The sequence below is a fragment of the Heteronotia binoei genome, chromosome 11, assembly GCF_032191835.1.
Source record: "Heteronotia binoei isolate CCM8104 ecotype False Entrance Well chromosome 11, APGP_CSIRO_Hbin_v1, whole genome shotgun sequence".
NCBI lineage: Eukaryota > Metazoa > Chordata > Lepidosauria > Squamata > Gekkonidae > Heteronotia > Heteronotia binoei.
The window spans coordinates 80391104-80462029 of NC_083233.1; the positions used below are offsets into that span (position 1 = coordinate 80391104).

At 50.0% G+C, this 70926-nt stretch overlaps 2 protein-coding genes across 2 annotated transcripts in view; one reads left to right on the forward strand and one right to left on the reverse strand.

Moving 5' to 3' along the window:
* Window positions 1–4167: 4167 nt before the first annotated feature.
* BRAP (BRCA1 associated protein) lies at window positions 4168–58203 on the reverse strand. Its single transcript, XM_060249817.1, has 12 exons — window positions 58018–58203; window positions 53456–53617; window positions 51219–51414; window positions 47397–47586; window positions 44001–44114; window positions 42118–42266; window positions 35856–35931; window positions 34757–34895; window positions 31976–32085; window positions 28507–28596; window positions 11312–11415; window positions 4168–4880 (listed from the first exon to the last, which is right to left on the reverse strand). The coding sequence occupies exons 1-12, from the start codon at window positions 58097–58099 to the stop codon at window positions 4520–4522; spliced, it is 1773 nt and encodes a 590-aa protein (XP_060105800.1). The 5' UTR covers window positions 58100–58203; the 3' UTR covers window positions 4168–4519.
* A 3266-nt stretch (window positions 58204–61469) lies between these two features.
* Window positions 61470–70926, forward strand: part of ACAD10 (acyl-CoA dehydrogenase family member 10) — a 55255-nt gene continuing 45798 nt past the window's right edge. The window contains 3 exon segments of the mRNA XM_060249645.1: window positions 61470–61646; window positions 61649–61663; window positions 67976–68124. Of these exon segments, the coding sequence (XP_060105628.1) occupies window positions 61475–61646; window positions 61649–61663; window positions 67976–68124 (336 nt within the window). The 5' untranslated portion in view covers window positions 61470–61474.

The following is a 70926-nucleotide window of genomic DNA, read 5'->3' on the forward strand; positions in this document are numbered from 1 at the left end:
AATGGTTTCAACAGAGAAAGATCTCTTCCTATCTGCAGACGTTTTCGTGAAGGCGATAGGTTTTTCAGCACCATACAGCTAAATGCAGTGTGCTCGTCATGGGTTGCAGCAGAAATAAGCTTGTGGTACCTGGAACACTCACATATTTTTATCCCAACATATGGTTTTGTGGATTACCGTACCTGTAGTAGGTTAAATAAATCTTTGCAAGGCTTGCTCAATCACACGGGAGCTACAGAGCAAAATCTCTATTTTCTCCATTGGCTGAGGCTACTCCCTTGGGAGGAAGGAGGGAGGCAGAGTGTGTTTTGCAAGGCTCTCTCAATCGCACAGCAGAGCTACTGAACCAAGCCTCTATTCCGTCTATTGGCTGAAGCTTCTTCCCCCCTCCTGGTCCCCAGGGGAAGGCAGGAAAGAGCCAGAGCTTCCTTCGCCCAGTTCCCTGGATCCCATGGGAGAAATACAAAGAAAGCACCTTTAAAACCAATGAGTGCTAATGTTTTAAGCATGTTTTAAGTTTAAAAAAAAATCTTTGTGTTTGTCCGTCTCCTTTATAAAGTTGATCTCTCTGCTACCTAATCTTAAATAGGTACACGCGTGGCCTGGTGCAAGTCTCATTTATGTCAGATCCGGCCCTCGTAACAAATGTGTCAATGCATACGAGTATTGTAACATTTTATTTTGTCACGCATTTTCCTCTGTTTTATTGTGTTGGTTTTTATGTTCAATGGCATATATGTTTGGTTGCATAACTGAATGTACCTTAGTTTATTAGTGTTCCTTTTTTAGAAAATTTGTTTAAACGGTTAAGGTATGCTGAATTTGGGGATAAACAGTAATGGCAGAAGAAAACTTTGATAATAATCAAGGGAATAGCTATGTTTAGAAGAAATTATTGTATTAGAAGACTGCAGTAGATTTGTATTGGTATGATAACTGAATATATTGTTAGTGTCACATAAGGGAGGGACGGTGGCTCAGTGGTAGAGCATCTGCTTGGGAAGCAGAAGGTCCCAGGTTCAATCCAGCATCTCCAACTAAAAAGGGTCCAGGCAAATAGGTGTGAGAAACCTCAGCTGGAGACCCTGGAGAGCCACTGCCAGTCTGAGTAGACAATACTGACTTTGATGGACCAAGGGTCTGATTCAGTATAAGGCAGCTTCATATGTTCATATATGACATCTCTGACGCAGAGCATCCCAACTCCAAACACAACAGATCCTTCCCCTGCAACGCAACAGACGTCAGGAGTGACTCTTGCACGAGGACACGCACAAATCAGACACGAGAGCCACCGGGCATTTTCCCTCCAGTTTAATATAGTCTCGTAGCAGATGTTACACAGCAGTGTGGGACTTTAAGGACTACGCCTCCGTGGGTGACTCTTGCCCCAGCCCAAGGCCAGCACAGCCTCTGAGCAAGAGTTTCAACTCTCAGCGGAGCAAAGACGGGGCAGATCTTCCCCCACAGCATTCCGCATACTGCACAGAAGTAGCTGCAAGTGAATCCCCTCCGTTTCCAAGAGGCCAGGGGCCCCCACCTAGAACATGACAGGTTAGCATTTCAGGGTAAAGGCCACCTTTCTTAGAAAGAATCAGGATCTCGCCACGCAAGTATCGTGTGAACGAGGTGCAGTTGGAGTGGGGGAGCGATGATACTAGGGAGAGTTTAATCTTTCAGTGGTCTCACTGCAGGAGTCTGCAAAAAAAAAAAATCACCTTGGAAACGTGGCGGGTGCTCACACCTTGCACGTTCTCCAGAGGCCTCAGCAGATCGAACGGTTTGTGAGTCGCAGCCTCCTTTCTCTCCTCAAAGCCCTCGCTGAAAAGTTTCCCCGCCGTGTTGGTGCTAACAGAACAATACGGCACGCTGACTTTGTCCTGACTGGGGGCGGGATGTGGAGAAACCTAAGACGACACACGCAGCATCTACCAAAGCGACACCCTAGGCTAGTGCAAAAATAGGATTATTTCAAATAACCAAAAATAGAGTTTCTCTCTAGGGAGACCAACAGGATGAGCTTTCTGCCTTCAAAACCCCTGCACCGAAGCCCCTCACAGTGCGACGTGCGTACGAGGATGAAAAAAGGATTTGTGCGACAAAGCTTGCGCAAAAAAAAGGAGTGAAAAGTTCAGAAGGCTTCTGATATATTTTTGTGTACTATAACACAGTTGCCAGTCAGCCGCAAGTCCTCAGGCTTTCCCGCAGCCAGCTCGATCAAATTCTGGCATCGCAACCTGCGGAATATTGCCCTCAGACTGGGACCCACGAATAGGAAATGAGAAAATGCACATTTTTCCATGAAGGAAAAAAAAGAGGGGAGATATTCAACTAATGGAAGAGTCAAAAGTAGGCTGATTTCTGCCATTTGCATATGCCACGTGCTTCCCCTCCCCTCCCCTTTCTGCAATTCCCTCCCTTCCCCTTTTTGCAATTTGCATATGCCACTCGCTTCCCCTCTCGCACCACCACTGAGTCCTCTGGCCCACGTTAAGAGCATTGCGAGCAAGCACTGGCTTCCTCGTCAACGGATTGGTGCCATCGGGGCCTTCAGGGCAGCACTACACGTTTGAAAGAGGGCCAGTGGCCATCCAGAGAGGAAGCATTTTGGGAAAAAACCCACAAAGAACTTGTGCTGCAGGCTGAGGCAAAGCCAAGCACGCTTGTCACAAGGGAGCAGCACAGGTGGAACAGAGGTGGGGCACGGGATGGGTCGGGGTTCAGGTGATGCCGTGGTGCAGAGGGAGGAGTCCGGCCCCTCGCTGGCTGTCTTCACACTCTACCCCAAAAGCTTTTGAGCTTCCCGCCATCTAACGCCCAGCCAACAGGGTCGTTCACAGCCTATCCGAGTTCTACCGCCTTCAGCTAACGGGTGAACTAGACGTTACTTGCAAATGGATGTAACCGAATCCCAGTAGCCCTTTTCTGCCTCTTAGAACAAGCTTCTTTGGAAAGGCCCCGTCAACAGGCGAGGGAAACACACCTCTGGAATTCCACAGACAACATGTGGCCTTGGGGAGATGTCAGGAAATGGAGGGGGGGGGAAGAAACACCCCAATTTATTCCTTTGCAAAGCAGTTATTCCCCACCAGTGCTATGTGTATAGAACATGTGCACATGTATAGAATCATAGAGTTGGAAGGGACCTCCAGGATCATCTAATCCAACCCCCTGCACAATGCAGGAAACCCACAATTATCTATCCTGTGAATTAAGAGGGAGGTATTTGTGGGTTCCCTGCATTGTGCGGGGGGGAGGGGTTGGACTAGATGACCTTGGAGGTCCCTTCCGACTCTATGATTCTATACATGTGCAAAGAGGTCGCCGGAGCTTGCCTACATGTGTTTGTGGAAGGCAGGAGGCTTACCGGGCGGTGCAAAAGCGGGGCACTGGGGGGGAAAGTCCGCCTTCCAGCTGCCAGAGCAGGGAGAGTATCATGAGAGAGCTCCCCTCCAGCCCCCAAAGAATGGAGTGCCTGGAACAAACGGCCACCATGTTGAACCCGAATCTTCCCAGCAAGCTGGCTGGGCACAGCTGCGCTGGCAGGATGCTCCTGGGACAGGGACTGGCTCAACTTGGCAACGAACGCTTGAGATGCTTCTGAAAAGCGATGTGATTGGACTGAGCTTGTGTCTGGGACCTTCTTTGCTCATGGAACAGGCCCAGGTTCATTCCCGATTCGTTCAGCCCTCAGCCGTTCCCGCCCCCCTCCCCACCCACCCCCAAGCAGGTTCTACAGCCGGGATTGCATGCTTAGGATATATAAAAGGCTCCGGCTGCCAGAGCAGCATCGAACAGGCTCAGATCTGAATGCTGACAGCTACTCATGCAGAGCTGTTAACGCTACCGGCGGACCTCTTTCTCCCTCAGGCAGGGCTGCTTGACTCTCCTTGGTGGTCTAAGCAGGACACATCCTCTTGGATGGAGCTCCAACGTGAGATTGTCTTCCCCGGGGGGCTTCAAGGACCACCTGCCTACCTGCTTATGGCTTTCTCCGTTTCGTCCAGACCTCCCCAGACGCTCCGAGCACAAGTCGCCTTGAAAACGGCCCTCGGGTGCCCTGAGATTATTCGGGAAAGCCTGAGGTTTGCTTCTGCTCCTGGGCTCCAGGAAGACGGCAGAGGCGGCCCCGTCTCTGCCTGCTCTCCCTTCAAATAAATCTAAGGCTTTTTTTGCTCTTTTTTGGTTTTGCACCTTTTAAAAGTTAAGAATTCCAAGCAAACGTCTAGAACGGAACACAAGGTCTCGGGTACGCAGCAGAGAGGAAGAGGCTAAATAAGGTCAGGCAGCCGAGGAGCCACTAAATAACCACCGAACAGCAGGAGGAGATCCTTAAGGGCTGCCGAACGGTGCTGACTAGTCCCCCGGGGAGGGGGGAAGAAATGCTCTGGAAACTGGCGGTCAGTTCCCCCTTGCTAGACTCATGAACCTGATGAACCCGACAGGCGACACTCCTTCTGCCTCTGGTCACCTCTCCGCGGCCAGCTTTAGTAAGGTCAATTTGCCCGGGCCTCACTTCTCACTTGCCCCGCTTGGCCCTCCCCTTCCGGGACGAAGGCTTCCCGCTGCCCCCCGCAGAAGAGCCGGCGGCCGACGCCATGGCGATGTTGATCTGCCCCTCCTGGATCTCCTGCCGGGCCTCGGCGGGGAGGTGGTTGATCTTCTGCTGGGCCTCCAGGTAGAACATGACGTCCCGCAGCTGCTCCTGGACCTCAGCGATCTGCAGGTCCTTCTGCTCGCAGGTCTCCTTCAGCAGCTTCTCCTCGTCCTTCAGCTTGTTCTGCAGCAAGATCTGATTGGCTCGCAAACACTTGTTCATCTCCTGCTCCTCCTTCAGCTCGGTGGTCAGCTTGGAGACTTTGTTGCTCAGCTGGCTGCATCTGAAAGGGAGGAGCGGGTGACAATTGGTGTGGGTGGGTGTGAGAGAGAGACAGAGCGAGAGAGACAGGTGGAGAGAGAGAGAGACAGAAAAAGACAGAGAGACAGAGAGCGAGACAGAGACACAGTGAGAGAGACAGATGGAGAGAGAGACAGACAGAGAGAGAGAGATGGAGAGAGACAAAGACAGAGAGATAGACAGAGACAGACGAAGAGAGAGACACAGAGAGAGAGACACAGAGAGAGACAGATGGAGAGAGAGACAGACAGACAGACAGAGAGAGAGACACAGGCAGACAGACAGACATGAGAGAGACAGACGAGAGACAGATGGAGACAGACAAAGAGAGAGACAGAGAGAGAGATCCAAGTGGGCAGCTGTGTTGATCTGAAGCAGCAGAACAAAGTAGAAGTCAAGTTTCACCTTTAAGACCAACAAAGTTTTATTCAGAATGTCAGCTTTTGTGTGCTAGAAACACACTTCATCAGACCAGGAATCAGGTACAGTAAGATATGTATTTCTCTTTTAGCTGTATTGACATACTCAAATAGGGATATTGGCTGTTTATTTCAGTACATACACTAAACCCATCTTTCACTACATTTTAAAGTATTTTTCTTCTAATGGCAAACTATATGTATGTTACGTGTTTAAAGGTAAATTAGTTCGATGGGAAAAACTTCTGAGAAAGGAATGCCCTCATTTTGGCCCAGGCTTCTAACAATAGAGTGATTAACAGACATTCTCACATTTTGACACGCTACTGTTTTCTTGGTTGCTCACGCTCACGTTACCCAGATCAAAGGTTTGCTCAATTTGTTAATTTGACTATTCTATCATGGGATCTTAAATGTGTACCATTTTGCATTCTAACCCACAGCCTACCAGCTATATGTAGCTCTGCTCACTGTACCTGATTTCCTTGTCTGATGAAGTGTGCTTAAAGCACACGAAAGCTTACATTCTGAGAGAGAGACAGAGAGACAAAGAGAGCACTTAGTTTGGAGCTTGCCCCCACCCCCAAAGGCTTGGAGACCACACCACGCACATCCCCAGGGGAACCCAACAAGGCTTGGTACAATTTCCTGAAGTTATCCACAGACTTTGCAGACTGGAAACTTGGAAGCAACGGCAGCCCAAACTGATTACATTGCACAGGGTGCATTAGCCTGGACTTTGGCCAAGCTAGTGAAGACACGTGCCTTAAATGGGGCTAGGAGAGGGAGACTGAGAAATCAGCCACACAATATCTTTTTGTGCCCTATCTGAGTGTACGAGGAGCCCTGCTGGATCAGACCAGCAGTTCAGGATGCCATCCTCAGCAGCAACCACCACCAGCAGAGCCTTTTTGGTAGCCACCCCGATCCTGAAGAATTCCATCTCTTTCCTCATCTGGAAAGGTGACGACCCCCTCTGTTGCCAGGCACTGGCCATTTTGCATAATTACACTACTCAGAGAGGAGGTAAGTTCCTACATGGACTGTACCTTATATTTGGAAGATAACATTTTTACATATAAACATGAAAGGGAAATTTGAAATGTTTCCATATTGCCCATTACGTTGTTTCAAAATAAAGTCTCAATGATTATTTTAACTGATAACCTGTTTCCTTGCCCCTCTTGCAGTCTAACAAAACCAGTATCACTAAAGCTCTCAAACCAGACAAAGTTAGGGTCTCTACACACACACACACACACACACACACAAAGGGTCAAGTGATGAAGTCAAAAGAAGGAAAGGAAAGGTCCCCTGTGCAAGCACCGGTCGTTTCTGACTCTGGGGTGATGCTGCTTTCACAACGTTTTCACGGCAGACTTTTTACGGGGTGGTTTGCCATTGCCTTCCCCAGTCATCTACGCCTTCCCCCCAGCAAGCTGGGGACTCATTTTACTGACCTCGGAAGGATGGAAGGCTGAGTCAACCTTGAGCCGGCTACCTGAACCAGCTTCCGTCAGGATCGAACTCAGGTTGTGAGCAGAGCTTAGGACTGCAGTACTGCAGCTTTAACACTCTGCGCCAAGGGGCTCTTACCGAAGAAAGACCTTTAAAAGCCCAAATGAGAACTAAGCTCCAGAAGAAAACAAACACTGAGAGCACCTGAGTATTAGCCTGCTGAAATCCCTGACAGAATCCTGGAGGGGAACGTAGTGGGCATTTCAAATTAAGAAGGTAAAGGTAGTGCCCTGTGCAAGCACCAGTTGTTTCCGACTCTGGGGTGACGTTGCTTTCACAATGTTTTCACGGCAGACTTTTGACGGGGTGGTTTGCCCTTGCCTTCCCCAGACATCTACACTTTCCCCCCAGCAAGCTGGAGACTCATTTAACCGACCTTGGAAGGATGGAAAGCTGAGTCAACCTGGAGCCAGCTACCTAAACCCAGCTTCCCCCGGGGATTGTGAGCAGAGGGCTCTGACTAAAGTACTGCAGCTTTAACACTCTGCGCCACTGGGCTCTTGCCCCCCCCCAAAAAAACCCTGTACTCCCCCCACATCCTCACATCCCCTCCTGCTTGTTACATAAAAATAGCCAAAGAAAGACTGCACATATCATATCGTTTTGCATAATTGGTGCAAGCTGCCCAGTATACCAAGACACAGGCGTGCTACGTTAACATTGCAAAGACAGAGGAAAGGATTAATCTGAGGAAAATGTGAGTCACCAGCAAAGTAAGGGGAAAGGAAAAGGGGCAATTCCTTTTCTTTTTATTAGGGCGTGTCTGCCAGCCGCTCCCAGATCCTACTGAGATCAAGCTGGAATTCAATTGCAGATTTCCCATTCTCTCAATGGAACCCGAGATAACAGATTGACTCCATTGAGGAAGCCAGGAGGGCCCTCCATTTGCATGACCCAAGTAAGGGGTGCTAACAATTTGGAGGCCATTAATTCATAGGGAAGAGGAAGGTCCAGGGCAGAATAGATGCTTTTGAGCTATGGTGCTGGAGAAGACTCTTGAGAGTCCCTTGGACTGCAAGAAGATCCAATCAGTCAGTCCTAAGGGAAATCAACCCAGACTGTTTCTTGGAAGGTCAGATGCTGAAGCTCAAATATTTTGGCCACCCAATGAGAAGGGAGCACTCGCGGGAGAAGCCCCTGATGCTGGGAAAGACAGAAGGCAAAAGAAGGGAGCACTCGCGGGAGAAGCCCCTGATGCTGGGAAAGACAGAAGGCAACAGAAGGGAGCACTCGCTGGAGAAGCCCCTGATGCTGGGAAAGACAGAAGGCAAAAGATTTTTAGCCTCAAGCTCACCCATCTTTGTCTTGGCTCAGGAAGGATGACCCCAGAGCACGCTGATTGATGCAGCAGCTCACAACTTTAAGGCCAGGAGCTCAAGAAGTAGAATTTTTGCTTACAAGACTCTGCAGCTTAGAAGGAATATTGATCAGGGGTGGCCAAACTGGAGCCACAAAAAAGCGGCCCCGTGGCGCAGAGTGGTAAAGCAGCCGTACTGCAGTACTGTGATCTGAACTCTCTGCTCACGACCTGAGTTCGATCCCAGTGAAAGCTGGTTCAGGTAGCCGGCCTGAGGTTGACTCAGCCTTCCATCCTTCCGAGGTCGGAAAAATGAGTCCCCAGCTCGCTGGGGGGAAAGTGTAGATGACTGGGGAAGGCAAAGGCAAACCACCCCGTAAAAAGTCTGCCGTGAAAACGTTGTGAAAGAAACATCACCCCAGATTTGGAAACGACTGGTGCTTGCACAGGGGACCTTTCGTTTTCCACAAAGAATAAACACCGGATGTTGGAGAGCTGCAAGACATGAATAAATATTACACACACATCTTTATTAAAGATAAAATACATATGGGGTCAGAGCTCATAGGCTGACCGAGGTCCCAATGCTAAGCATGCTTGCTAGAGAGTAAGCCAGCATTAAGTTCCTCCTTGACCTCCGGGAGCCATACAAAAGGTGTGAAAGAGCTACAGTTTGGCCACCCCTGAGCTAGATTCAAGTCCAGGGGCACCCAAGAGGAGGGGGAGGAGGAGGAGAAGACTGCAGACTTATACTTCACCCTTCTCTTTGAATCAGAGACTCAGAGCGGCTTACAATCTCCTATATCTTCTTCCCCCCACAACAGACACTCTGTGAGGTAGGTGGGGCTGAGAGAGCTCTGAGAGAAACTGCCCTTTCAAAGACAACTCCTGTGAGAGCTATGGCTGACCCAAGGCCATTCCAGCAGCTGTAAGTGGAGGAGTGGGGAATGAAACCCGGTTCTGCCAGATAACAGTCCGTACACTTAACCACTACAATAGACCAATGAGATTTTCAGGGCAGAAGCTGCAAGAGTCAAAGCTCAACAGCTGACACCCTGAAAGTTGCGTTGGTCTCTAAGGCACTACTGGACTCAAAGCCAACAGCAATACATGCATTAGTCTTGAGCAGGGAGCTGCTGCTGCTGCTGCTGATATTGGATTTATATCCCGCCCTCCACTCAGAGCAGCTCACAAGCTCCTTTACCTTCCTCCTCACAACAGACACCCTGTGAGGTGGGTGGGGCTGAGAGAGTTCTCACAGCAGCTGCACTTTCAAGGACAACCTCTGCCAGAGCTATGGTTGACCCAAGGCCATTCCAGCAGCTGCAAGTGCAGGAGTGGGGAATCAAAGCCAGTTCTCCCAGATAAGAGAGCTCTGGCTGACCCAAGGCCGTTCCAGCAGCTGCAAGTGGAGGAGTGGGGAATCAAACCCGGTTCTCCCAGATAAGAGAGCTCTGGCTGACCCAAGGCCGTTCCAGCAGCTGCAAGTGGAGGAGTGGGGAATCAAACCCGGTTCTCCCAGATAAGAGAGCTCTGGCTGACCCAAGGCCGTTCCAGCAGCTGCAAGTGGAGGAGTGGGGAATCAAACCTGGTTCTCCCAGATAAGAGAGCTACAGCTGACCAAAGGCCATTCCAGCAGGTGCAAGTGGAGGACTGGGGAATCAAACCCGGTTCTCCCAGATAAGAGAGCTATGGCTGACCCAAGGCAATTCCAGCAGGTGCAAGTGGAGGACTGGGGAATCAAACCCGGTTCTCCCAGATAAGAGAGCTACGGCTGACCAAAGGCCATTCCAGCAGGTGCAAGTGGAGGACTGGGGAATCAAACCCAGTTTTCCCGGATAAGAGATGTCTGGCTGACCCAAGGCCATTCCAGCAGGTGCAAGTGGAGGAGTGGGGAATCAAACCTGGTTCTCCCAGATACGAGAGCTCTGGCTGACCCAAGGCCATTCCAGCAGGTGCAAGTGGAGTGGGGAATCAAACCCGGTTCTCCCAGATAACTCTGGCTGACCCAAGGCCATTCCAGCAGCTGCAAGGGGAGGAGTGGGGAATCAGACCTGGTTCTCCCAGATAAAAGAGCTCTGGCTGACCCAAGGCCATTCTAGCAGGTGCAAGTGGAGGAGTGGGGAATCAAACCCGGTTCTCCCAGATAAGAGAGCTACAGCTGACCAAAGGCCATTCCAGCAGGTGCAAGTGGAGGACTGGGGAATCAAACCCGGTTCTCCCAGATAAGAGAGCTACGGCTGACCAAAGGCCATTCCAGCAGGTGCAAGTGGAGGACTGGGGAATCAAACCCAGTTTTCCCGGATAAGAGATCTCTGGCTGACCCAAGGCCATTCCAGCAGGTGCAAGTGGAGGAGTGGGGAATCAAACCTGGTTCTCCCAGATAAGAGAGCTCTGGCTGACCCAAGGCCATTCCAGCAGGTGCAAGTGGAGTGGGGAATCAAACCCGGTTCTCCCAGATAACTCTGGCTGACCCAAGGCCATTCCAGCAGCTGCAAGGGGAGGAGTGGGGAATCAGACCTGGTTCTCCCAGATAAAAGAGCTCTGGCTGACCCAAGGCCATTCTAGCAGGTGCAAGTGGAGGAGTGGGGAATCAGACCTGGTTCTCCCAGATAAGAGAGCTCTGGCTGACCCAAGGTCATTCCAGCAGCTGCAGGTGAAGGAGTGGGGAATCAAACCCGGTTCTCCCAGATAAGAGAGCTCTGGCTGACCCAAGGCCATTCCAGCAGCTTCAAGTGGAGGAGTGGGGAATCAAACCTGGTTCTCCCAGATAAGATTCCATGCACTTAACCACTACAACGAGGGTGGCCAACGGTAGCTCTCCAGAAGTTTTTTTTGCCTACAACTCCCATCAGCCATTGGCCATGCTGTCTGGGGCTCATGGGAGTTGTAGGCAAAAAAACATCTGGAGAGCTACCACTGGCCACCCCTGAACTACACCAAACTGTCGGCTGCAGTACGCTAAGGAAGGTTCTGTCTTGAGGGCTGGTAATTTCCCCAGTGCCTGCAGACTGGAAAAGCCTGCCTGAGTTTGGCTCCCTTTGTCTGACCTGAAGGGCCCTTGTAAGTCTCTCAGACTGGATTAAGAGCGGGGAGGGAGAGTCTTCTAGGCAAAACTGCTGGCATCGAAGGCTTATTGGGAAGAATCCACTTTCTAGGGAAAGGAGGAGGCGGACGTACTTCCTCTCCAGCGACTGTCTCTCCTTCAGCAGCTCGTTCAGCCTGCGCTCCAGGGCGTCGCATTTCTCGATGGTCTCTTTAAATTTCGCTTTCATGTTGTTAATCTGTTGGGAAACAAAGAGACGTTTCAAGCATGCCAAAGTCCAAATGCACGTTTTCATGGTGAGAGCTGAGTTTCCTGGAGCAAATCCACAGACTTTGGACACTTCCTGCGGCCGGGGGCGGGCTGCAAACAAATGTTAGAAGGAGCATGAAGACTGGAGGGAGGGCGGGATATAAATAAAATGTTGATTGATTGACGATGGGACAAAATATCAACATTTGGGTTTTGACTAGTTCAGGGGTGACAAACAGGCCCTCGGAGGGCTCCTATCAGGCTCCCGAGCAATTGGCTGTCATCTGCTTCCTTCTGCATCACGGCTTGCTTTGCCAGAATTGCTCAATTGCACAGGAGCTACAGGGCAAAGCCTCTATTTTCTCCATTGGCTGAGGCGCCTCCCTTGGGGAGGAAGGGGGAGAGGGAGAGCTTGCTTTGCCAGGTTCTCTCAATCGCACAGCAGAACTACTGAGCCAAGCCTCTTCCTTCTATTGACTGAGGCTCCTCCCCCTCCAGGCACCCTGGGGAAGGAAGGAAAGAGTCAGAGCTTCCTTTGCCTGGTTCCCTGGATCCCATGGGAGAGATACGAAGCAAGCACCTTTAAAGCCAACAAGTGCTAATGTTTTAGGAAAGGAAAGGTCCCCTGTGCAAGCATCAGTCGTTTCCGACTCCGGGGTGATGTTGTGCTCACAACGTTTTCACGGCAGACTTTTTCTACGGGGTGGTTTGCCATTGCCTTCCCCAGTCATCTACACTTCCCCCCCCCCCCAGCAAGCTGGGGACTCTTTTTACTGACCTCGGAAGGATGGAAGGCTGAGTCAACCTGGAGCCGGCTACCTGAAAACCCAGCTTCCGCTGGGGATCGAACTCAGGTCGTGAGCAGAGCTTAGGATTGCAGTACTGCAGCTTTAACACTCTGCCTGGAAGGGTAGTGATAAGGAAACTGGCTGTTGAATGTGACCATTGTTCTGTGTTAATTGCTGGGAGGGTTGGAAGGGGTGTGAAGATACCTTTCCAGGAAGCCCCACCAAACAATGGGCACATCCACAAACCTATTGCCCTTTCACCACACCCCCTCCAGCCTAGAAATAGCAGCTCTCCAGCAGCCCTGGCCTCACTCAATGCACAGCAGCCAAGAAGGTCAGAGCGCCTGCTCCGGCTGCAACGCCACTGAGGATGTTCTCCACAGCCGAGAACGAAACGTCTGGAAGGAAAACTTTCTCCAGTAGAACACGGCACTTGAGCCCGAAAGACTCTACAAACCCTAATGATGTTACCAGCCGTGAAAACCTGAAATCTTTGATAATACTATACACTACTATACAATTGTAGAATCAAATTAAAGAATAAAGTATAACTATACCTATACCTAATTAACTATAACTGCCTGAATCATCTATTCCCTCTACCCCTCCCCACCGGAAAACAAAAAAACAAAACCCTCCGCTCAGAAATAAATCAGATTCCTGTAGTGCAAGCTATTGGGTAAGATATCATGATCCATTGGGTACGTGACTAAGTGGAACCAGGCATATATCACTCTCCATTCATAGAAATCTGTTGAATAATCATGCATGTCATCGGCTAATCTTTGAAGTCAGAACAGATCCCTTTCCTCCAACATCACAACCAGGACGGAAGAGCAACAGCCCATTCCACAGGTGTCATTCACCGGACTGAGCTTCGTGGCGCTCAGAAGAGTAACATGACACAACCGGGAATAAATGAATTTGATAGTCTGTGGAAGCAGATACCATCACCGCTTTATCCTCCCCTTTAACTCACATATGGTGACCAGACCAAACTTCATTCCAACAGGGCTAGCTAATCAGGACCACCGTTCCCTCACAGAGTTGGTTTGAGCTAGTTCACCGGTTTTTAGCCTCCGGCTCACACGTTTTTGTCTTGGCTCTGGAAAAATGGCTCCAGAGCAAACTAATTCATGTGGTAGCTCCCCACTTGAATGCCAGGAGCTCACAAAGTAGAACTTTTGCTCACAAGACTGCACAGCGTAGAGAGAGGACTAAACTCAAATCCCCTTGGGCACAGACAGGGCACTGAGACTGGATCCCTTGCTGACAGGCCAGGTCATGCCATGTAGAGCACGGGTGGCCAAACTTGCTTAATGTGAGAGCTACATAGAATAAGTGTCAGATGTCTGAGAGCCGCAAGACATGAATGTCAGATGTTTAAGAGTTGGGAGGGAGGGAGGGAGGAAGGAAGGAAGGAAGGAAGGAAGGAAGGAAGGAAGGAAGGAAGGAAGGGAGGAAGGGAGGGAGGGAGGGAGGCAGGCAGGGAGGAAGGCAGGGAGGCAGGAAGGCAGGGAGGCAGGAAGGCAGGCAGGAAGGAAGGAAGGAAGAGAGAGGGCAAGACAGAGGGAGGGATAGAAAGAAAATAACTTCAAGTGCAGGGAGGAAGGCAGGGAGGAAGGCAGGAAGGAAGGAAGGAAGGAAGGAAGGAAGGAAGGAAGGAAGGAAGGAAGGAAGGAAGGAAGGAAGGAAGGAAGGAAGGAAGGAAGAGAGAGGGAGAGACAGAGGGAGGGATAGAAAGAAAATAACTTCAAGTGCACTCTTCAAGCTGCCGACTGGTTTGGAGAGGTGATTTAAAGAGACAAATGCCTTCTCCAAGCTGGCCAACGGTGCAGTGGAGGCTTCAAGAGCCACACAATGTGTGTGAAAGAGCCACATGGGGCTCCTGAGCCACAGTCTAGCTACCCCTGCTGTGGAGCCTGCCAGACCCTTTCAGAAAAATGGCCCCCGTGAATATAGTGGGGATTGCAGAGACGTCGTACAGACACACCGAAAGCTGCAAATATAAACCAACCGTTTTGCTCCCAGCATGGCAGGGCTCAAGACTGAAGCGCTAGAGATGCTCCGACCTGGACAGCCCAGGCAAGCCCCATCTTGTCAGATCTCGGAAGCTGAACTGGCAGAGACTGACCAAGAGAGAGATCTCGGGGTCGTGGTAGATAACTCACTGAAAATGTCAAGGCAGTGTGCGTTTGCAATAAAAAAGGCCAACGCCATGCTGGGAATTATTAGGAAGGGAACTGAAAACAAATCAGCCAGTATCATAATGCCCCTGTATAAATCGATGGTGCGGTCTCATTTGGAGTACTGTGTGCAGTTCTGGTCGCCGCACATCAAAAAGGATATTATAGCATTGGAGAAAGTCCAGAAAAGGGCAACTAAAATGATTAAAGGGCTGGAGCACTTTCCCTATGAAGAAAGGTTGAAACGCTTGGGGCTCTTTAGCTTGGAGAAACGTCGCCTGCGGGGTGACATGATAGAGGTTTACAAGATAATGCATGGGATGGAGAAAGTAGAGAAAGAAGTACTTTTCTCCCTTTCTCACAATACAAGAACTCGTGGGCATTCGATGAAATTGCTGAGCAGAAAGGTTAAAACGGATAAAAGGAAGTCCTTCTTCACCCAAAGGGTGATTAACATGTGGAATTCACTGCCACAGGAGGTGGTGGCGGCCACAAGCATAGCCACCTTCAAGAGGAGGTTGGATAAAAATATGGAGCAGAGGTCCATCGGTGGCTATTAGCCACAGTGTGTGTGTGTGTATATATATATTTGGCCGCTGTATGACACAGAATGTTGGACTGGAGGGGCCATTGGCCTGATCTAACATGGCTTCTCTTATGTTCTTAAGGTCATCTGCGGCTAGCACTTGGACGGGAGACGGTCCTTGGAATACCCAGTCGGCAGGTGGGGGGAGGCTTATGCAGCCACCTCCCTGAATATCCTCCAAGCCCCCAGGAGGGGCCAGTCACCAGAGGTCAACACGACTTCCAGGTGCAGACACACACCGAAAATACAAAAGAAGAAGCAGGAAGACTTGAAGTGCCAGACGAGCGTTCGTCTGAGAATGCGCAGAGCTCATACTCGAGAACCTGCTACCTGCCCGTGCAAAACTGGCAATAAGAGGCAGCTGCTTAAGTTCCGGGGATGTTACTCGCAGGTTGGCTGGGCCCAGGCCCTCAGGGGCACCAACTACTAGTGCTGTTCAGAGAACGAATGGGCATCTGTCTCAGAGATCCCCTCCACAAATATCATCTTGGCCACATGCACACACTCTCTATGTGGCCTTAGGCCCGCAGGGGTAGGGAACGTTGGCTCGCCAGATGTTTTTTGCCTACAACTCCCATCAGCCCCAGCCAGCATGCTGGCTGGGGCTGATGGGAGTTGTAGGCAAAAAACATCTGGCGAGCCAACGTTCCCTACCCCTGCTTAGGGGAAACTACTCCCGGAGCCCCATCAAGACGGACAACGTTTGCAGCAAGGCAGAGGGGCGTCTGTAAGAGAAGCCAGCTGCTGGAAGAGGCACCCATGTTTGCAAAAATGAGAGTAAAGATAAGCCCACGCACAAACGCTTGGTGAGCCAGTTTGATGTAGTGGTTAAGTGTGCGGACTCTTATCTGGGAGAACCGGGTTTGATTCCCCACTCCTCCACTTGCACCTGCTGGAATGGCCTTGGGTTAGCCAGAGCTCTCGCAGAGTTGTCCTTGAAAGGGCAGCTTCTGTCAGAGCTCTCTCAGCCCCACCCACCTCACAGGGTGTCTGTTGTGGGGGAGGAAGGTAAAGGAGATTGTGAGCCGCTCTGAGACTCTTCGGAGTGGAGGGCGGGATATAAATCCAATATCTTCATCTACCTCACAGGGTGTCTGTTGTGGGGGAGGAAGGGAAAGGAGATTGTGAGCCGCTCTGAGACTCTTCGGAGTGGATGGCGGGATATAAATCCAATATCTTCTTCTTCTTCTTCTTCAAACTCACCCCCAAGCGGCTTGCCTTTTTAGGGTGCTCAAGGACGTGTGTGTGTGTGGATCAAAGCAATATTCTTACAAAGAGAGCTCCTTTTAGCGGTACCGCTTTAGAATCCTTAATTTCAAAAAACGAACATTTAACCGTAGGCTTGCTGCCGACAGAAGCGAACACAGAGAACTTGCTGGTGCACAGAAAGGGTTGTTCCTCTTGCAATTCCTGCCCCGTCATTAAAAAAAAAAAAAAAAAACCTCTGCATTTAGGGAGTTTTGCTACAGTAAGCGTTAGAGCCACATGACCTCATCTACTGACACGCACGTTCCCAGAGGCACACAAAGCAAACACAAAAAGGAGAAATCCAGCTCCCTGGAGCAAGCGACAGAGCTGCCTGGGCAAAGCAGCCCCACCTGACAGGGGGTCCGACCCTCTGCCTCCAGAAGGCAACGGAAGCGTTTCTTGCCCACTGCCAGTCTTGGTTTTAAAAGGGAGCCACCAAAACGGACAGAGCTGGGAAATGACCGTGGGAGTCCTGTCCCACAGAGGAAAAGCAGGAGTGGGGGGCAGAGAAGGTTTGCTTTCAAAAGGCAGCCCAGGAACGCTTGTTCAAACATTTTCCCATTTATTGACTGATATCCTGCTTCTCTCCCCAGCTGGGACTCAAAGCCACTTTACGACGTCATTCTCCGCTCCTCCGTTTTCTCACCACACCCCGTCAGCGAGGCCAGGCCAAGAGTCTGTCACTGGCCCAAGGCCCCCCCCCCCCCGGTGAGCTTCTACCATAGAAGTGGGGGCTTGAACCACGCAGTCCTTTCCACTACGCCACACCGGCTTTATAGAAAGTTATATTATATACACATGGTAGAGATTTACAGGCAGACTGACAATCCGATAGAATTTGTAAATGCCTTTGAGAGAGCCAGTTTGGTGGAGAGGTTAAGTGCGTGGACTCTTATCTGGGAGAACCGGGTTTGATTCCCCACTCCTCCACTTGCACCTGCTAGCATGGCCTTGGGTCAGCCAGAGCTCTGGCAGAGCTGTCCTTGAAACGGCAGCTGCTGTGAGAGCCCTCTCCAGCCCCACACCCACCTCACAGGGTGTCTGTTGCGGGGGAGGAAGGGAAAGGAGACTGTGAGCCGCTCTGAGACTCTGATTCAGAGAGAAGGGCGGGGTATAAATCTACGGCGGTGGTGGTCATCTTCTTCTTGATGTACACCGCCCTGAGCCCTATTGATAAGGGAGGGCGGCTTATCAATAGGGCTTAGAAATGTAATTAAAGAAATAGCTAGGTCCAGAACACTGAGTCAATTAAACCGTTCAAGAAGGTGCCCGCCCAGGGAGCAGATTAACATTGCCACAAAAGCACTCAAACAAACAGATGCTGAAGCTGAAGTTCAAATCCTTTGGCCGCCAAATGAGAAGGGAGCCCTCCCTGGAGAAGACCCTGATGCTGGGAAAGACAGAAGGCAAAAGAAGAAGGGGACGGCAAAAGAGGAGATGGCTGGACAGTGTCACTGATGGAACTAACGTGAATTTGAGCAGACTTTGGAGGATGGCGGAAGACAGGAGGGCCTGGCGTGACTCGGTCCAGGGGGTCGCAAAGAGTCGGACTCGACTGCGTGACTGAAAAACAGCAAACTCAAACAAAGCAGAGCCCTTCTGGAAGAGACATTCGTGTGCGTCAGAGAAGGAGTACCCCACTTGGAGCAGGCTTCCAGCAGATGACGCCAGCTAGGACCAGAACAGGCTTCCAGCAGATGGTGCAGCTGGTGCATTTACTTACATCGGGTATTCCACCCTTTTCTCCCCATCGGGGTCCCGCAGTGGCTCACAACACACCTCCCTGCTTTGTTTTAACCTCTAACCTCACAACAACCCTGCGAGGTAGGTTAGGTTGGGAGTGCGTGACCGTCCCAAGGGTACCCACCAATCTTCTATGGCAAGACTGGGGTTTTGAACCCGGGTCTTACAGATCCAAGACACTCGGTCACTACACCACACAGGTAGACAGACGCCCTTGGAAAAGGAAAAGGAAGCAGCCCTCTTGCTCTCAGAACAATGACTTCTCCCCAAAAGCAAAGTCCTGGCACATACGGTCAGTGAGGCAGTCAGTTCACAAAGGCTTCCTTAACTGGGGGACAGACAGTCTTCTTAGTATTAAATCAGGGGTGGCCAAATTTGCTTAATGTAAGAGCCACACAGAATAACCATCCGATGTCGGAGGGAGGGAGGGATGGAAGGAAGAAAGGAAAGTGGGGGAGGGAGAGGTGGAAAGAAAGCAACTTTAAATGAATTCTCCAAGGCACCAGCTGGCTTGGCTTGGAGATGTGATCCAAAGAGACAGATGTCTTCTCCAGGCTGACTGATGGGAGTGGCGAGGCCTTCAAGAGCCACACAGTATATGTGAAAGAGCCACGTGTGGCTTCTGAGTCGCAGTTTGACCACCCCTGTATTAAATGAAAGCGCTTCATGCTTATGCTGTACCTGCTGCATTCAAAGAATTCACAGTCTTTTATCACCACCATCCATCACGTCAGGATCGCCGCACCCCTGCTGCCTCATTCATAAAATCTCTATTTATTATTATTATTATTAAACTGAATTTCTAGCCCGCCCTTCCCTGTTGATCTGTGGCGCAAAAAGCTCTTCGGGGGACATTACGGGGAGAGACAATCCTGTTTGGTGTGGTGGCGAAGTGTGCGGACTCTTATCTGGGAGAACCGGGTTTGATTCCCCACTCCTCCACTTGCACCTGCTGGAACGGCCTTGGACCACTGCAGGAGTTGTCCTTGAAAGGGCAGCTTCTGGGAGAGCTCTCTCAGCCCCACCCACCTCACAGGGTGCCTGTTGTCGGGGGAGAAGATATAGGGGATTGTAGGCTTCCTGATTCAGAGAGGAGGTCGGGGTATAAATCTGCAGTTCGTCGTCTTCAGATCTGTTCCCCCTCCTGGGTGCTCCATTCACAATCCATTCACCTTCTTAACTAAAATCCCACTCCCTTGTACTGCCCCCTCCCCAACCCCTTAGGTACAGAATTCTCAGTGTTCAGCAGGTTTCTTTGCCCCCCTTTAATTTATTTATGATCTTCTGCAGAACTCCCCTCCCGCTTCCTACTTAGATATGAATTAGCACACAGGAGAGATTCCGACTTTCCTCTTTATTCCAATCTAACCCAGCCAGGAAAGGCTTTTTGCCTTTCCTCAGCGTTCCCCCTCCTCTCAGCTCCTGTGCCGTGTTCTCGCGAGTCTGAGCACCTGCGCAAGGGACCTCTGGAGCGGGAGACTTCACAGGCACGTTTTCCCAATTTTATAAGCAGCGACATTCAGATGGGCGGTGGGCGGGCTGAGAGAAAGTGACACAACCAAGACTGTCTGGCAAGTTGGCGGCAGAGAAGTCTGCCCCCGAAACTCAGAAAGCGAACAGCTCAGCATCTCCCCCTCCTACCCCCTCACTCCAGCTGGGGGGAGATGTTTCACCAACAATGACCCTGCGTGGAAAAAAGAAGGACTTGGACGTCAGCATCACACCGCCCACGACTGCTTAACGCAGGGGTGTCAAACATTTGGGGAGCTGCTGTGCTTTAAGAACACAAGAAGAAGAATTGCAGATTTACGCCCCGCCCTTCTCTCTGAATCAGAGACTCAGAGCGGCTCACAATCTCCTTTATCTTCTCCCCCCCACAACAGACACCCTGTGAGATGGGTGGGGCTGAGAGGGCTCTCACAGCAGCTGCCCTTTCAAGGACAACCTCTGCCAGAGCTATGGCTGACCCACGGCCATTCCAGCAGCTGCAAGTGGAGGAGTGGAGAAGAAGAAGACTGCAGATTTATACCCCGCCCTTCTCCCTGAATCAGAGACTCAGAGCGGCTTACAATCTCCTTTATCTTCTCCCCCCACAACAGACACCCTGTGAGGTGGGTGAGGCTGAGAGGGCTCTCACAGCAGCTGCCCTTTCAGGGACAACCTCTGCCAGAGCTATGGCTAACCCAAGGCCATTCCAGCAGCTGCAAGTGGAGGAGTGGGGAATCAAACCTGGTTCTCCCCAGATCAGAGTCCACGCACTTCACCACTACACCAAACTGGCCCTGCAACAGGAGAGGAAGAAGAGAAGAAGAATTGCAGATTTATGCCCTGCCCTTCTCTCTGAATCAGAGACTCAGAGTGGCTAACAATCTCCTTTATCTTCTCCACCCCACAACAGATACCCTGTGAGGTGGGTGGGGCTGAGAGAGCTCTCACAGCAGCTGCCCTTTCAAGGACTCCTGCGAGAGCTATGGCTAATCCAAGGCCATTCCAGCAGGCACAAGTGGAGGAGTGGGGAATCAAACTCAGTTCTCTCAGATAAGAGTCCACGCACTTAACCACTATACCAAACTGGCTCTCTTAAGAACATCAGAGAAGCCATGTTGGATCAGGCTAATGGCCCATCCAGTCCAACACTGTGTCACACAGTAGCCAAAAAAACCAGGCACCATCAGGAGGTCCATCAGTGAGGCCAGGACACTAGAAGTCCTCCCACTGGGGCCTCCCAAGTACCAAGATTAGAAAGCATCACTTCCCCAGTCCCATCTAGACCTTAAGAGAACATAAGAGAAGTCATGTTAGATCAGGCCAATGGCCCATCCAGTCCAACACTCTGTGTCACATAAGAACATAAGAGAAGCCATGTTGGATCAGACCAATGGCCCATCCAGTCCAACACTCTGTGTCACATAAGAACATAAGAGAAGCCCTGTTGGATCAGGTCAGTGGCCCCTCCAGTCCAACTCTCTGCGTCACATAAGAACATAAGAGAAGCCATGTTGGATCAGGTCAGTGGCCCATCCAGTCCAACACGCTGTGTCACACAATGGCCAAAAAATCCAGGTGCCATCAAGAGATCCATCAGTGGGTCCAGGATACCAGAAGCCCTCCCACTGTTGCCCCCTCCCCAAAGCACCAAGAACCCAGGGCATCACTGCCCCAGACAGAGTTCCAACAATACGCTGTGGCTAAGAGCCACTTTGGAGAAGATGAGGCCAGGCCTCTCCCAGACTATGCTAACAAGTGGCCAAACCCTTGGGTGGGAGGCTGATGCAGTGACAGGACCTCTGGAAGTCACCAGGGTATACATATTTCTTTTCTTTTTTTTTGCAAAGCTGGGCACCAACCTAAGCCCATTGATGCAATTTCCTCAGCAGATGCAAATCTTCCTGAGTGCAAAATCTAATTACTGTCAAGCACCCAGGTGGGCTTCCTCACCTTTAATTGCCTCAGGTGTGGCTAGGGCCCCGCCCTGCCAGCCCTTTTGTCCACCCTGCTGGGCTGCAATCACCTTTTGTGACCTCGCTGTGAAGCCTCCTCCCCTCCCCGTTCCTTTGTTAAAGCCAGGAGATCTCATCCTGGACTCACCCTGAATTCTGGCACTTTACAATTATTCATCTGATATTCTTATGCGCCTACGACTACCGCTGTTCTGCCAGCCAAACTCTGCAGTCTCGCTTCTCTGGTGGCTCAGCAGCTGCCAACTCTACTCTCTCTTTTGGAACCAGCAAACCATATTCATAGAATCACAGAGTTGGAAGGGACCCCCCAGAGTCATCTAATCCAACCCCCTGCTCAATGCAGGAAACTCACAAAGACCTCCCCCTAAATTCACAGGATCCTCATGCTGTCAGATGGCCATCTAGCCTCTGTGGAAAAACCTCCAAGGAAGGAGAGCCCACCACCTCCTGAGTTGGAAGGGACCCCCCAGAGTCATCTAGTCCAACCCCCTGCAGAATGCAGGAAACTCACAAAGACCTCCTTGTGAGTTTCCTGCAATTCTGCAGGGGTCTGGCACTAGATGCCACCCTCTGGGGGGAAAACCTCCAAGGAAGGAGAGCCACAACCTCTGAGTTGGAAGGGACCCCCCAGGGTCATCTACTCCAACCCCCTGAACAATGCAGGAAACTCACAAACACCTCCCCCTAAATTCACAGGATCTCAAGGAAGGAGAGTCCACCACCTCCTGAGAAAGCCTGTTCCACTGAGGAACCGCTCTAACAGTCAGGAGGTTCTTCCTAATGTTGAGCCCGAAACACTTTTGATTTAATTTCAACCCATTGGTTCTGGTCATACCCTTTCGGCGCCACAGAAAACAATTCTACACCATCCTGTAGATGACAGCCCTTCAAGTACTTGAAGATGGTGATCCTATCACCTCTCAGCCACCTCCTCTCCAAGCTAAACATCCCCAGCTCCTTCAACCTTTCCTCATAGGATTTGGTCTCCAGACCCCTCACCATCTTCGTTGCCCTCCTCTGGACCCATTCCAGCTCGTCTATATCCTTCTTAAAATGTGGTGCCCAAAACTTAACACAATACTCCAGGTGAGGTCTTACCAGAGCAGAGTAAAGCAATACCATCACTTCACATGATCTGTATTATTTGGAAGCTGTCTCTGGATCACTGAAACAGACAGTCTACCCTACCCAACTCAGCAGCCTGAGGGCAGGTAAACTCCTCTCTCTCGATTCCTTGTCTCTTAAAAACCTCTCATCTCCCCTCCTTTAAATCCCTCTCTTCCCTACATCTCCTGATGACTGCTCCCTAGAGAAGAATTCTCACTCAGCCAGAGTCTTGGCTCTCCTAAACTTTCTCTTCTCTCATGTAACTCTTAAGAACATAAGAGAAGCCATGTTGGATCAGGCCAATGGCCCATCCAGTCCAACACTCTGTGTCACATAAGAACATAAAAGATGTCATGTTGGATCAGGCCAGTGGCCCATCCAGTCCAACACTCTGTCACACAGTGACCAAATACACACACACACTGTGGCTAATAGCCACTGATGGACCTCTGCTCCATATTTTTATCCAATCCCCTCTTGAAGCTGGCTATGCTTGTAGCTGCCACCACCTCCTGTGGCAGTGAATTCCACATGTAATCACCCTTTGGGTGAAGAAGGACTTCCTTCTATCCGTTTCATGCTAACTCTTCATGCACACATCCTTCAGAACACAGCAATTTCACTGGTATTATACTTGGGTTTTTTCCTGGGCCCCTGCATTTCCTAAATAAACTCTAAACCTCCTTTTGAAAAAGATCTGACTGTTTCATGGTTACTGGTAGCCCATTAAGAAGAAGATTAAGATATTGGATTTATATCCCGCCCTCCACTCCGAAGAGTCTCAGAGCGGCTCACAATCTCCTTTACCTTCCTCCCCCACAACAGACACCCTGTGAGGTGGGTGGGGTTGGAGAGGGCTCTCACAGCAGCTGCCCTTTCAAGGACAACCTCTGCCAGAGCTATGGCTGACCCAAGGCCATGCTAGCAGGTGCAAGTGGAGGAGCGGGGAATCAAACTCGGTTCTCCCAGATAAGAGTCCGCACACATAACCACTACACCAAAACTGGCTCTACACCAAACTTAAGAGGCATTGTGGGCTTGCTGGCACCCTAAGACAGGAGTTTTGCTCCCCCCACCCCCACCCCCAACTGGCAAGTGTGTCAGTCTTCCAAGCTAGTGCTGGGTTATGGAGGTGGGAAGAGGCTCCCCTGAACACCAAGCTTAATCCCCCCAAACTGGTCACAGTTCCGGGTGAGTGTCTTGACCCAAGTTAGAATCCACAAGGAAGGGAAGCACATGCAGTAAGAGCAAGAACTTTCGGACAGTCTATCAACTCCACCCTGCTAGCAACAGGGCCTCCCTTTCTGATGCCAAAGGAAACCATTACACGCCCCCCCACCCACCCCCGGTCCACGGAAAAATGGTCTTCCACAAAATTGGGCCCTGGATCCAAAAAGGTTAGGGACCACTGCTGTACACCAGGGGTGGCCAACGGTAGCTCTCCAGATTTTTTTTGCCTACAACTCCCATCAGCCCCAGTTATTGGCCATGCTGGCTGGGGCTGATGGAGTTGTAGGCAAAAAAAAACACCTGGAGAGCTACTGTTGGCCACCCCTGCTGTACACCATTAGGTCTGACAGACCGGGCCTCTCTGTCTTGCACCTCCCTCCACGGTCAGGCTTTGCTCTGAACTATGCTCACAAGCTGGCCAGTGAGGCAACCAAGCCAATCCAAATTTAAGCTCAATGCCAGGGGGTGTCAAACATGCAGCCTGGGGGCCGAATCAGGCCCCTGGAGGGCTCCTATCAGGCTCCCAAACAACTAGCTGTCATCTGCTTCCTTCTCCCTCACGGCTTGCTTTGCCAGCTTGGTCAATAGCACAGGAGCTACAGAGCAAAGCCTCTATTTTCTTTATTGGATGAGGCTCCTCCCTTGGGGAGGAAGCGGCGGGGGGGAGAGAGCATGCGTCGCCAGGCTTTCTCAATCACAAAGCGGAGCTACTGAGCAAGCCTCTCTTCCTTCTATTGGCTGAGGCTCCCCCCTCCCCAATCCCCTGGGGAAAGAAGGAAAGAGCCAGAGCTTCCTTTGCCCAGTTCCCTGGATCCCGCAGGAGAGATACAAATAAAGCAACTTTAAGACCAACGAGTGAACACATGAACAAATGAAGCTGCCTTCTACTGAATCAGACCCTCCTGGGTCCATCAAAGTCAGTATTGTCTTCTCAGACTGGCAGCAGCTCTCCAGGGTCTCAAGCGGAGGTTTTTCACACCTATTTGCCTGGACCCTTTTTTGGAGATGCCGGGGATTGAACCTCGGACCTTCTGCTTCCCAAGCAGATGCTCTACCTCTGAGCCACCGTCCCTCCCAATGCTAATGTTTTGTTTTGTTTTATTGTAAGCTTTTAAAAAAAATCTTTGTGCTTGTCTGTGTCCTTTCTAAAATTTATATCTCTGCTACCTGCCATTACATTTTATGATACACACGGCCCGGCCAGACGAGCTCTCATTCATGTCAGATCCGGCCCTCATGACAAATCATAAGAACATAAGAACATAAGAGAAGCCATGTTAGATCAGGCCAATGGCCCATCCAGTCCAACATTCTGTGTCACACAGCGGCCAAATATATATATATATATATATATATATATATATATATATATATATATATATATATATATATATATATATATATATATATATATATATATATATACACACACACACACACTGTGGCTAATAGCCACTGATGGACCTCTGCTCCATATTTTTATCTAACCCCTTCTTGAAGATGGCTATGCTTGTGGACGCCACCACCTCCTGTGGCAGTGAATTCCACATGTTAATCACCCTTTGGGTGAAGAAGTACTTCCTTTTATCCGTTTTAACCTGTCTGCTCAGCAATTTCATCGAATGCCCACGAGTTCTTGTATTGTGAGAAAGGGAGAAAAGTACTTCTTTCTCTACTTTTTCCATCCCATGCATTATCTTGTAAACTTCTATCATGTCACCCCTCAGTCGACGTTTCTCCAAGCTAAAGAGCCCTAAGCGTTTCAACCTTTCTTCATAGGGAAGGTGTTCCAGCCCTTTAATCATTTTAGTTGCCCTTTTCTGAACTTTCTCCAATGCTATAATATCCTTTTTGAGGTGCGGCGACCAGAACTGCACACAGTACTCCAAATGAGACCGCACCATCGATTTATACAGAGGCATTATGATACTGGCTGATTTGTTTTCAATTCCCTTCCTAATAATTCCCAGCATGGCGTTGGCCTTTTTTATTGCAAACGCACACTGTCTTGACATTTTCAGTGAATTATCTACCATGACCCCAAGATCTCTCTCTTGGTCTGTCTCTGCCAGTTCACACCCCATCAACTTGTATTTGTAGCTGGGATTCTTGGCCCCAATGTGCATTACTTTGCACTTGGCCACATTGAACCGCATCTGCCACGTTGACGCCCACTCACCCAGCCTCAACAGATCCCTTTGGAGTTCCTCACAATCCTCTCTGGTTCTCACCACCCTGAACAATTTAGTGTCATCCGCAAATTTGGCCACTTCACTGCTCACTCCCAACTCTAAATCATTTATGAACAAGTTAAAGAGGATGGGACCCAGTACCGAGCCCTGCGGCACCCCACTGCTTACCGTCCTCCACTGCGAAGACTGCCCATTTATACTCACTCTCTGCTTCCTATTACTCAGCCAGTTTTTGATCCACAAGAGGACCTGTCCTTTTACTCCATGACTCTCAAGCTTTCTAAGGAGCCTTTGATGAGGAACTTTATCAAAAGCTTTCTGGAAGTCAAGGTAAACAACATCTATCGGGTCTCCTTTGTCCACATGTTTGTTCACCCCCTCAAAGAAATGTAACAGGTTAGTGAGGCAAGATCTTCCCTTGCAGAACCCATGCTGAGTCTTCCTCAATAACCCGTGTTCATCAATGTGCCTACTCATTCTGTCCTTGATAATGGTTTCTACCAACTTTCCCGGTATTGAAGTCAGACTGACTGGCCTGTAATTTCCCGGATCTCCTCTGGAACCCTTTTTAAAGATGGGGGTGACATTTGCTACCTTCCAGTCCTCAGGAACGGAGGCAGATTTCAATGAAAGATTACAGATTTTTGTTAGAAGATCCACAAGTTCAACTTTGAGTTCTTTCAGAACTCTCGGATGTATGCCATTCGGACCCGGTGACTTATTAGTTTTTAATTTGTCTATCAGTTGTAGGACCTCCTCTTTTGTCACCTCAATCTGACTCAGGTCTTTCAACACCCCTTCCAATATTAGTGGTTCTGGGGCGGGCAAACACTTCTCATCTTCCACCGTGAAGACGGAGGCAAAAAATGCGTTCAGCTTCTCAGCCATTTCCCCATCCTCCTTCAGTAATCCTTTTACCCCATGGTCATCCAAGGGCCCCACTGCTTCCCTGGCTGGTTTCCTACTTCTAATATATTTGAAGAAATTTTTATTGTTGGTCTTTATGTTTTTTGCAATATGCTCCTCATAGTCCCTTTTTGCCTGCCTGATCACAGTCTTGCATTTGATTTGCCACTGCCTGTGTTCCCTTTTATTAATCTCACTTGGACTGGTTTTCCACCGCTTAAAGGAGTCCTTCTTACCTTTTACAGCTTCCATTACTTTGTTTTTTGACCATGCTGGCCTCTTCTTATACCTGTTTGTGCCTTTCCTAACTTGTGGTATGTATTTTATCTGAGCTTCTAGGATTATAGTTTTAAATAGTCTCCAAGCTTCCCCAAGGGTTTTGACCGTATTTACCTTTCCTTTCAGTTTCCTCCTCACATGCCTCCTCATCTCAGAGAATTTACCCCTTTTAAAGTTAAATGTGGTTGTGGCGGTCTTTTTGGGCAACTCCCTATTTATACAAATGGTGAAATCAATAACATTATGGTCACTGTTCCCAAGCGGCGCAATCACTTTTACGTCTCTCACCAAGTCTTGGGCATTACTTAGGACCAGATCCAGGATCGCCCCACCCCTGGTAGGTTCTGAGACCATCTGCTCCATAGCACAGTCATTGAGAGCATCAAGAAACTCAATCTCTTTCTCTCGACCAGAACACATATTGACCCAATCAATCTGCGGGTAGTTAAAATCACCTATTACGACACAGTTTTTACGTTTAGCCGCTATCTTTAATCCCTCCATCATATTATAATCGTCCTCTCTCTTTTGATTTGGTGGGCGATAACAAACTCCCATAGTTAAATTTCCTTTTGGGCCCTCTATTTCAACCCAAAGCATTTCTAAAAGGGAATCTAATTCTCTGACCTCAGTCTTACTGGACCGTATATCCTCTCTGACATACAGAGCCACCCCACCTCCAACCCTTCCCTCCCTATCCTTCCGATATAACTTATATCCAGGAATCACCGTGTCCCACTGATTCTCCTCATTCCACCAAGTTCGACACCCCTGCTCTATGCTGTCTGCCTCCAAGGTAACGGCAGGCACTGCGGTGACTGAGCACCATTTCTGGCTAAAGCTCCAGAAAGTTGAGGCCTCGTTTTGACTACTCCTCCTTTTCTGTTCTAGGAGGAGAAACTCTTGTGGAAACTCACCAGAAAACAGCTCAGCCTTGTGTCCCCAGCCCCACCCCCACGGCTGAAAGGATGGACTGCGAAGAACTCTGATGTGATCCTTTTGTATCCTCACTGAGCTTCCTTTGGACTAATGAAAGGCTGTGATAGAGATCATATTTGAGGCACTAGGATTCCCCCCCCGGCGTCCCTTGTTAAGGAGGAGACAGGAGAGCTGCAAAAGATGCCACCGAACACCACGGGCAGTGCCAGACGGTCAACCACACTGGGCTAGATGGTCTTGCCCCAGTAAAAGGCGGCTTCCTCTGTGCTCGGTGGGGGGGAGGGGAGGGAACAACACTGCCCATCGGGCCTAAGCCTTCCCCTCCCCCCAACACTGCCTTCTCACAACATGGTTCCAACTGGTCCTCCTGAAAGCTGACGGACACATTATCAACACCATAAAGGATTCATCTCACCTCTTCAGCTGTGTCTTTCTCTATTCGGACAATCTTGTTCTCCCAGTAGATGCGCTGGGATTCCAGCTGACTTGTTAGCAAATACGAGTACTGAAACAAAAGCAAAAGACAATATAGTCAACTTGTCCTTCGGTGTCCCCGAGTCCTCTCTAACAAAGACAAGTTCTGGGATCCAGTTCAAGGCAAAGGGAGACCAGAATTCTCTACCAAGAACCAGGAATCCAAACGATGCAATAGGAAATGATAGAAACCACATATTTCCTCAGTGGTCTGGGCAATTTTCAGCCACACCCATATTTCTTTAAGGCAATGAGTCAAGGCTTGTACTCCACTCAGATAAGGGCCAAAGTTCAGGAGTATCTGCTCTGCGTTTGTAAAAGTCCTGGGTTCAAGGTGTGCTGATTCCAATTAAAAGGATCAGGAGGGGCAAAAAGACCACAACCCCAGACCCTGGAGAACCACTGCCAGCCACCATGGACAAAACTGGGCTTCCTACACCACGGACCTGACTCTATTATGGAGCAGCTTCCTCTGGAAAGTTAGCTGCGCATGGCTCCCAGGAACAAGATACTGGAGGTGAAAATTACAGGCGGTGACTTTTATTTAGTCAGGGCCCCTGACTGCTCTGTGGAGCTTACAGTGTAAGTAAAACAATGACAGCACATAGATCACAGATTAAAACCTCAATTAGGACTACCAACCAATTAAAATTAATGTAGCCAAATGCATATAGATTCAAATGGGGTAGTTGTGTGGGTCTGAAGAAGCAGAACAACGTTTGAGTCCAGTTGGGCACCTTGAAGACCAACCAAGTTCTATTTTGGGGTATAAGCTTTCATGCACACGAAAGCTTCTAACCAGAATCAAACTTTGTCGGATTTAGAGATGCCCAGCTGGGCTCAAACTTTGTCCTGTAGTCCACTGCAGTCCTCAAAGTGGAAGGATGGAGACTCAAAAGCTGTGCTGCCCAATGGCCTGATCCTGCATCACACAGGGGGTTGGACTAGATGGCCTATATGGCCCCTTCCAACTCTGGGATTCTATGAGCCAGTTTGGTGTAGTGGTTAAGAGTGTGGACGCTTATCTGGGAGAACCAGGTTTGATTCCCCCACTCCTCTACTTGTACCTGTTGCGATGGCCTTGGGTCAGCCATAGTTCTTGTAGGAGTTGTCCTTGAAAGGGCAGCTTCTGGGAGAGCTTTTCTCAGCTCCATCCACCTCACTGGGTGTCTGTTGCGGGGCGGGGGGGGGGGGGGAGGCAAAGGAGATTGTGAGCCACTCTGAGATTCTGAGTGGAGGGCGGGGTATAAATCCAATATCATCATCATCATCATCATCATGATGCTCACAGGCTGGTGAAAAAATAGCCTGCTGGGCGAAACCAAAGTTTCTTAGGAGCAGGCCTCAGATTCAGTGGGAGCTCACCTCCTGAACCTTTCTGAGAGCTCCACCTCCTTCTTCTGAGAGTTCCACTTTCTTGTCCATTGAATAGTAGGTGCAGCTGCATAACAATCCCTTGAATAGTTTATACAAAATTAAGTATATCGTATTGTGTCATATAATGAACAGCCTACAAAAGTAGGCATGCATTCATACAATCAGAAATTAAAGCCAAACAAGAGTCTCAAATACAGTATTTCAGGGAGGACCCCTCACAGTCTCTTAATTTTCCAAATAGAGTACTAAGACTCAATAATAAAGTTCCACAGGAGTCCCTCCGTTGCTTGTTGGCTTCTGAAGGAAAAATTCTTGCCTTCCCGCAAACTCCGGCTTTGATTGCGTTCCGCTGCTCCTGCAGCTTCCTCATAAGCCTCATTAGCTTCAAGCCGCTAATTAAGATACTGAAATGGGCATTTGAGAGAGAACTTGGCTGGAATTTTCAGTTGGCTTACGAGGAAGCCGCAGGAGCAGCGGAACGCAATCAAAGCCGGAGTTTGCGTGAAGAAAAGAGTTTTTCCTTCAGAAGCCAACAAGCAACGGAGGGACTCCTGTGGAACTTTATTATTGAGTCTTAGTACTCTATTTGGAAAATTAAGAGACTGTGAGGGGTCCTCCCTGAAATACTGTATTTGAGACTCTTGTTTGGCTTTAATTTCTGATTGTATGAATGTATGCCTACTTTTGGAGGCTGTTCGTTATATGACACAATACAATATACTTAATTTTGTATAAACTATTCAAGAGTGCGTGTCTTGCACAATATTTTTGATATTTTTGTATTTCATATATTGTGCTGCCATTGTTCTTTTGCATAACAATCCCTGGATGAGCTCCACCACCTATTTTTCTATAAAATGACCACCGCTTAGGAGTTGGTGGCTCAGCGGTAAAGCATCTGCTTGGTATCCAAAGGTCCCAGGTTCAATCCCCGGCATCTCCATTGAAAAGGACCGAGCAGGTGTTGATGACAAAGACCCCCGCCTGAGACTCTGGGGAGCCACCACAAGTCTGAGTAAAGAATAGTGACTTTGGTGGACTTGGGGTGGGGGAGCCCTGATTCCGTATCAGGCCGTTTTAAACATGGTCCTTATCCCATTTCATACAGTGACATGCCTATTGGTGGTGCATGTGCAGAGTGCAAAACAGAGAACTGCCCAAGAGTATACTCTGGGAAGAAGTTGAGCCACACACCAGCACCTAGTATAAAAGTAGCGTATTTACAAACTATATACAATACAACTAGTGCGGTGAATAACATTAAACTGAGTGACAAAGTGCTACGCCAGCAACCGACTCTCGACTGAGAGAAATACTGTCTGGCACGGAAGTCCTTATATATACAGCGCAGCCAATCACGGCAGTCCATACAGTTGCTGACTTCAGCAGGTGCTTTCCCCTGGTAACAGTCCAGCCAGAACCGGCTCACTCCCAAGGGTGATCTGACCTGACCTGTCAGATACTGTCACTGTAGATCCACTGCTGCTTCGTGCTTCTGTCATGCTGTGGACGGAGGACTCAATACACTGACCACGCCTGGAGCAGGGCTGGGAGGCCCAAACCGGCCTGTGTGTCCTCCACTCCAGCAGCTAGCACTCGTTCTTTACGAATGCAGAGACTGTATTTAGCCCTTACGGCTGGACCTCTCCTCCTAACCCTCTTTAAAGCCACCTCCGCTGGCAGCCACCACCACACCTTGCGGCAGCGAGACCCACGAGCTTTGCATGAAGGAGCAATTCCTTTGGCCGACCCTGCATTTGCTGCTTATTGAGCAGCAGTGAGCTCAGTGGGAACACTGTACGGTTAGCCTGCCGGAATCCTCTTGGCTCGTTTATCGGAGCCAACTGCAATTAGGATGTATGCAAGCTCCACCCCCAATATCCTGCACTCTGACTTGGCAAAGAATCACTCCTGAACAACAGCGCCAAAAGCAATGGCGATTCTCAACGGGGCTGCCGTCAAGCGAGCTGCAGGAACGTCGACGGGCAGGGGAAACCGAGCACCTGCCCAGATTTGAAGCCATGGCTCATTACCTCCAGTTGCAAGGCATCGATCTTCTCCTCTTGGCACACGTCTCCCTCACACTCATACTGGACCAGCTTCCCATCGGTCTTACTTGCCACCAGGCGATGGACGTAGTTATCTAGAGGGAAATGTGACCAACGACAGGTGATCTCATGCACGTTTTCCTGGGATCCACCCTTTGCGGGGGAGACACACACCCATGTCCAGTTGAGCCCAACTTTCTACTGAGCTCCTTCTAGTCTCACCCTAAAGATGGCAGGATCGGAAGGGTGGAAACGCCCCTCTCACCGAGACCCTCACAGGATGGCTCAACCATCTCCCTATAGAAGAGATCCTGTGCTGTGGGGGCTCTGGTTCGGGCTTTACTCCTCCATAACAGAGCACAACACAGCAGCGAGACCACTGCAAGCACACTCAAGAACCATGGCAGCAGCCAGTTTGGTGTAGTGGTGAAGTGTGCGGACTCTTATCTGGGAGAATCGGGTTTGATTCCCCACTCCTCCACCTGCGGCTGCTGGAATGGCCTTGGGTCAGCCATAGCTCTCTTATCTGGAGAACCGGGTTTGATTCCCCGCTCCTCCCCTTGCAGCTGCTGGAATGGCCTTGGGTCAGCCATAGCTCTCTTATCTGGGAGAACCGGGTTTGATTCCCCACTCCTCCACTCACAGCTGCTGGAATGGCCTTGGGTCAGCCATGGCTCTCTTATCTGGGAGAACTGGGTTTGATTCCCCACTCCTCCACTTGCAGCTGCTGGAATGGCCTTGGGTCAGCCATAGCTCTCTTATCTGGGAGAACCGGGTTGGATTCCCCGCTCCTCCACTCACAGCTGCTGGAATGGCCTTGGGTCAGCCATGGCTCTCTTATCTGGGAGAACTGGGTTTGATTCCCCACTCCTCCACTTGCAGCTGCTGGAATGGCCTTGGGTCAGCCATAGCTCTCTTATCTGGGAGAACCGGGTTGGATTCCCCGCTCCTCCACTTGCAGCTGCTAGCATGGTCTTGGGTCAGCCATAGCTCTCTTATCTGGGAGAACTGGGTTTGATTCCCCACTCCTCCACTTGCAGCTGTTGGAATGGCCTTGGGTCAGCCAGAGCTCTCTTATCTGGGAGAAACCGGGTTTGATTCTCCACTCCTCCACTCACAGCTGCTGGAATGGCCTTGGGTCAGCCATAGCTCTCTTATCTGGGAGAACCGGGTTGGATTCCCCGCTCCTCCACTTGCAGCTGCTGGAATGGCCTTGGGTCAGCCAGAGCTCTCTTATCTGGGAGAACCGGGTTTGATTCCCCACTCCTCCACTCACAGCTGCTGGAATGGCCTTGGGTCAGCCATAGCTCTCTTATCTGGGAGAACCAGGTTTGATTCCCCACTCCTCCACTCGCAGCTGCTGGAATGGCCTTGGGACAGCCAGAGCTCTCTTATCTGGGAGAACCGGGTTTGATTCCCCACTCCTCCACCTGCGGCTGCTGGAATGGCCTTGGGTCAGCCAGAGCTCTCGTAGGAGTTGTCCTTGAAAGGGCAGCTTCTGGGAGAGTTCTCTCAGCTCCACCCACCTCACTGGGTGTCTGTTGTGGGGGAAGAAGTTAAAGGAGATTGTGAGCCGCTCTGATACTCAGATTTGGAGTGGAGGGTGGGATATAAATCCAATATCATCACCTTCTACTACCCTGGTCCACCCATCCCACATGAACCCACTGTCATTCTCCCATCTGAAAAAAAACATGCCACCTTATTTGGCTTGTGCTTGGGGTAGGAAGTATCTGTGCCCAGAAAAGATAGAGAAAAGCATCCTCCTTCAAGGAGGAGCTGTGGTGGTAGATAACTCACTGAAAATGTCAAGACGGTGTGCGATTGCAATAAAAAAAGCCAACGCCATGCTGGGAATTATTAGGAAGGGAATTGAAAACAAATCAGCCAGTATCATAATGCCCCTGTATAAATCAATGGTGCGGTCTCATTTGGAATACTGTGTGCAGTTCTGGTCACCACTCCTCAAAAAAGATATTATAGCATTGGGAAAAGTGCAGAAAAGGGCAACTAGAATGATTAAAGGGTTGGAACACTTTGCCCTATGAAGAAAAGTTAAAACGCTTGGGGCTCTTTAGCTTGGGGAAACGTCGACTGCGGGGTGACATGATAGAGGTTTACAAGATAATGCATGGGATGGAGAAAGAAGTCCTTTTCTCCCTTTCTCACAATACAAGAACTCGTGGGCATTCAATGAAATTGCTGAGCAGTCAGGTTAAAACGGATAAAAGGAAGTACTTCTTCACCCAAAGGGTGATTAACGTGTGGAATTCACTGCCACAGGAGGTGGTGGCGGCTACAAGCATAGCCAGCTTTAAGAGGGGATTGGATAAAAAATATGGAGCAGAGGTCCATCAGTGGCTATTAGACACAGTATATATAAATATGTGTGTGTGTGTGTGTGTGTGTGTATATATGTGTGTGTGTGTGTATATATATATATATTTATATACACACACAGAGACACATATACTGGCCACTGTGTGACACAGAGTGTTGGACTGGATGGGCCATTGGCCTGATCCAACATGGCTTCTCTTATGTTCTTAATGACAGAACATCTGTTTGGCGTACAGGAAGTCCCAGGTTCAATCCCCAGTTAAAAACAGCCAGGCAGCAGGTGATGTGAAAGACCTCAGCCTGAGAGCTCTTGTCAGGGTGAGTAGACAACACCGACACCGGTGAACTGACTCAGTTAGAAGGCAGCTTCACGCATTCAAGAGACGGCCACAACGCCAGACCCAGCCGCTTAAGGAAAAGAAGTACCTCCAGCGTAGTCCCAGACTCTGTGATTGGTTAACTGCATGGCATAGGTATGCTGCGTCTCCTCAAAATGCTTGTAAGCGTGCCGACTCACGTAGCGTCCACATCCGATGTGCCCGCATATTAGACAGATCCAAAGGTTCTGTATGACGAAAGCATTAGAAGGTTTTGTTGCAAGCAAAGATCCAAGAAAGGCACTTTAAGGACTAGCATGACCGACGTCACATTCAGGGGGGCGGCCGTGTTGGTCGGAAGCAGCAGAACAAAGCTGGAGTCCAGGGGGCACCTTGAAGACCAACAAAGTTTTATTCTAAGTTTAAGCTTTCCTGCGCACACCCGCTTCAGATACAAAGAAGCAGCCAAAGAAGCGTGCATGCACACGGAAACTTATGGGATAAAACTACACAAGTCTCAAAAGCGCCACCGAGCACAAACTCTCAAGACTGATTTCAATACGAACTTTCTGCAAACTACGCGAAACTAAATTATTCAAGAGGGCTTTTCTGCGCAGGCAATAAGGTAGCACCGTTACAAACGGCTCCGCAAAATCACTATTATGGTTGGCTCCTGGTGCGTCATTGAACTTGTCATATTAACACACATGCTTTGCTTCAGTTCTGGGTTTTGTTACATTTCTGGCTTGAGCTACAGCCCAAGTATTTCGTGGTTCACTGAACGTCCAATCCTGCGGATAGTATTGGCTCACATAAACAAACAAACAAGTGATCTGATCTGTCCTGTGCCAAAGATGTGCTTAAGGTGACAGACAGACCAGGCTCAGTGATGGTCACAGGAATCTGTCCCCAGGGCCCCTAGAGCTAAGGAACCCAAGGGCCATCAATCATCATGAGGAGGACATACCCCTCTCTAAGAAGAGCGAATGCTCCAACCCCTCCTTCCTCCACGTCCCCTCTTAGGGCTTTTGCAAAGCGCATCCAGGGATTGTCAGATCGAAGCTGTCAGATCGAAGCTGTCAGCTCTCCTGAAACCAACCTCCCCACCACCCGAAAAGCCGAGCCCCCCTTGGCGATGCAGAGAGAGCAACAGCAGCAGTCAGATCAAGACAAATACCTCCCACGCGCCCCCACAGCCGGCCACTCACTTCTTGGACTCCGCACTCAAAGCACTTGTTCTCCTCCACGGGCTCTGGCGTTTGGCAGTACCTGCACACAGGACACCTGCAGAGCCAGGGAAGAGCAGCCGTTACAATTCAGGCCAAAGATGGGTGACATAAAAAGGGAAGGCCACATTCGACCCAGGGTAGCCACCGCACCCCCCCCCCCAACACACATATTCCGAAAACTGATTTATTTGGCCACCCAGCACTTGGGAGAACCCCCTGCTTTCATTTCCCCAAAGTTTACAGTCCTCAAGGAGACTGGTCCAAAATGGTGAGGGCCCTCAGCTGGCGTTCCCAGGCGTCACCCTTCCAAAGGCTGGCTGGACAAGAACTCCAAAGCAAAAGAAAAGGTCAAGGGAGTCTCCTGTGGAAGCACCAGTCGTTTCCGACTCTGGGGCGACGTTGCTTTCACAACGTTTTCACGGCAGACTTTTGACGGGGTGGTTTGCCATTGCCTTTCCCAGTCCTCTACACTTTCCCTCCAGCAAGCTGGGGACTCCTTTGACCGACCTTGGAAGGATGGAAGGCTGAGTCTACCTGGAGCCGGCTACCTGAACCCAGCTTCCACTGGGATCAAACTCAGGTCGTGAGCAGAGGGCTCCAACTGCAGTACTGCAGTTTTTCTACTCTGCACCACAGGGCTCCTTCAGTGTTGATAGGAAAGGTCCCCTGTGCAAGCACCAGTCGTTTCCAACTCTGGGGTGACGTTGCTTTCACAACGTTTTCACGGCAGACTTTTGACGGGGTGGTTTGCCATTGCCTTCCCCAGTCATCTACACTTTCCCCCCAGCAAGCTGGGGACTCATTTCACCGACCTCGGAAGGATCGAAGGCTGAGTCAACCTCAAGCCAGCTACCTGAAAACCCAGCTTTCGCTGGGATTGAACTCAGGTCGTGAGCAGAGAGCTCGGACTGCAGCACTGCAACTTTACCAACTCTGCGCCAACGGGGCTCTTAAAAGCAAAAAAGTCACCAGCAAATTCCCTCCGCCTGATCTTTGCGTCATCATGATTCAACCCAAGGTCTGAATCCTATGGCATTGGGCTTCCCATTCTTTCGCACATTTAAAAGTATGACTCTTGGGCCCACACACCTTACCCCCACCCAGGGAGAGAACAGAAGGAAAGTTCTCTTCTGTGTATCTGAATGTATTATTTCATTACCTGACTTCCCCTGACAAGAGGCTGACTGGGCGGCTAGGGGGACGGTGCCCCCAGATACGGTACCATTCGGTTCTCCTGTTACCTCCTTCTCACAAAGGAAGTCCACCCAACATTTCATACCAGGGTTGGAATTTACCCCAGAACACGGTGACTAGACAGTGCTCAAGTGATTCTAACCTTATCTTCTCAAAAGCTTAACAGGGCTTCTTCAAAGAGAGACCAGCAAAGCCACTCGAAAGATGGATCGATTGTCTGCTATCCCTGGTTTCCAGTGCATTGTGCAATCACAGGAAGATATTTTAGGACACACAACTGGGTCACCTGAGGACTTGCAGGTAAGCTCAACGGGCCTGGCTAGTGGCCATGCAAGCTAAAACATCCCAGAATCCTATGCAACGCTCAGCGGTTCCATCAGGCATGGTGGTGCAAGAAAACTGATAAGGAGTTTCACCAGAGTAAAAGAACACTATTAAAGTACACATTTGCAGTGAAATTAAGCAACTGCCCAACATGTTAAAAAACAGGATTGTACACAGGGGTGGCCAACGGTAGCTCTCCAGATGTTTTTTTGGCTACAACTCCCACCAGCCCCAGCCATTGGCCGTGCTGCCTGGGGCTGATGGGAGTTGTAGGCAAAAAACATCAGGAGAGCTACCCTTGGCCACCACTGGATAATACATAGATGCGGTGGGGGGGGGAGTGGTGATTGCTCTGTGTGGGAGTTCTGAGTGGGTTTCGAGACCTGGTGAAAGATATAGAGAAGAAGAAGATATTGGATTTATATCCCGCCCTCCACTACGAAGAGTCTTAAAGCGGCTCACAATCTCCTTTCCCTTCCTCCCCACAACAAACACCATGTGAGGTGGGTGGGGCTGGAGAGGGCTTTCACAGCAGCTGCCCTTTCAAGGACAACCTCCGCCAGAGCTATGGCTGACCCAAGGCCATTCCAGCAGCTGCAAGTGGAGGAGTGGAGAAGACGACGACTGCAGATTTATACCCCGCCCTTGTCTCTGAATCAGAGACTCAGAGTAGCTTACAATCTCCTATATCTTCTCCCCCCCACAACAGACACCCTGTGAGGTGGGTGGGGCTGGAGAGGGCTCTCACAGCAGCTGCCCTTTCAAGGACAACCTGGGCCAGAGCTATGGCTGACCCAAGGCCATGCTAGCAGGTGCAAGTGGGGGAGTGGGGAATCAAACCCGGTTCTCCCAGATAAGAGTCCGCACACTTAACCACTACACCAAACTGGCTGTTTGTGACGCCAACTGGAAACAGGTTGTGATGCCGATTGGAAACAGTGACCACAAGGCTTTTAGGTTAAGCATTCGGGCCAATGGAAAGTTACCCCTAAAGTCCAAAACTGTAACATTTGATTTCAAAAGCGGGAACTTTACAAGAATGAGGGGAACAGTAAAAAGGAAGCTGTAGAAAAACACCAAGAGATTCAAATCGCTAGAGGATGACTGGAAGCTATTGAAAACTACACTACAATTGAAGCCCAAATAAAATGCATTCCACAGGTGAGGAAAGGCACGGCCCAGTTGAAAAGAAGGCCTGCGTGGTTAACAACACCTGTTGATGGCTGAGCTGTGTGTGTTTGGGAGAGGGGATTTCTCAACTGCACTGACATTAGGGCAGGCAGGTCACCAGAGGACAAGGGGACAGCTCTGTTCTGCTGCCCACCATTCACGATCCCCGGGGTCAGCTAGACCAGCCCCATTCCCCAACCAGGGCCGCCATGGTCATATACCCACTAAGGTAAATCTTGATAATCTCCTAGACAAGAAAAGCCTTGTGGTGGACCCTTCCACGGATGGATGGCTCTTGCAGTTACCTAGGCAGCGGGTCTCAAAGTCAGTCAGTCAGTCTAGAAGAAGACTGCAGATTTATGTCCCGCCCTTCTCTCTGAATCAGAGACTCAGAGCGGTTTATAATCTCCTGTATATTCTCCCCCCACAACAGACACCCTTGTGAGGTGGGTGGGGCTGAGAGTGCTCTTACAGCAGCTGCCCTTTCAAGGACAGAGACTCAGAGCAGCTCACAATCTCCTATACCTTCTCCCCCCACAACAGACACTCTTGTGAGGTGTGTGGGGCTGAGAGGGCTCTCACAGCAGCTGCCCTTTCAAGGACAACTCTGCGAGAGCTATGGCTGACCCAAGGCCATTCCAGCAGGCACAAGTGGAGGAGTGGGGAATCAAACCCGGTTCTCCCAGATAAGAGTCCACGCACTTAACCACTACACCAAACTGGCCCTCCAACAGGAGAGGAAGAAGAAAAATTGCAGATTTATATCCCGCCCTTCTCTCTGCATCAGAGACTCAGAGCGGTTTACAATCTTCTATATCTTCTCCCCCCACAACAGATACCCTGTGAGATGGGTGGGGCTGGAGAGGCCTCTCACAGCAGCTGCCCTTTCAAGGACAACTCCTGCAAGCTATGGATGACCCAAGGCCATTCCAGCAGCTGCAAGTGGAGGAGTGGAGAAGAAGAAGACTGCAAATTTATACTTTGCCCTTCTCTCTGAATCAGAGACTCAGAGCGGCTTACAATCTCCTGTGTCTTCTCCCCCCACAACAGACACCCTGTGAGGTGGGTGGGGCTGAGAGGGCTCTCACAGCAGCTGCCCTTTGAAGGACAACTCCTGCGAGAGCTATGGCTAATCCAAGGCCATTCCAGCAGGTGCAAGTGGAGGAGTGGGGAATCAAACCCAGTTCTCCCAGATCAAAGTCCAAACACTTAACCACTACACCAAACTGGCTCTGGCATAAGTTCTCCCTATGAAGAAACGTTAAAACGCTTGGGACTCTTTAGCTTGGAAACGTCAACTGTGGGGTGACATGATAGAGGTTTACAAGATTATGCATGGGATGGAGAAAGTAGAGAAAGATGTCCTTTTCTCCCTTTCTCACAATACAAGAACTCGTGGGCATTCAATGAAATTGCTGAGCAGTCGGGTTAAAACGGATAAAACAAAGTACTTCTTCACCAAAAGGGTGATTAACATGTGGAATTCACTGCCACAGGATGTGGTGGCGGCTACAAATATAGCCAGCTTCAAGAGGGGATTGGATAAAAATATGGAGCAGAGATCCATCAGTAGTTATTAGCCACAGTGTGTGTGTGTGTGTATTTTGGCCACTGCGTGATACAGAGTGTTGGACGGGATGGGCCACTGGCCTGATCCAACATGGCTTCTCTGATGTTCTTATGTGACACAGAGTGTTGGACTGGATGGGCCATTGGCCTGATCCAACATGGCTTCTCTGATGTTCTTATGTGACACAGAGTGTTGGACGGGATGGGCCATTGGCCTGCTCCAACATGGCTTCTCTTATGTTCTTAAAAACAAAACAAAACCAGTATTTAAATACACAGAGTACAATCAAAAATCAATCCTCTCTCCAAACCTTTAATCTTATATTCCCTGATTCTCACAGCAGTCGGAAGGAACCTTTCTACTGAGAGGGTGAGATGGGAACACTGAAGCGACAAAAGAAGGGAAACAAGTCTTGCTTCTGGAAGGCTACGCCCATTAAGCAAAACAGGACCATCTCCCGTATTTGGACATAAAATTCACATCGAAGCAAAATATGAGCAGCCGATTCTGGTTCCCTACTACTGCACGGGCAGGTTCTTTCATGGTAGAGGCAAGTTCGTGAATCTCTCATAAAGAACTTCTGATGGGAAGATGTTAAATCATGTGAGCATAAAGGCATGACGTCACTGTGGGGCTGTAAGCTGCGTAAAATAGGCAGCTGAAAGCCCCTATGTGTTATAATAAACTACAGAGGAGGACAAGTTTTACGTGCAAGGGACCAGACGGTTTGTTTCTCAATGTCTCTGTTTCAGGGTTTTAAATACTGGAAATTCACATCACATAAAAAGGGAGTCCAGAGGGATATCAATTGACCTGTGTTTTCCACAAGATTAAATGAAGCCAATTAGATGAAAATGTATCCAACAGCATCAGGGAGATTTATTACTCAGCACTGCCCTGTAGCGGAAGCATAGCCAAAACGACAGTGTCAAGAGCAGAGTTCTAGTCATCAGAAGACTTTGCCCTGTGCCTCCAGGCACAATCTGTACAGACATCATCTACTCCCCAAGGATACGTCACAAAAAATATGGCCTGGATCTGCTCAACAAGTGAATTACATGAATCTATCTAGGCAGGGATACTGTAAAGTAATTGGGACACAACTTTAGCATTGAAAACTTTCACGGCTGTGGGGACAAACTGGCTACCCTTCACACACACAAAAATCTAACAACAGTGGACAGACTAGTTTTGACCCATTTTAACGCTTTCTTCCTCTGGGCTGTCCAGTTGCTATACGACTGGAAGAAGACTCCCAAGTATTTAAAACAGTTAACTTGCCCTACTGGGTTGTCATTAATGTACCAATTAAGTTGCCTCCAAGACCCTGAGCCTCAAGCTTTGCGGCAGAGCTGATCGCAGGGCATTCTCAAGGAGAACCAAACTACCCCCCTTGAGTACCTAGGCTGGGCAAACCTCCCCCCCCGCCCCCCCCCCAAATTGGCAGTCCATCGGCTCAGCACGGTCCAAAGCCTGCTTTTCTCCCTTCTGCCAATTCCAAATGCTTCCACAATGGGGGGGGGGGGGGGAGAAGCACTCTGATTTTGAAGAAAGTTGCGGCTCTCCGTTCCCCAGTGGTCCGCTTGGTCTCCGGGCTGAGGCCAACAGCAAAAGTAGGCCGGGCAAATCATTCTTGTAAAAATATTCTATCTTTGAGGCCGACCCACACAGATGAGTTGACCAAAGCGGTGCGGACTGGCTACTGCAAGTCAGTTTTGACGGGGAAACGGTTTTCTTAAGCGACTGTCCCCGTACCTATTAAATGCGGCCTGCTCTCAAAAGCTCCTGCCGCGACTGAACATACAAATGCACTCTTCGTAACACCCAGGGCTACTTCAGCTCCTTCCCTGGGGGAACTGTGCCATCCCCACATCCGGCCTTCCCCACTCCAGCTTCCCTTCCGGGGGCTTCGACCCCCTGCAAGCAGCCCCTCCTCCCAACACGCCCCCGATTGCCAACTACCGAGCAAAGAGAACAGCTTACGTGGTGTCCTCCCACCGCTGCAGGCACTGGCTGTGGAAACTGTGGTTGCAAAGGGTGGTGAGAATCCCATTGACGGACTCGTCCATCCTCTCCAGGCAGACGGTGCACTTGGGCAGCTCGGTCAGGTCCATGACCGGAAGGCTGGCTCCCTTCACGAGAAGAACGCCAAGTCTTGGTCAGTCCCCCGAGACGCTGCGTGACGCGTGACGCTCGGCACCCCTTCTTAACGTCTGCAACAGGCTTTACGGTGGCGGCCGTTTGTCCTCTTAACAGCTGTCGCAGACGACCCTAACCCATTGCCCCCTGCGGCTGCCGAAAAGACAGCTGTGCTCCTCCCCTTGCGGCAGACACACAGACAGACCTGGAAGGAAGGTCGGTGGGCTGACAGAGGCCCAAGTCTGTCCAATGCGTAACGGAGACTGGGGGAGGGGGAGAAGAGGCAAGAGCTACCGGTAGCAAAAACTAGATGCTAGAAATGGGTATGAAAAGACTGAGGAAAAGTGAGGCAGGTTGGATGGCTGGGAAAAGACCTGGGCTGAGACGTAGGAGGTGGGGAGGTCAAAGCAGCTACCCAAATGTGTAACTTAGTTAAAACTAAGCAATGACTTCTAGCTGTTGCTAAAGGCACCCTTCTCTAGCAGGCTGCAGGTGATGCTGGGAAAGTGGCTGGATATGGGGCAAGGGGACAGTGGGATCAACAGCAAAGAAAGAAGAAAGAGCAGCAGTACGAAGACAGTCAGGTGGGCTCTCATGTTTGAGGGATCTGGTGTGCTATGGGCAGGAGTGCTATGGGGTTAGAGATACAAGTTACAGCAGGGGTGTCAAACAGGCAGCCCGGGGGCCAAATCAGCCCCCCCCCCCCGAGCAACTGGCTCTTGTCCGCTTCCTTCTCCCTCTCTCTTGCTTCCTTCAGCATCTCAGCTTGCTTTGCAAGCCTTGCTCAATCGCACAGGAGCAACAGAGCAAAATCTGGATTTTCTCCATTGGTTGAGGTCCCCTGGGGAGGGAGGGAAAAGAGCCAGAGCTTCCTTTGCCCAGCTCCCTGGATTCCAGGGGAGAAATACAAAGAAAGCATCTTTAAGACCAACAAATGCTAATATTTTAAGTTTTAAAAAAACTTTAGTCGTGTTTGTCTGTGTCCTTTAAAAAGTTTATATCTCTGCTAAAAAAAAAAAAAAAGGTAAAGGTAGTCCCTTGTGCAAGCACCAGTCATTTTCGACTCTGGGGTGACGCTGCTTTCACAATGTTTTCACGACAGACTTTTTACAGGCTGGTTTGCCATTGCCTTCCCCAGTCATCTACGCTTTCCCCCCAGCGAACTGGAGACTCCTTTGACCGACCTCGGAAGGATGGAAGGCGGAGTCAACTTGGAGCCAGCTACCTGAACCCAGCTTCCGCCGGGATCAAACTCAGGTCGTGAGCAGAGGGCTCCGACGGCAGCACTGCAGCTTTACCGCTCTGCGTCACCTAATCTTAGATAGGTACAAGCATGGCCCAGCCTGACAAGGTCTCATTTATGTCGGATCTGGCCCTCGTAACAAATGAGTTTGACACCCCTGGGTTACGGAAAAAGGAAGGAGGTGGGGGAAAGGGGTGTGTGGCTTGATCAGAAATGAGCACCTGGCTGCTCACGTGCTGTCGGCAGATGGGATGCCCATAACAAGTGGCCCAAGGTGATGCAGTGAGTCCAAGCCGGGGAGAAGCATTCAGGCTCAGATTATTGACTTGAATTGTGTGGTTTTGTGTTCGTGAGCTTTAGATTTGGCAAGAACCTCAGGGCGGCAGAGAGGCTGTGAAGTCTGTGCGCCTCCTCTCAAGAAGATGAAGGGGAGGATCTCCCAGCTGCCCAAAAGCCTTTGCAAAGAACAGAAGGAACTACTTACGTCTTCTGACTTGAAGACTTCGGCCCTCTCCACGTAGACCAGCTGGCAAACGTCTTCTTCTATGGAGTTGAACTGCCGACCGTTGCAAGTCATGTAAAAACTATCCGCGTCTGCCTGAGTGGGGGGGGGGGGAGGCAAAGGTGAGAGGCTGGACAGACTGGGTATCTACCAAGGTAAAGAGCCGTCCTCCCCAAATACCTCACAGCATTACTATGAAAAGCAAAGAGCATTTGCTAGGCCACTGATGCTCCATCCATGTGGCAGGCACACCCACTGCCCACCTCCCCTGAAATAGTCTGCCCCCCAGGGGCAAGGAAGTCTGGCAGGAGCTGAAATGGTGGTGGAGGAGGAGAAGCAGGAGGAGGAGAAAGAAGAGAAGGAGATAGGATTTATACCCTGCCCTTCACTATCTGAAGGAGTCTCAGAGCAGCTTACCATCACCTTCCCCTAACAGACACTCTGTGAGGTAGGTGGAGCTGAGAGAGCTCTGACAGAAACTGCTCTTGAGAGAACAGCTTTGCAAGATCTTGTGATTGACTCAAGGTCACATCAGCAGGTTCATATTGGAGGAGTGGGGAATCAAACCCGGTTCTCCCAGATAAAGAGTTTGCACAATTAACCACTACGGAAAACAGCTGGGCTGACTCAGCACCACACATGGGCTGCCAAAAGAAGGAAGAGATGATTGGCAAGCTGTGATGCGGATGGAAGCAAGAGAGAGGGAGAAGGAAGTAGATGGCAGCCAGTTGCTCGGGGGCCTGATAGGAGCCCTCCAGGGGCCTGATTTGGCCCCCAGGCTGGATGTTTGACACCCCTGATTTAGCAGTTCTTGGGCAATTGGGGGGGGGGGGATAGAGTCAACAGTTCTTATGCTCCTCAGATCAAACAATGCTTGCTGTCTTTTCTTATCAGCGCAGTTTCCAAAATCAGGATTGGAGCAAACTCAAACAAAAACAGAAACTCTTGAAATGATGACAGGAAGAGAGACCACTGCAACCGCGTTTGTTTTTATCAGCAACATACCCAGAGGCAAGGCAGTTGCCAGGGCCCAAGACCGCCCCCCTCCCGTCTGCATTCCCTGCCCCCCCGCCGCCACCCCCCAGCTTCCTTGCCAGCCTTCCAACCACCGCTCTTGGTGCGCATTCTGCACAAGGCTGCTGAGAGAAGGGCAGGTGTTCTGCTAGGAGAATGAGTAAGGTTTGTGAAAGATCCATGGGGCAGTGATGGAGGGACATGCGGATGGGCGGGCAGGAAAAGGGCCCCAGCTATTCTCTGCCCAGGGCCCCCAAAACTTTTAACCAGTAACCTCCTCTGTGGGCACACTCAGACTTGCATTGGAGAGAAGCAATCTGCCAGCCCAAAGTTTTAAAAAATAAAGTGTACGAATGGCATTAAGTTGCATTTAGAAATTAGGACAAACTGCTAGGCATCAGAAGCTTAGAGCCAGCTTTCAAATTTTCAGGCCTGGAATCTCTCAGGTATGGATACAACCACTGCACCCCTATGGATTTCTTGCACATCCACATCCCCTGCACAGGTTCCCTGAAAGGATGACTCTGGCTTCTGCAACCTTAGAGAGCAGGTTTCCCGCTTCAAGGCAGACCCAGCGGCTAAAATTCCTCTTCCTCCCACTCGCCTGAGTCACCGCTTTCGAATCCACGTACAAACTAAATCACACAGAGAATGATGGGGAAACTGCACTGCAGACAGTAATTACAATTAAAGGCCATTTGGAGCAGGAAGCTGAGCAATTTGAATCAACTATTAGATTGAAGGCTCTGAATGTCTCTGGAGAAGAGGCGCTTGGCAGAGCAAACAGCACTCTGACACAGAAGTGGTTGGCCAACGACTCAGAGCCGCGCGTACCTTGGGGAATGGTGCCGCCTCCCCCCCCCCCACTTTCCTCTTTTTCACCACCCCCAGCAGGAAGTGAAATGATTTATTTGTATCCTACCCACTGAGCTCATTCAGCAGCACAGATGGCCCGCCTTTTAACCCCCCCAAAAACCCTATCAGGTAGGCTAGGCACAGAAAAAAAAGATCAGCTCTGTAGAAGGATCCCAGCTGCCCCCCACAGCCATTTCAGGATAGCAGGAGAGCCAGTTTGGTGTAGAGGTTAAGTGTGCGGTCTCTTATCCGAGAGAACTGGGTTTGATTCCCCACTCCTTCACGTGCAGCTGCTGGAATGGCCTTGGGTCAGCCAGAGCTCTCTTATCTGGGAGAACCGGGTTTGATTCCCCACTCCTCCACTTGCAGCTGCAGGAATGGCCTTGGGTCAGCCAGAACTCTCTTATCTGGGAGAACCGGGTTTGATTTCCCCACTCCTCCACTTGCATCTGCTGGAATGGCCTTGGGTCAGCCAGAGCTCTCTTATCTGGGAGAACCGGGTTTGATTCCCCACTCCTCCACTTGCAGCTGCAGGAATGGCCTTGGGTCAGCAAGAACTCTCTTATCTGGGAGAACCGGGTTTGATTTCCCCACTCCTCCACTTGCACCTGCTGGAATGGTCTTGGGTCAGCCAGAGCTCTCTTATCTGGGAGAACTGGGTTTGATTTCCCCACTCTTCCACTTGCACCTGCTGGAATGGCCTTGGGTCAGCCAGAGCTCTCTTATCTGGGAGAACTGGGTTTGATACCCCACTTCTCCACTTGCAGCCGCTGGAATGGCCTTGGGTCAGCCAGAGCTCTCTTATCTGAGAGAACTGGGTTTGATTTCCCCACTCCTCCAGTTGCACCTGCTGGAATGGCCTTGGGTCAGCCAGAGCTCTCTTATCTGAGAGAACTGGGTTTGATTCCCCACTCCTCCACTTGCACCTGCTAGCATGGCCTTGGGTCAGCCACAGCTCTGGCAGAGGTTGTCCTTGAAAGGGCAGCTGCTGTGAGAGCCCTCTCAGTCCCACCCACCTCACAGGGTGTCTGTTGTGGGGGAGGAAGGAAAAGGAGATTGTGAGCCGCTCTGAGACTCAAGAGTATAGGATGGGATATAAATCCAATATCATCATCATCATCATCCATAGCTCTCACCCAGCCCCATTTTATCCATACAATGCCCCTAGAAGAGTAGATTAGAAGAAGAGCCCACAGCAGGCCCGAGCTCTGGAGCAGGGCAGGCATTGGAAACTGGGTCTCCAATGCTCAAGACGAACACCTTTGCCATTTTACCAACTGAGAACAGTTTCATGGAAGGAGCTTGTGGACAGCAAAAGCCAGCAGACCATTACGGCCGCTGATGTGGTCCGAGGCCTCCATGGCAGCAGATGGCATCCAGTTCACACTAGGTGCTTTGTAACTGACAAACGGCCAAATGAACGCTGGTGGAGAACTCTTTCCAAAGGCCTAAGAAGCGGCCTATTTGGAGATCAAAGCTGGCTGAAGGGGGAATAATTTTATTTTTTACCTGCGAGCTAAACTTGATCAGGACCATGTACTGGTTCGGTGTGGAGTCGCGAATGATTTTCATGTGTTCAATAACTTCATAGAAAGAAGCCACAAACTTCATGAGGTCGTGGCTCATCATTGTGGCCGGAACGGTGAGAATACACAGCATGGCACTGCGCCGCACGTCTTCTTTTAAGGAGGTCATCTTGCTGCCGAGACAAAGTCAGAAGGATCAGTAAGTTCAGCAGCGTTTGATGGTCTCAGTCCAATTGCCAGCCATAACACAAAAGATATTTGTTACGGTGTACTGCTATTAGCGGAGACAGTGACACCGGATGGGTTTCCCAGAGTTCTTTAGCTCTCAATGTGTGTGAATTCTGACCCCAATACGTTCCCACTGATCAATGCATCCCTGTAAGATATTGCAACAGATCAGAGCCAGCATTAGGATTTCGCATGCTGTTTTATCAGCGTGAATCAACCAGATTTTGCATTTCATAAAAAGGCAGTTTAACCAACTAAATGTAACAAATTGGTCTGTTATCATAATCTTAATGGAAGCATCTCTTTAGAGACACTGATGCGAGAGACCCTGCAACCAGCCCATAGATCACACTCAGGGTGAGAATGGTCTTCAGTATGTTCTTTTTAAATCCCTAGATACAGGGGTGGGGAACAGTGGCTCTCCAGATGTTTTTTTGCCTGCAACTGCCATCAGCCCCAGCCAGCATGGCCAATGTCTAGGGCTGATGGGAGTTGTAGGCAAAAAAAATCTGGAGAGCCACTGTTCCCCACCCCTGCCCTAGAACATTAAAAGGAGCCCCATGGCACAGAGTGGTAAAGCTGTAGTACTGCAGTCCAAGCTCTGCTCACAACCTGAGTTCGATCCCGGCGGAAGCCGAATTCAGGTAGCCGGCTCGAGGATGACTCAGCCTTCCATCCTTCCGAGGTCGGTAAAATGAGTACTCAGCTTGCTGGGGGTGGGGAGTGGAGATGACTGGGGGAGGCAAGGGGAAACCACCCTGTAAAAAGTCTGCTGTGAAAACATCCTGATGCGATGTCACCCCAGAGTTGGAAATGCCTGGTATTAGCACAGGGGATTACCTACCTTAGAACATTAAAACCTCACAATCAAAATCACCTTCAGCGCACAAGTATGTGAGGCACAAAGCTCCATGAGCAGAGGACCAATATACTTTTTTGAAAAAAGAAATTGCATGTCTTACTGGAAGCACCATTTCCAGATGTTTAAGCACCTTGCATAATATAACATGATCTATAAAAGGGGGGGGGGGGGGCTGAACTTGTCACAGGTTTGATTGAAGAAAGGAAAGGAAAGGTCCCCTGTGCAAGCGCCAGTCATTTCTGATTCTGGGGTGACGTTGCTTTCACAACATTTCCACGGCAGACTTTTTACGGGGTGGTTTGCCATTGCCTTCCTCAGTCATCTACGATTTCCCTCCAGCAAGCTGGGTACACATTTGACCGACCTCGGAAGGATGGAAGGCGGAGTCAACCTCGGGCTGACTACCTGAATCCAGCTTCCGCTGGGATAGAACTCAGGTCGTGAGCAGAGCTTAGGACTGCAGTATTGCAGCTTTAACGCTCTGCGCCGCATGGCTCTTCAAAAGGAAAGGTCCCCTGTGAAAGCACCAGTCGTTTCTGACTCTGGGGTGACGTTGCTTTCACAACATTTTCACGACAGACTTTTTACAGGGTGGTTTGCCATTGCCTTCCCCAGTCATCTACACTTTCCCCACAGCAAGCTGGGGACTCCTTTGACTGACCTCGGAAGGATGGAAGGCTGAGTCAACCTCGGGCCGGCTATCTGAACCAGCTTTCACTGGGATCGAACTCAGGTCATGAGCAGAGAATTCAGATCACAGTACTGCTGTACTGCTGCTTTACCACTCTGCGCCACATGGCCTCTGATTGAGATGCAGCAGCAATTGATGGCTTGCCACTCTGCAAACAGGGCTAGGGTTTCCACCAGCTGGCACACTCCCTCTGAGTGGGGCAAGGGTTATTCCCATAGCTTGCCATTACATTTCAGTGGACAAACTACGATTTCCACCCTCTCAGCAAACCCAGGAATCCAAAGGGAACAAAATGTGATTTGGAACCCTGGGTTTGCAGAGCTAGTACAAATCATGGTTTGCTTGTTGGGATGTAATGTTAGGCTGAGCTTTGACACAAACCTAGAAATACTAGTCACCAAAGTTGAGGAGAGGGAAGAATACATAAGATTCTCCCCAAGTCTGTTCACATGGCAGCAAAACCGCGGTTTGCTGTTACATCCAAAGAAAGCCACATGTCCAAATGCCACACTGCATCATGGCATCACAATGCCTCAAGAACTTCAAAACAAAATAATAAAGCACAAAAGGCATCTCTTTGTCAATTGTGGAATCAAGAAACTTCTACTGAATTTTGAGACATTTTTCTAAAAAACTCAGCAGCGTAGCTGTTTGGTGCAGAAGGGCCAAGCCACTTCCTCGATTGCAGCCTCCGGTTTCCTAATGCAGAACTGAATGACTGATTCATCCCTAAACACCATTTTAAGCCAGCTCTGAGACTGGCTACCAAGGGGTCATTATTACATTTCTAAAACAGTGACTTCCAAGCTGCATTCCAGGCAAACCTATCACGGGTTCCTCAAGGAGAATACCAGTAATGGTGGAGAAGATTCCTTGGAACAGGCTTCATAGCACTACCTAGCAATGTGTGCAAACCTTCTCGGTTCGTGAAGAGCAGCTGCAAGGGCACCAAAGTCCTGGAACAGGCCTCCAAAAGTGCTGCCTTAACATCTGAGGTCATGACTCAAAAGCCTCTGTATAATGCAGGGGTCCCATAACAGACCTAAGCAGATCCATTAACAAGGAAAGGACTCCCTGAGGGCAGAAAGCTTGAAACTCTCTGCTCTAGGATGCCGGCACACGAGCCTCTGCTCTTCAATACCACAGTTGTATGCAGTTACAATAAAGCAGGGGTGTCAAACTTGCAACCCAGGGGCCAAATCAGGCCCCCAAGTAACTGGTTGTCATCTGCTTCCTTCTCCCTCTCTTGCTTCCTTCTGCATCACAGCTTGCAAGACTTGCTCAACTGCACAGCAGCTACAGAGCAAAACCTCTATTTTCTCCATTGGCTGAGGCTCCTCCCTTGGGGAGGAAGTGGGGAGGGAGCGCTTGTTTATCCAGGCTTTCTCAATCACACAGCAGAGCTACTGAACCAAGCCTCTCTTACTTCTACTGGCTGAGGCTCCTCCCCCACCGGTTTCCTGGGGAAGGAAGGAAAGAGCCAGAGCTTCCTTTGCCCAGTTCCCTGGATCCCGTGGGAGAAATACAAAGAAAGCACCTTTAAAACCGAGTGCTAACATTTTAAGCATGTTTTAAGGGTTTTTTTTTTTAAAAAAAATATTTAATTGTGTTAGTCTGTGTCCTTTATAAAGTTTATATCTCTGCTATTTAATCTTAAATAGGTACACACTAGCATGGCCCGGCCCAACAAAGTCTCATTTATGTCAGATCCGGCCCTCATAACAAATGAGTTTGACACCCTTGCAATAAAGATTTAACACTGGCAGCATCCCCACACAGACATGAAGTGAGGAGTGACTCACAAAAGCTCCTACCCTGTCACAAATTGCGCTAGTTTTTAAGATGCCACCGGACTTGCTCTTTCCTCCTGCTCACACGGACCAAGTCAAGCATCCCAACCTTCCTCCCAAGAAATCCTGGGGTTGAATGCAAAGGTTCTCACCCAGGAGCAGGGAAATTCCTTTGAAGCCAAGCCCTGGAGGCAACCTTGCCTTGTGCCCCCTCAAAGGGCGCTATGTTCTTACTTGGTCTTGTAGAGATGCATAATACCGTGAACTATTTCAACGGACGGGTTCCCGCTAAAGAAGGAGATCTGGTCCGGAAGCTGCTTGGAGGGTGAGTCTGGAGCTGTCCCCGCGCTTTGGCCGTCGGGTTTGCTTCGGTCCTCTGGGGAGGAAGCCTCAGCAGCTTTCCCTTCTTCCATTGCTGCTTTCATCTCATCTTTCAACAACAACAACAACAAAAAGCAAGGAAGACCAAGGTCAGAAATAGCTTGAGAGAAAATCCGGCTGTGCAAATGCCTCATTTTCAAGCACAATAAAAGGAATCTAACAACAACAACGAACGGGTCTTTGGAAGAACATAAGAGAAGCAATGTTGGATCAGGCCAATGGCCTATCCAAGAGGTGGCCAACGGTAGCTCTCCAGATGTTTTTTGCCTACAACTCCCATCAGCCCCAGCCATTGGCCATGCTGGCTGGGGCTGATGGGAGTTGTAGGCAAAAAACATCTGCAGAGCTACTGTTGGCCACCCCTGGCCTATCCAGTCCAACACTCTGCATCACACAGTGGCAAAAAAAACCAAGTGCCATCAGGAGGTCCATCAGTGGGGCTAGAAGCCCTCACACTGTGCCCCCAACAAGCACCAAGAATACAGACCATCACTGCCCCCAGACAAAGTTCCAACAATACACTGCGGCTAATAACCACTGATGGACCTCTGCTCCATATGCTTATCCAGTCCCCTCTTGAAGCCATCTATGCTTGTAGCCACCACCACCACCTGTGGCAGTGAATTCCATGTGTTAATCACCCTTTGGGTGAAGACGAAAAAGCTGCAGCTCTCAGCATTTTCAAGTCGCATCTCACCCTGGAACCATTTGGGGCTTGCTTTGTTGGGAAACTGCGGATAGGTAAATAAGTCACAGAACCAGAGTCAAATGAACTAAGAGGCCATCTAGCCTTACAACAGCACACTAGAGGAAACAGTGCTGAAAGGTTAAAGAAATGCTTGTCAAAGAGAAAAAGTCACAAGGGAGTGAGTTAAACTCGCAAAAGTTTTTGTTATTGCTATGTGCTCTTCCCTTCCACCACCTGGAACAGAATAGCTATCTCGCACTGCTTGCTTTTGCCACAGTAGCTCCATTCTGGTCCCTGTCTTAAAAAGCATCCCATGCCAAAAATCTGCCCAGGAGCCATCCAAAATCCAGGGAGTGTATTTTACAAGAAAGCATCAAGCCAAGTATACAGCCGGGAGATTATGTCCTTTTTCATTTCTCTTTGTTCTGGCCACTGAATCAATAAACAGAGACCCTATCTGGGAATTCCTTTCAGCTCTGCCTTTGAAAGAGCCTTGCCAGAAGAAGAAGAAGATGATATTGGATTTATATCCCGCCCTCCACTCCGAAGAGTCTCAGAGCGGCTCACAATCTCCTTTACCTTCCTCCCCCACAACAGACACCCTGTGAGGTGGGTGGGGCTGGAGGGGGCTCTCACAGCAGCTGCCCTTTCAAGGACAACCTCTGCCAGGGCTAAGGCTGACCCAAGGCCATACCAGCAGGTGCAAGTGGAGGAGTGGGGAATCAAACCCGGTTCTCCCAGATAAGAGAGCTCTGGCTGACCCAAGGCCATTCCAGCAGCTGCAAGTGGAGACGTGGGGAATCAAACCCGGTTCTTCCAGATTAGAGAGCTATGGCTGACTCAAGACCATTGCAGCAGCTGCAAGTGGAGGAGTGGGAAATGAAACACGGTTCTCCCAGATAAGAGAGCTATGGCTGACCCAAGGCCATTCCAGCAGGTGCAAGTGGAGGAGTGGGGAATCAAACCCGGTTCTCCCAGATAAGAGTCCGCACACTTAACCACTACACCAAACTGGCTCTCCAGTCAGTCCACTAAGGTTTGCAACAAGAGCACAAACTACAGTACCCATCTGCCTCCCCAAGAACAACGATCTGTGCCGTTAGGGTGCAGCCATGACTTAATGGGAAAGAGACGAAGAGACCCAGTCTCTGCCAGAGAACAGAAGCGTCCTTGCTCGATCCCCTAGAGACAATTCTTACTTGGCAGGCGGCCAGGTAACTGGCTTTTCACAAAGCAGTTTTCAGAGCGGTCCAACTGCTGTATGGAGGCAGTCTGCACCACAGAGATAACCGAAGCCTTTGGCTTAACTGATCTCCCCCCACTCCACCCCACCCCACCCCCAGAAGAGCATTTCTTGCATATGTGCTGGGTACAAAAATCCAGAGTGGCAGTTTGCAAGTACCTGAGTTGGGTTCTAAAGTCTCAATGATCATATCTGTCATCTCTCTGCGGCCGATGTGCTGGTGAATGATGGCTGCTTTCTCCACCGGCGCCTTCCCTTCCAAGCAGGCCGCGGCTGCAGCTAGTGCCGTCTTCTGGAGTTCCTCATTAGACATGTCAGAGGCTAAGCAGAAAGAGTGATTCATTTCATTCTAACAACTGCCTGCTAGCCGGAACAGAACAAAACAACCACAGCCAAACATGACCCAAGAAACCTGCATAACAGCAGCGCCCAGCTATTAAACCATGAAGCCCTATTAAGATTTCCTTCCTGTCTGTCAAGTCCCTCATTCCTTGAGCTACAATGCACCCATGGCCTAACTTAGCCTATCAAAGGTGTGTATTATTTATCAGATGGCAAGCATGTCGGGAAACAGCATTACACAAACAGCCGTTGCAATGCAGCTATCTGGGATCTTCCAACTGGGATAATTTGAAGGCACTGAAGGGCTCTTCTTTCCTTGACAGGATCTCTCCGTGACATACCTCCCTCCTCTCTCATACCTCCTCTGGGGAGGGACGGTGGCTCAGTGGTAGAGCATCTGCTTGGGAAGCAGAAGGTCCCAGGTTCAATCCCCAGCATCTCCAAAAAAGGGTCCAGGCAAATAGGTGTGAAAAACCTCAGCTTGAGACCCTGGAGAGCCGCTGCCAGTCTGAGAAGACAATACTGATTTTGATGGACCAAAGATCTGATTCAGTAGAAGGCAGCTTCATATGTTCATATGTTCTCTCCCACCATCCATATCTGGGGCAAGAAAGAACTAGGACTGCTTAAATGGAGAAGACCACAGCACTGTGGTTAAATGGAACTGCCATCTCCAGAGGCACCAAGTTACTGACTACCAGCTGTGTGTGTGGGTGTGTGGGGGAGACTGGTATCTTCTCCTTGTTTGTGGACTTGCTTAGGTGTTGGGTTGGCAGCTGCCAGGACAAGTATGCCAGCTCAGATGAATCAGTGCCCTGATCCTGCCTATGTTTTGGAGTAGTATCCCCCCCCCCCCCAGTTGGATGATACTTGTTACAAAAAAAAAAGTCCTGGTTAAAGGATGTTCTGGAAATTTGAGCCCACATTAGTGATCGTTTAGTTTATTTACAGTCCTCCTTTCTCACTAAGGCTGAAGGAAGATTATGTGATGCAAGTCAATGCAATCAGTGGGATGTGACCTATAATGAGTAATTTAAGTGGGCAGAAGCCACATGAGTACAGGGGCAGGGCAGTTAAAAAAAATCCCAGGGTTTGTTTCTTTTAACCATAATTATCTTAATAGACTATACCAACTTCCCCTTCTTGTACCTCTTTCTGCACAGAACCTGAACACCAGAACCTTTGCAACTGCTCTCTCAACCCACCCCCCCAGTATCTTTAACAGCTAGAGGAGAGATCAACTCTCACGTACGCACAAGCAGCAGAATTAAAAAAATCATTCAAAACCATTCAAATGTCATCGCATATATATTTTTTAAAAGGGAAACTTAAAAATGAATAAGAAAAGAGGCTCTGCCTCAGGAGAGAGGTCAGTCTGTTAGGTCAAGAAGTCTAAAAGCACCAGTTATTACAAACTTTTTTATTTTGGTAGAACAAATTTTTCAAGCAGATACATTTTTCAAGTGGACAAATATTTATGTCAGTATGTTGCAGAAAAGCAATTACCATCTTCAAGACAAGCTTACAACTAAGATTTCCAGGCTTATTAAAGGTAAGGCTTGAGACTAAGGTACTTGTCCACCTCATACACCCATCTCAGTAAAGTGCAGTATGTACACCGACTACTCAAGTGAAAGAGAATCATTCCTCTTCCAGTTTACCCAGTATTCTGGGCTCCCTGGAAGAGATGATTACTTGCTAGAAGCTACAAGGAAAGGAAAGGTCGCCTGTGTAAGCACCAGTCGTTTCTGACTCTGGGGTGAAGTTGCTTTCACAAAGTTTTCACGGGAGACTTTTTACAGGGGTGGTTTGCCATTGCCTTCCCCAGTCATCTACACTTTCCCCTCCAGCAAGCTGGGGACTCATTTGACTGACCCCAGAAGCATGGAAGGCTGAGTCAACCTTGGGCTGGCTACCTGAACCAGCTTTCGCTGGGATAGAACTCAGGTCGTGAGCAGAGAATTCAGACCACAGTACTGCTGCTTTTAAAGCAAGCAGCTATCGACAAACCTGTTGTCAAAAGCAGTTTACCAGTTTCCAATACTTTACAAAGTTTTTTATTTTTGCATACCCAGGAAGTTTCCCCAACTTACATGGCCACCCAAACCACACCAGTGCACGGCTGAGTTTTGCTGCTTTCACAATGAACACAAATAAATCCCCTTCACTACTAAAATAAAACAGTAACAGAAGACACTGGGGGCACCTTTTAACACATTCAATTGCCAGATATAAGCCTCTATATACAGTTCTATATACGTCTTATATAAAAGATATAAAATATATAACTTTATTAGCATTCAGACCATAGCCCTTCTGTTATTTTGGTCACAGCAGGCTAGCATGGCTATCCCTCTAGAAGAAGCAATAGGGGAGAGACTTCCTCTGAAACAGCCTCTGGTTGATCACTTCAGACAGGCCTCGTCTCCTCTAAGGATAAGGCTGCCAATCTTCAGGGGGGACCCGGAGAACTTCCAGAATCACAACAGATTCCCAGACAACAGAGACCAGTTCTTTTGAAGAATATGGCTGCTGTGGAAGGTGGGCTCCTCTAGGGCAGGTCCCTCCATTCCTCAACCCCTGTAGTCCCCCAGGGCCCACTCCCTCAAAACTGCAGGAATTCAAGTTGGCCACCCTGTTTGTGGATCGTTCTCGCCCAAGGGTCTTGGGCTGAATCCAAGGCCTGGCTTTGTAGAACAACAGGTGGTGAAGCTCATCCAGGGATTGTTATGCAGCTTCACCTTGTCAATGGACAAGGTAGGTGGGGAGGAGGAGGGGGAACCCTCAGAAAGGTTCAGGAGCTGTGCTTCTGTGAGCTCCTGCTGTATCTGAGGCCTGGTTTAGTAGAAAAACAGGTGGTGGAGCTCATCCATGGATTGTTATGCAGCTGCACCTGCTATTCAATGGACAAGGTAGGTGGGGAGGAGGAGGAGGGGGGGAACCCTCAGAAAGGTTCAGGAGCTGTGCTCCTGTGAGCTCCTGCTGAATCCGAGGCCTGGTTTTGTAGAAAAACGGATGGTGGAGCTCATCCAGGGATTGTTATGCAGCTGCACCTGCTATTCAATGGACAAGGTAGGTGGGGAGGAGGAGGGGGAACCCTCAGAAAGGTTCAGGAGCTGTGCTTCTGTGAGCTCCTGCTGTATCTGAGGCCTGGTTTAGTAGAAAAACAGGTGGTGGAGCTCATCTATGGATTGTTATGCAGCTGCACCTGCTATCCAATGGACAAGGTAGGTGGGGAGGAGGAGGAGGGGGGGAACCCTCAGAAAGGTTCAGGAGCTGTGCTCCTGTGAGCTCCTGCTGAATTCAAAGCCTGATCATCATCATCATTACCAGGGGTCTTTTTGTAACAAAATAGGTGTTGGCGCTCATCCAGGGATTGTTAGGCAGCTGCACCTGCTATTCAATGAAGGAGGAGGGGGGACCCTCAGAAAGGTTCAGGGGCTGCACTCCTGTGAGCTCCTGCTGAATCCGAGGCCTTATCATCATCATCAGGGGTCGTTTGTAGAAAAACAGGTGGTGGAGCTCATCCAGGGATCGTTATGCAGCTGCAGCTGCTATTCAATGGACAAGGTAGAAGGGGAGGAGGAGGGGGAACCCTCAGAGAGGTTCAGGAGCTGTGTTCCTGTAAGCTCCTACTGAAGTCAAGGCCTGGCTTTGTAGAAAAACAGGTGGTGGAGCTCATCCAGGGATGGTTATGCAGCTGTTCCTCCTATTCAATGGACAAGGTGGGGAGGAGGAGGGAGAACCCTCAGAAAGGTTCAGGAGCTGTGCTCCTGTGAGCTCCTGCTGAATCCGAGGCCTGGTTTGTAGAAAAACAGGTGGTGGAGCTCATCCAGGGATCGTTATGCAGCTGCAGCTGCTATTCAATGGACAAGGTAGAAGGGGAGGAGGAGGGAGAACCCTCAGAAAGGTTCAGGAGCTGTGCTCCTGTAAGCTTCTACTGAAGTCAAGGCCTGGCTTTGTAGAAAAACAGGGGGTGGAGCTCATCCAGGGATGGTTATGCAGCTGTTCCTCCTATTCAATGGACAAGGTGGGGAGGAGGAGGGAGAACCCTCAGAAAGGTTCAGGAGCTGTGCTCCTGTGAGCTCCTGCTGAATCCGAGGCCTGGTTTGTAGAAAAACAGGTGGTGGAGCTCATCCAGGGATCGTTATGCAGCTGCAGCTGCTATTCAATGGACAAGGTAGAAGGGGAGGAGGAGGAGGGGGAACCCTCAGAGAGGTTCAGGGGCTGCGCTCTTTGAGCTCCTGCTGCATCCGAGGCCCGGTCTCGCCCCTCACCGCGCCGTCCCGCAGCAGGGAGTTCCACGGGCTCCACCCCCCGGGGCGCAGGAGTGAGGCCTGAAGCCGCAATGTCACCGCCCGCCTCCCCCGCCCGCTCACCGGCCGCGCTGTAAGGGAAGCCGCCCGGCACGGGCGAAGTCTCGGCCAGCTCCAAGCGAAGCACCACCAGGGACACACTCATAGGGCCCGCCCGTGGAGGGGCTGCCGGGCCTGCGGGGCCCGAGCGAGCGAGAGGGAAAGGAGGAAGGCGAACCAGCCCCGACGCCGCCGCCTCAGATTGTGAGCCACTTCCGCCTCCCGCTCCTCTGACCCCTGACCCCGCCGCGGCTGTCAAGCACGCCTGCGCAGAGCGGTCACGCGGCAGGCAGGTCAGTGCGGGCTCTTCCCTGCAGAGTGGCGTGACGCGGCGATCTCGCGAGAACCGCCAAGGAGGGCTCGGCGTGGTGTCGCCTCGGGTCAGAGGTCACGGAGGGTCTGTTGCTTGGCAGCGGAGTGTTTTCCTAAGGAGGGAGGGGAAGGGATGCTCAGGTTGCCAACTTCTGCTTGGCAAATTCCTGGAGATCCGTGGGGTCTGGAGGAGCGAGAAAGCTCAGCCAGGATGCAGTTCCACAGAGTTTCCCCCTGAGCTGCTGGTTCCTCCAGGGGAACTGAACTCTGTTGTCTGGAGATTGATTGTCATTCTGGGAGGGATCTCCAGGCCTCACCTGGACGTTGGCAACCCTTGGGAGAAAATGTATTGGGAGGGGAAACACTGTGGACACAAGGGGGGAAACTGAGGCAGGCAGTCGGGGTATTGTCGAGCTCCACACTAGAAAAACCCCTTCCCTTGGAGAAAATGGCAACTTTGGCGTCACATTCTTGCTGAGCTCCATCCTCGGACGACTTGTCTTCCAGAGGCTCTGCTCTCAAATCTCCAGTAATTTACCAACCCAGAGTTGGTAACCCTAGGGGCTGGCTGGAAAAGAGGGTGGCTGCAAAGTCCATGCGTTGACAGTGACAGGCTTTCCTGAAAGGGGTGTTGCTATAATAATAATAAACTTTTATTTATATCCCGCTGTCCCTGCCAGGGCAGGCTCAGGGCCTATAAGACGTGCAGCACAATTTTATGCCTCCTTGGCTCAGCAGGGCTTAGCTGCAAAAAGGCTTGGGGCACCTCAGAGGCGTTTTGTGCCACCTGGCTGTAGTGGTGGGTACACTGATGTTCAGAAAACCTGAACTCATCTTCCCTTTCCCACTAAAAGACACTAGAAGTTGCAGTGCTAATGTGTAAACCTTAATGTATGCCATGGAGGGCAACAGGTCCTGAAAGCCACATTGGGAGAATATCGACTTAGCATGCAGAACGTCCCAGATTCAATCCCCAGCATCTCCAGTTAAAAGAACCAGGCAGTTGGGGATGTGAAAGACCTCAGCCTGAGACTCTGCGGCAGCTGCTGCTAGTTTAAGTAGCTAATACTGACCTTGATGAGCCCATGGTCTGATTCAGTATAAGGCAGCTTCATGTGTACAATCAAAGAATCCACCTATCTAGTATTAGAGGTGAGGACTTCCAGGCATGTTTGAACTCAACACCTTTCATTTTGGAACACAGCCCACATGTCCTGGGAGTTCAAGAAGTAGACACCAGCTGGAAGAGAAAGAGAGCATAATACCAAAGTTGCCTTTCGTGTTTCTGTGGGTTTCTGCGCATTTTATTTCTGTGGGTTGTTAATGACCACATCAATCTGCCTTCTACCGAATCAGACCAATGGCCATGAAGGTCAGTCTCACCTACTGGCAGTGGCTCTCCAAGGTCTCAGGCTGGGGTCTTTCACATCACCTCCTTCCTGGTCCTTTTTAACTGGAGATGCCAGGGACTGAACCTGGGACCCTCCACATGTCAAGCAGATGCTCTACCACTGAAACATGGCCCCTCCCCAATAGAGAGAAGCCTAACTCCAGAAATTTGGGGAGGTTTATTGTACCTAGTATATTTTGTGTTTGGATTTGCAAACACAAAAACAAGGAGAGCCAGTTTGGTGTAGTGGTTAAGTGCGGACTCTTATCTGGGAGAACCGGGTTTGATTCCCCACTCCTCCACTTGCAGTTGCTGGAATGGCCTTGGGTCAGCCATAGCTCTCGCAGAGTTGTCCTTGAAAGGGCAGCTGCTGTGAGAGCCCTCTCCAGACCCACCCACCTCACAGGGTGTCTGTTGTGGGGGAGGAAGGGAAAGGAGATTGTGAGCCTCTCTGAGACTCTTTGGAGTGGAGGGCGGGATATAAATCCAATGTCTTCATCTACCTCACAGGGGGTCTGTTGTGGGGGAGGAAGGGAAAGGAGATTGTGAGCTGCTCTGAGACTCTTTGGAGTGGAGGGCAGGATATAAATCCAATATCTTCATCTACCTCACAGGGTGTCTGTTGTGGGGGGGGGGGGAGGTAAAGGAGTTTGTGAGCTGCTCTGAGACTCTTTGGAGTGGAGGGCGGGATATAAATCCAATATCTTCATCTACCTCACAGGGTGTCTGTTGTGGGGGAGGAAGGTAAAGGAGCTTGTGAGCCGCTCTGAAACTCCTTGGAGTGGAGGGTGGGATATAAATCCAATATCATCATCATCATCATCATATTGAGCCAAAAAAGGCAAGGTTGATATAAATCCTTTGAATGAATAAATATGCTGTAATTGGTCTGAAATAAAGGAAAGAAAATGCTTGTAAAAGGAAGAACCTCCCAAACACAAGTCGCTTTACAGTTAGAGACTGCAGAAGAGGCTAAATAAAATGCAGCTGCTAGCCAGAGTGGTGTAATGGTTAGAGTGTCGGACTAGGATCTCAGAGAACTGGGTTCAAATCCCTACTCTGCCATAGAAGGCTTGCTGGGTGACCTTGGGCCAGTCATGCGCTCTCAGCCTAACCTACCTCAAAGGGCTGTTGTGAGGATAAAATGGAAAAGAGGAGGAATGAGGTAAGCCACCTTGGGTCCCCACTGGGAAGAAAGATGAGGTAGAAATGAAGTAAATAAATGCAATTAACTGTGATATGCTTCTGGGCATTGCAGCTCCGTGTAGCATTAGTGAGGGCAAAGTTGCCGAACTCAGATTCCAGCTGGCCTGGCTCATCATGCTTGCTATAGGACACATGCTATAGGGCAGCTGCTCAGAGCTGGGGCCTCAGTTGTGCTCAGGCCTACACAGAGCTCTTCAGGTGGTGCTTGTTCCCCTTTCTGACTGCTAGAGCTGAGCTGAGCTACGTGCCATGCCAGCCCAATGGGGAGGGGGTGCTCCTGAGGTTGCCAGGCGCCCTCCCCTCCTCACACTCTGCCCTCCCAAATCTCCAGGAATTTCCCAACCCAGAGCTGGCAACCCTAGGTAGCAGTAGTGGCAAACGTTGTGCCCCCCACCCCCCAAAAAACAAACCTGCCGCTGGAGGCCGCAACCTCACTTTGTTTGACAACCTGCCATGGCTAGAGGTGCAGAGGTAGAAGCTGGTGTGGACTGGTTTGGAGAGCGAATAGCTTTGTCAAGAGGTCGTTACTGATACTTCTAAAACATCTCCTCTTTGCGTTTAAAGTTCTACAGAATGTGCATTGGGAAGCTTTTCCAAGCCTGTTACCGCCACCATGCCAGGAGGAAAGCAAGACTCTTACAGCATGCCGGCTGTCGGGGTCTGAACTCGGCACTGGGAAGGAATTATACATCCTGTCCCTATAAAGCTGTGATCTTTGATATGGGTGGTGTTCTCCTTCCTTCCCCTTGAAACTGGCGGCAGGTGAGTGCTTCTTCTGGGGGCTTGCGAAGTTTGTCTGTTTCTCTGCGAAATGGTTTACTGCCTGGGAGGGGATCTAGGGTGTGGGTTTTTCATCCGTTGAGCGTCCAGTGGGATGTGGGAATGTGGTCAGTCTGATACTTCAGCCATGAACATTCCAGAGTGGGTTGTCCTATATGATTCAGAGTTTTTTGTAGCATTCTGCATCATTCAGATCCGCTAGGCCTGTAAAATGACACTCTTCTGGCAGGCCTTTAACCTGGAATGACTGAAATGGGACTAGGGAATGGGACTAGGCTGCAACCTTATATTCTGAACGCCATCTGAAATGTAATAATGTAATAGTGTCAACTGATATTAGCACCAAAATGTTTTAACTGTTTTAATAATGTAATGTGAACTGTTTTTACGTGTTGTGAGCTGCCCTGAGCCGGTTCTGGAAGGGAGGGCAGGATATAAATCCAGTAAACATAAACATAGTCCAAATCAAGTGCAAATGGTGAATTTGATTTCTGTGAGTGTCTCAAGAGTCTAAGCGGCCCCGTGGCGCAGAGTGGTAAAGCTGCAGTACTGTGGTCTGTACTCTCTGCTCACAACCTGAGTTCGATTCCAGCAGAAGCTGGATTCAGGTAGCCGGCCCAAGGTTGACACAGCCTTCTATCCTTCTTAGGTCGGTAAAATGAGTCCCCAGCTTTGCTCGGGGGAAAGTGTAGATGACTGGGGAAGGCAATGGCAAACCACCCTGTAAAAAGTCTGCCGCGAAAACGTTGCAAAAGCGACGTCACCCGAGTTGGAAACGACTGGTGCTTGCACAGGGGACCTTTCCTTTCCTCAGAGCCTAGCATTTCAGACTGATTTTCTCATTTTATTTCTTATTTTGCTTTGTTCACCATTTTTTTTCATGGGCATCCAAGGCAGCTGAGAATCAGATCTAAAACATTTAAATAATCTCAATAGTAAGTGGTAAATCATAACTTCTGTGATTAAAAGGGGGCTCATAAAACGTTATTTACAAGGGTCTCGTTTCTAATGTGTTGCTCGCTAGAGTCTCTGATGTGTTCCTTTGTGTTTTGTGTTCAGCATTTTGTTCATAAATGACTAGGCTTCCCAATCCGCAGGTCCCAGCGGGGGATCCCCTGGTTTTACAGGCTTCCCCCTCCCCCAGCCAGCTGGCCGGCGGGGGAAGCCCTACCCCCACAGCCAGTATGCACCTCCAGGAACGATTCCCATAGGGAATGATGGGGAATTGATCTGCGGGTGTCAGGGGCTCTAGGGGGGCTGTTTTTTGAGGTAGAGGTGCAAAATTTTCAGTATAGCATCTAGTGCCTCTCCCCAAAATACCTCCCAAGTTTCAAAAGGATTGGACCAGGGGGTCTAATTCTATGAGCCCCAAAAGAAGGTTCCCCTATCCTTCATTATTTTCTATAGAAGAAAGGCATTCTAAAAGGTGTGCTGTCCCTTTAAATGTGATGGCCAGAACTCCCTTGAAGTTCAGTCATGCTTGTCACACCCTTGCTCATGGCTCCGCCCCCAATGTCTTCTGTCTCCACCCCCAAAGTCCCCAGATATTTATTGAATCGGACTTGGCAACCCTATAAATGACCCTTCAGTTCCACTTTTATGACCATTTTTGCCAGGCTCCTTCCCAGCAAGGTTACCAGCTTGCTAGGATATTATTTCCCTGATGTGCAAATGCACCCAGCCAGGGCTTTTCTATTTTTTTTTAGCAGGAACTCCTTTACACATTAGGCCACACCCACCTGATGTAACCAATCGTCCAAGAGCTTACAGGGCCTACTGTAAGCTCTTGGAGGATTGGCTCCATCAGGGGTGTGTGGCCTAATAGGCAAAGGAGTTCCTGCTACAAAAACCCCCGTGCACCCAGCCAACTAACCAACTGTGCAGTGAAAAAAAAAAACATGAAGCCCCTCCAAATGGTGCCTGCCTGGCTCCTTCCAGATCATCATCTTCTTTCTGGACTCTAGCTGGACCCACCAGATTAGCTGTCTCTGATAGGGTTGCTAAGTCCAATTCAAGAAATATCTGGGGACTTTGGGGTGGAGCCAGGAGACACTGGGGGCAGAGCCAGGAGCAAGGGTGTGACAAGCATCATTGAACTCCAAGGGAGTTCTGGCCATCACATTTAAAGGGACAGCACACCTTTTTAAATGTCTTCCATAGGAAATAATGAAGAATAGGGGCACCTTCTTTTGGGGCTCATAGAATTGGACCCCCTCGTCCAATCGTTTTGAAACTTGGGGGGCGCTTTGGGGAGAGACATTAGATACTATATGGAAAATTTGGTGCCTCTACTTCAAAAAACAGCTCCCCCGGAGTCCCCAAAACCTCCAGATCAATTACCCATTATACCCTATGAGAATCGATCGCCACATAGGGAATAATGAAGTGCTCTGCAGATGTTTCCCTCCCCACCCCTGTTTCTGGCGACTCTGAAGCAAGGGATTGGCCTCTCTACTCACGAGTTGCTGCCAGCTTCTTTAAAGTAACACAGACACACCATCCCAAGAGGAAGCCTTTCAATCGGAGACCGAAGCCTCCGGAGGTGGAAAGGCACATGGTCCTCTGGGGGCGGGGCTTTCCCCCGCCGGCCAGCTGACTGGGGGCAGGAAGGAGCCTGGGAAAGCGGAAGAACCCCCGCTGGGACCTGAGGATTGGCAAGCCTAGTCTCTGAGCATCCTGTTCACTCATGGTCTGCAGCCTCGGACACCTCCGATCTGCCATGGGGTGTCTTTGATATCAAAAGCTAGCCCCAAAGCCATTCCTTAGGCCAGGGAGGTCCCTCCTCCAACTGGGGACCATGGGACACTTTTCTTGGTTCTAGAACGTAGGCAGGGTGAGGTGGGGCTCTCGCCCTGATTTGTCAGGGAAGAGCTGATTGGCTGTGCAGATTGACGTGACGTTTTCCAGTGGCTGCTGCCCCCACAGTGTGGTTTTATTGCCTCTCTTTCTCTGCACTTGGGCTCCCTCGGTGTGTGCGGCTTTGCCTCCTGCAGCAGCCATTCTGTGGTGGCACCTGCCCACCACCCTTGTCTCAAAATCCCAAAGATGCCTGCAGGCCGAAAAGGGTTGGCGGGCCACTCCCTTCGCCTGTCATTCCTGAGCCTCCCAGGACAGGGAATGTTGCATCTTTCACATGGTCCTTCTCAAGGGCAGCACGCTGTGCAGAAGGAAGGGAATGCTTTCGCCTCCTAGAAAAGTGCCCCCCCAACCTTTTTGGCACCGGGGGCCGGTTTCGTGGAAGACAGTTTTTCCACGGACCAGTTGGGGGGTGGCGCTGGGGGTTTTGGAGAGCCAGTTTGGTGTAGAAGAAGAAGATATTGGATTTATATCCTGCCCTCCACTCCGAAGAGTCTCAGAGGGGCTCACAATCTCCTTTCCCTTCCTCCCCCACAACAGACACCCTGTGAGGTAGATGAAGATATTGGATTTATATCCTGCCCTCCACTCCGAAGAGGCTCAGAGCGGCTCACAATCTCCTTTCCCTTCCGCCCCCACAACAGACACCCTGTGAGGTAGATGAAGATATTGGATTTATATCCTGCCCTCCACTCCGAAGAGGCTCAGAGCAGCTCACAATCTCCTTTCCCTTCCTCCCCCCCACAACAGACACCCTGTGAGGTAGATGAAGGTATTGGATTTATATCCCGCCCTCCACTCCGAGGAGTCTCAGAGCGGCTCACAATCTCCTTTCCCTTCCTCCCCCCCACAACAGACACCCTGTGAGGTAGATGAAGATATTGGATTTATATCCCGCCCTCCACTCCGAGGAATCTCAGAGCGGCTCACAATCTCCTTTCCCTTCCTCCCCCCCACAACAGACACCCTGTGAGGTAGATGAAGATATTGGATTTATATCCCGCCCTCCACTCCGAAGAGGCTCAGAGCGGCTCACAATCTCCTTTCCCTTCCTCCCCCCCACAACAGACACCCTGTGAGGTAGATGAAGATATTGGATTTATATCCCGCCCTCCTCTCCGAAGAGTCTCAGAGCGGCTCACAATCTCCTTTCCCTTCCTTCCCCACAACAGACACCCTGTGAGGTAGATGAAGATATTGGATTTATATCCCGCCCTCCACTCCGAACAGTCTCAGAGCGGCTCACAATCTCCTTTACCTTCCTCCCCCACAACAGACACCCTGTGAGGTAGATGAAGATATTGGATTTATATCCCGCCGTTCACTCCGAAGAGTCTGAGAGCGGCTCACAATCTCCTTTGCCTTCTCCCCCACAACAGACACCCTGTGAGGTGGGTGGGGCTGGAGAGGGCTCTCACAGCAGCTACCCTTTCAAGGACGACCTCTGCCAGAGCTATGGCTGACCCAAAGCCATGCTAGCAGGTGCAAGTGGAGGAGTAGGGAATCAAACCCGGTTCTCCCAGATAAGAGTCCGCACACTTAACCACTATACCAAACTTGCTCTCCTGGTGTAGTGGTGAAGTGCGCAGACTCTTATCTGGGAGAACCAGGTTTGATTCCCCACTCCTCCAGTTGCAGCTGCTAGCATGGCCTTGGGTTAGCCATAGCTCTGGCAGAGGTTGTCCTTGAAAGGGCGGCTTCCGTGAGAGAACATAAGAGAAGCCATGTTGGATCAGGCCAATGGGCCATCCAGTCCAACACTCTGTGTCACACAGTGACAAAAGATTTTATACATACACACACTGTGGGTAATAGCCACTGATGGACCTCTGCTCCATATTTTTATCCTACCCCCTCTTGAAGCTGTCTATGCTTGTAGCCGCCACCACCTCCTGTGGAAGTGAATTCCACATGTTAATCACCCTTTGGGTGAAGAAGGACTTCCTTTTATCCGTTTTAACCTGGCTGCTCAGCAATTTCATCAAATGCCCACGAGTTCTTGTATTGTGAGAAAGGGGTACTTCTTTCTCTACTTTCTCTATCCCATGCATTATCTTGTAAACCTCTATCATGTCACCCCGCAGTCGACGTTTCTCCAAGCTAAAGAGTCCCAAGCGTTTCAACCTTTCTTCATAGGAAAAGTGTTCCAGCCCTTTAATTCTAGTTGCCCTTTTCCGGACTTTCTCCAATGCTATAATATCCTTTTTGAGATCTCTCAGCCCCACCCACCTCACAGGGTGTCTGTAGCGGGGGGAGAAAACATAGGAGATTGTAAGCCACTGAGACTCTGATTCAGAGAAAAGGGCGGGGTATAAATCTGCAGTCGTCTTCTGCACTCCTCCACTTGCAGCTGCTGGAATGGCCTTGGTTCAGCCATAACTCTCGCAGGAGTTGTCATAAGAACATAAGAGAAGCCATGTTGGATCAGGCCAATGGCCCATTCAGTCCAACACACTGTGTTACACAGTGGCCAAAAAAATTATATTTTATATATACACACACACACACACACACACACATATATATATATACACACACAGTGGCTAATAGCCACTGATGGACCTCTGCTCCATATTTTTATCTAACCCCCTCTTGAAGATGTCTATGCTTGTAGCTGCCACCACCTCCTGTGGCAGTGAATTCCACATGTTAATCACCCTTTGGGTGAAGAAGTACTTCCTTTTATCCGTTTTAACCTGACTGCTCAGCAGTTTAATTGAATGCCCATGAGTTCTTGCATTGTGAAAAAGGGAGAGAAGTACTTCTTTCTCTACTTTCTCCATCCCATGCATTATCTTGTAAACCTCTATCATGTCCTTGAAAGGGGAGCTGCTCGTGAGAGACCTCTCAGGCCCACCCACCTCACAGGGTGTCTGTTGTGGGGGGAGAAAACACAGGAGATTGTAAGCTACTGAGACTCTGATTCGGAGAGAAGGACGGGGTATAAATCTGCAATTCTTCTTTTTTACTGCCCCAGGCTGCCCCGCCCTCGCCCTTGCGCATCCCTGCCCCTACAGAGGTCTTTAAATGGGGCGGGAGACTGGGGCTGTTTCTGCCACCTCCCCATTAGGCATCTGCCTCCCCCTCCCATTTAAAGACCCCTGCCTATCGCCTGATTGGCAGGAATCTATAAATGAGGGGTAGGCTAAGGTCGCAGCAGTGCTGCCCCTTTCGCCAGCCCGGGACCCGGGTGGATGAAAAAGACAGTGTGGCCTCACTCCAAGGCTGCCTCCCCTGCAAGGGGAGGAAGGTTCAGAGTGAGGCCGCACTGCCTCTTTTGTCCGCCTGGGTCCCATGTAAAAGGGGCTGTGGGCTGCTCTGTCTTGCTAGCAGGCCACAGACGGGTGGTTGGGGACCCCAGTCCTAGAAGGTCTTTCCTGCCCGCTGCTCCCTAAAGATAAGTGTCGGTTCCTCATCCATTTGTCTTCTTTCTTTTAGAGTGGGAAGTCCAGAATTGTGTCTCTCCTGGCACCCTGAGGCAGGCCTTAATAACTGGAGGGGAGAGCAGGCCCTGGATGAGGTTCATGAGAGCGGAGCTGAGCCCGGAAGAGTTTCTACATGAATTTGGGCTGCAGTGCTCCAAGATCGTAAGCCACTTCTCTGCTTGGTTTTGGGGAGGCATCGTGTGAGTGTTTCTTGAGCTGGATTCCTGCAGTATGCAGAAAAAGAAATGAAGCGATTCCTCCATGATGGTCTGTCTGACTATTGCAGGAGTTTCCACCCTCACACCAAGAAACTCATCTCATTCTAACCTCAAGCCTGTGAGGCTGGTTAGAATGAAAGAACGGGGCTGGCTGCATGGAGATTTGAACCTGGCTTATTTATTTATTTATTTGTAATTTATATCCCGCCCTTCCCACCAGGTGGCTCAGGGCGGCTTACAACATAATAAAATCTAACATAAGAGTCTAAAATTAAGCATAAAAGTTTAAACATTTCACAAACATAGTTAAAATCTAAACATTTCACACAGTTATATACTTAAAACATTAGGAACATACAGCGATCTTACAAACTACACTCAGTTTAAAGTTTCAGTGCCGGTTAGTTGTAAGCCTGCTTCCATTGTTCTCGCTTCCACTTTATCCCCACAACAGCCCTGTGATGTAGGTTAGGGTGTGGGTTTTTATTTATGTATTTAATTGATGTATAGCCCCCATTCGTCACCCATAGGGACTCAGAGGGATTTACACCATCCTTCTCGCCTCCATTTTCTCCTCACAACAACCCTATGAGGTAGATTAGGCTGAGAGACTGATTCTGTCCTTTGGTGGGACAAAGACTCCTTAAAATGAAGCACGGTGGCTTAAGTCTTCACTCACTGGTGGAAGACACTGACTGAGGGGAATAGATGATTCTCTTGAGGGTGGGGGGAGGAATTCCATAATTTTGGTGCCACAACTGAGGAGGCCATTTCTAGGATTGCTTCCCATCTAATTTCACCTGAAGCACGGCACCTGAAGATGACCCTAGCCATCAAGTAGGCTCTTAAGGGAGGCAGGTCCGAGGCCGCCCAGGGCTTTAAAGGTCGATGCCAGCACCTTGAGTTGGGCCTGGAAGCAAAATAGAAGACAGCGTAGATAGACCAGGATGGGAGCCCCGTGGCGCAGAGTGTTAAAGCTGCAGTACCGCAGTCCTCAGCTCTGCTCACGACCTGACTTCGATCCCTGGCAGAAGCTGGGTTTTCAGGTAGCCGGCTCCAGATTGACTCAGCCTTCCATCCTTCCAGGGTTGGTAAAATGAGTCCCCAGCTTGCTGGGGGGAAAGCGTATATGACTGGGGAAGGCAATGGCAAACCACCCCGTAAAAAGTCTGCTGTGGAAATGTTGTGAAAGCAACATCACCCCAGAGTCGAAAACGACTGGTGCTTGCACAGGGGACCTTTCCTTTTGAAGAGCCCCGTGGCGCAGTGTTAAAGCTGCAGTACTGCAGTCCTAAGCTCTGCTCACGACCTGAGTTCGATCCCGGCAGAAGCTGGTTTCAGGTAGCCGGCCGGAGGTTGACTCAGCCTCCCATCCTTCCGAGGTCGGTAAAACGAGTCCCCAGCTTGTTGGGGGGGAAGTGTAGATGACTGAGGAAGGCAATGGCAAACCACCCCGTAAAAAGTCTGCCATTAAAACGTTCTGAGAGCAGCGTCACCCCAGAGTGTGAAACGACTGGTGCTTACACAGGGGACCTTTCCTTTTTCTCTCTGACCGAAGTCTAACGCTCTGTCTAGCTCCTCCCTCTTCTGGAGTTCTTTTTTCCTCTTTTGCACTAGAAAATGGTGCAGGGTGCCAAAGGCAGCATGGTATTGTCATGCAATATAAGAAGATTCAACCGAGGTCACATCCATGCTGGGTGTTTGCTCCAGTTTAGATGCTAGTGGGAAGCAGATGTTTTCCCCAGCTTCCACACATCTTGGTGCTTTTGTGCACCTTCCAACTCCCCCCCCCCCCCCGCCTTTCCCATGATCTTTCCAAAACCTACTTGACGACGATCTTTTTAGAAAGATCATAGCAAAGGCAGGGTGGCTGCTGTGTAGGTGGGAAGGACCAGATCTTTCCTAGACCTACTCATATGGACACCATTTTCATTGCCTACTCCCCTGGCCACCAGAAGGCTTTTCAGAGGGGAGAATTCATTGGTCATTGTCAAATCGCTGTAGCATTATGATGCTTTCACAATTAGTCTATTCGTGATTTTATAAACCCTGCAAAGGCTGCCCTCCTGCCTCCGGTGCCAGGGAAGACAGCCCCCAATGGGGGTTGGGGTAGGGAAAGAGGCAATGTGAAGCCCCATTTACCCTGCACTGATTCAGTGAAGCCCCATTTACCCTGCACTGAACAGTCTGGTGGCATTGCTGGATTCCGGCCTCCTGTCGGATACACAGGGCGGCAGCGGTGGCCAGAGGTGCCTTCCGCTAAAACCAGCGAGTGAGCCGACTGCAGCCTTTCTTAAGAAAGATCTCACCACTGCGGTAAACACCCTGGTGACGTCTAGATTAGTGGACTGCAAAGCACTTTGCACGGGGCTGCCCTTGAAGGGTGTCTTGAGACTGCAACCGGTACTGAATGCTGCAGCAAGAATGCTATCCGAAGAGGGCTGTCACAATCGTATCGCTCCCATCCTGGTCTATCTACGCTGTCTTCCAGTCTGCTTCCAGGCCCAACTCAAGGTGCTGGCGTTGACCTTTAAAGCCCTGGACGGCCTCGGACCTGCCTCCCTTAAGAGCCTACTTGATGGCTAGGGTCATCTTCAGGTGCCGTGCTTCAGGTGAAATTAGATGGGAAGCAATCCAAGAAATGGCCTTCTCAGTTGTGGCACCAAAATTATGGAATTCCTCCCCCCCCCTCAAGAGAATCATCTATTCCCCTCAGTCAGTTTCTTCCACCAGTGAGTGAAGACTT

Coding starts and splice junctions, on each gene's coding strand:
- BRAP (XM_060249817.1), bottom strand. CDS start 58,099: ATGAGTGTGTCCCTGGTGGTGCTTCGCTTGGAGCTGGCCGAGACTTCG. Junction 51,415..53,455: donor GACTTTAGAACCCAACTCAG/GTACTTGCAAAC, acceptor TGTTGTTGAAAG/ATGAGATGAAAGCAGCAATG. Junction 35,932..42,117: donor CAGCGGTGGGAGGACACCAC/GTAAGCTGTTCT, acceptor CTGGCTCTGCAG/GTGTCCTGTGTGCAGGTACT.